The 72,089-nt window shown below is 39.3% G+C and overlaps 1 pseudogene; it reads left to right on the top strand.

Annotated features, from left to right (window-relative positions):
• Positions 1 to 30,944: 30,944 nt before the first annotated feature.
• LOC122747795 lies at positions 30,945 to 46,462 on the top strand (annotated as a pseudogene).
• The last annotated feature ends 25,627 nt before the right edge of the window (positions 46,463 to 72,089 follow it).

The following is a 72,089-nucleotide window of genomic DNA, read 5'->3' as shown; positions in this document are numbered from 1 at the left end:
GCAATGTTTTAATGATTATCAACTATGAAAGATTTGGCTACTCTGATCAATATAGTGATCCAAGACAATTTAAGAGACTCATGACAAAAAAAAAAAAAGTTATCCACCTCCAGAGAGAAAACTGATAAGCTCTGAGGGCAAATTGAAATATAATCTTCTCAACTGATGCTGAGTGAAGTGAGCAGAACCAGGAGAACATTGTACACAGTAATAGCAACATTGCATGATGATCAGCTGTGATAGAATTAGCTCTTCTCAGTAATACAATGATCCAAGACAATGCCAAAAGAGTCAGGATGGAAAACGCCCTCCACATTCAGAAAAAGAACTGTGGAGTCTGAATGTGGCATACTATTTTCACTTTTGTTGGGTTTTTTTGTTTTTTATTATTGTTTTTCCTTTTTGTTCTGATTCTTCTTTTATAACATGACTACTATGGAAATATGTTTAACATGACTGTACATATATAACCTATATTAGATTGCTTGCTGTCTTGGGGAGGGGTGAGGAAAGGGAGAAAAGGAGAAAACATTGGAACTCAAAACCTTACAAAATTGGATGTTGAAAACTATCTTAACTTATAATTGGAAAATAAAATAGTATTTAAAATTTCTTAAAACAAAAAAAGAAGCAATCTCACTTTATTGTTTTTTGCTCTTTTGTGCAATATGGCTAATATGGAAATATGTTTTCTACGATTTCACATATAATTAATATCATAGTGTTTGATTTCTCAGTAAGTACAGCAAGGTTAAAGGGAGGGAGAGTATCTGGGACTCAAATTTTTTAAAAGGATGTTTAAAAAAAAGTAAATAATAAATATTTTTAAAAGAAAAAAAAACAAGTAGGGCAGCTAGGTGATGCAGTGGATAAAGCACCAGTCCTGGATTCAGGAGGACCTAAGTTCAAATGTGGCTTCAAGCACTTGATATTTACTAGCTGTGTGACCCTGGGCACATCACTTAACCCTCATTTCCCTACACAAGGAAGGAAGGAAAAAAAAACAAGTGGAAGTGGGGGTGGGGGAAAAGGAGAATGCTAACAGGGAGAATGAGGAAAGGTCTCATAGAATTACACACTTTAATTGAGCCTTAAAAAAACTAAGGGATTCCAAATGGTAGAGAAAGGAAGGAGTGCATTCCAGACACAGAAGATAGCCAGTATAAAAGCACCAAGTCAGTAGATGCAATATAGTATTTGGGGAAGAACAGACTACCAGTTTAGTTAGAACATAAAGATGATAAGATGTCTGAAAAGATAAAATGGATCCAGATTGAAAGGGTTTTTCATGAAAAAATATGAATTTGTATTTAATCCGAGACACATTAATAATTCTTTATTAGGAAAATGACATGATCGGACCTGTGTTTTAAGGATATATATTTGGCAGTTGTATAAAAAGCGAGTTGTAGAGGTGAAAGGTCAGAAGCATAAAGACCATTTAGGAGGCTTTTCAATATTCTAGGTGAAAAGGGCCAAAGTTTTCATGTTGCCTATGCTAGAGGATTAAGGGGAAAGATAATAAACTCAGCTCTATACATTTTAAGTTTGTTATGCCCGTGAGACATTCAAGTAGTGATATCCAGCAGGAAGTTTGCTATTCCTAAGTAAAGTTCAGGAGATAGATGAGTCTTCTATATATTTGAACATCATCTTCACTGAGGTAAATTAATAAAATCCAGGAGAGCTAATTAAATCACCAATCAAGAAAATTTAGAAGAAAAAAAGGAAAGAACTCAACAGAGCCTTGGCATATACTTACATGAAGAAGACAGTACAAGGTTCATGATCTTCCTGAGAAGCTATGGTCAGGCAGGTAGGAAGAAAACCAGAATGAGTAATGTTGCCAAAAGACATAAAGACAAGAACAACCAGTAGGAGGGGGTAATCAACAGTGTTGAATGCTATAAAGACAGCTGAGATAGAGACAAAAAGATTGAAACAAAGTTCAGGGGAAGACAGGGTGAAAGAGGAGGAGGAGGAAGTGGAGAAGGAGATGGAGGAGGAGGAAGAGGAAGAGGAAAAAGAAGAAAGGAAGAAGAAGAAGAACTGAAGTTGGAGTTGTACTGGAGTCTTTCTGATTCCAACTCTAGTGCTCTAGCCACTCTACCATGTAGCTATCTAACTGATAACTTTAGAGGGAATAGTGGTGAAGTGGTGATCTTAGAAACAGGAAGAAACTTCAGACATTTAATAGATTTGTAACTTTGGGTAAATCACCTAATTTCTCTCAGTCTGTTTCCCCATATGCATGAAATTCAGGTGCCTCAAAGGGTATGGCTTGGTGGTGAGTGTAAAATGAGTATTTATTATATTCTAACTGGTCCTTGTAGATAAAAACCTTTTACTTCTTTAAGGTCAATAAAGTGTCAATAACTTTACTCTGTAGAAGCTAGAGTTGGATTTGAACTTGGTCTATGGCTGGAATAAAATGCTATGATGCATTACTAAATCTAGCGAGTACTATTATTTGTGTCTCCCCTTTAAGAAATAAACATGCTTTGTTGACCTTTTAACAAACCCTCTGAAAATAAATACACAAGCATTAAGAAAACATGGAACAAATTCTTATAAAATTAAAGAAATCACTAGTCACTTTCCTTTGATATTTGAAAAGAAGGAAATTGACTATTTCTCAAAGTGCCTTTTCTGAAAAGGTAGTGATAAGATAGAGCAAATTCTACTGGTATTTAAAGTGACATGTGTTTCTAAAGACTCTGAAAGCAATTTTGTCTGTAAGAAGAGCAGTGGTGTGATAAATATGGTACCATTTACATATATAACATAAAGTATTGGAACAGCTTTTGCAGTCATTCAGAGCAGTAAATAATTTATAAGCATGCTACAAGAAACTTGACAAGCCAAGTAAGTAATCCTCTGTTATCGATGCTACTCTGAAGGCAGTGGAATTGCATTGCCCATCAATAAAAGACAAAACTGGGAAACTATCTTGTGTAAGGTTTCCTGCTGATCCCCTCCCCCCACCTCAAAAAACAATGTTTGTTGGACACTTCTGTCTTAAGGGAGAAAAATCAAAAGGAACAAAAAAGAATAAGGGAAGAATTTAATAGAACAACTCATGGGAGGATAAATATGCACAGAACATAACTTATAGAAATATATGTAGTCAGTTAGAATAGTCCTTCTTTAAGCTGCATCAGTAAGGTCGTCAAGACTATGAGCCTTGTATTAGCATCTTAAACCAAACCATTGATCATAAACATTTCCAGGATATTTAATATCACCCTACCCTTATCTGATCTGCATGTGCCATTGGTAAACCACTGAACCAGGAAAAAAAGTAGCTCAGATCAATTCAACAAATATTGATTAGACACTGACAAATGTGTGAGGTACAACGAGATATTAGGTATAAGGAGATAGATACAGAAATAAGACATGGTTCCTATGCTTAAGTCTATATCTACATTTAACTATACATGTACATGTAACCATATACATATATGTGTGTTTTTATGGGTGTGTGTGTGTCCTTGAGGAGCCTTTGGAACATGTTCAAATTGCCTAACATAGAGGCCTCTGGAACCCCTACCCCTTGGGCCAGGGTGGCCTTCTTTTATTGGCTGCCTATGTCTTTAAAAATGGCAAGACTGAGCCAGTCACTTCTCTTTTCCACCACTTTCTGCTGCTCTTTTTGGTAATTCTTACTCTGCTACACCCAGAGGGTAAAGGTCACACAATTCACCCACAGCATGGGCACCATGAACTGAACCAGTGAGAGTAGAAGGACTTCCTTCCCCTCATCCCTCTTTTACTCTATCTCTGAGAAATGGACCTGAGAATGTTTGTTTCTACTTTGCATCATTTTTCCTCATTTTCAGGTGCCACAGGTGACCTTCACAGAATATGGGAGGGAGTCCAAGACATGAGGACCTTGGAGCCAGTATTGAAGGCAAGCGACTGACTGACTGGTATGGAAGCAATGAGAGGTCAGGGTACCTGGGACTTGTGCCTGAGAGGGATAAATTGTGGAGGAATAGGGAGGAAACACACACATATATATGTATATATTTTTTATATATGGATAGTATAAATATATTAATAGTATAATAATAATAGTAAAATTATCATAAATACAATAGCAAAACTAATAATATATAATATTGTATATAATTGTATATTTAAATATATTAAATGAATGCAAGATAATTTTTGAAAGGAGAGTATAACAGCTAGAAGATCAGGAAAGGCATTATATAGAAAGTGGTACTTGAAGGGAGATGTTTAACTATAAATATTGTACAATTTACATATATTACATAAAGTAGTATAACAGCTAATGAATCTGGGGCCCATTTTACTTGCCTAAATTATTTTTTAATTTCTATTGATTACCATGACACATTCTCCTAGAATTTTTTTTCTCCAGTGACCCTGGGCAGCAGCAAATTCTATGGGGGGGGGGGAGAAATCAGTGTCCTATATTCAAGGGGCTTCAAGGATTGGCAATCAGACTCTCTTGTCCAACCCTCAACATTTAGCAGCAAATATCCTCTAGATTTAGAGTTATGTACTAAGTATTACCTATGAACAAAATATAATATACAACTCAGTTATATCTCTGCAGGATTTATTGAAGAATTCTTTCATTCATTCAAAAAACATTTATTAAGCACCTTTTCTGTGCCAGTCACTGTGCCAAGTACTGGGGATATAAAAAAAAAACAAAAGACAATCCATGACTTCAAGGAGCTTTCAATCTAGTAGGGCAGATAGAATGCAAACAAATATATACAAAGCAAGATGTATGTACGATAAATAAGAAATAATTAACCTAGTGAAGGCACTGGAATTAACAGAAGGTAAGAATGGCTTCCTGTAGGAGGTAGAATTATAATTGGGACTAAAAAGAAACCAAAGGAGCAGCTAGGTGGCACAGTGGATAGAGCACTGGCCCTGGATTCAGGAGGACCTAAGTTCAAATTCAGACTCAGACACTTGACACTTACTAGCTGTGTGACCCTGGGCAAGTCACTTAACCCCAATTGCCCTAGCAAAAAAAAAAAAGAAGAAGAAGAAAGAAAAGAAAAGAAACCAAAGAGGAAAAAGAATGGGGGACTCCCAGAAAAAAAGATTAGAGCAAAGACATGGAATGTCTTGTCTGTGGAACAACCAGAAGGCCAGTCTAACTGGATCAAAAAGTTCGTGTTGGGAAGTAATGTATAAAAAGACTGGAAAGGTAGGAGCGGACCAGGTGATGAAGGTCTTTGAATACTCAAAAGAGCATTTTGTATTTGCACCTAGAAGAAATATGAAACCACTGGAGTTTATTGAGTAAGAGGATGACATGATCTGTCCTGCATTTTAGGAAAATCACTTTAGTGACTGAATGGAGGGTGAAGTGGAATGGGGAGAGATTTAGGGCAGACCACTGACCATTAAAATAGTCCAGGTGTGAGGTGATAAAGACCTGCACTAGGTAACTGGTAACAGTTTCAGAGGAGAAAAGAGGGCATATTTGAGAGATGCTGCAAAATTGAAATTGATATTTCCTAGAAAGAAAAGGTTCCATTTCTCATGACACTCCTTATAATGTGGCAGCTCCTTCCTTAAAGTGTTCTTGAATATCCAAGTGCACTAGTAGACCAGGGTGCATATTCCTAAATTAAGGGCAGTCTTTTAAGTGCTAATTGGCCAGAGCACAATCCTGAAAAATCTTTTCCACACTTATGATTGGTCTTTGAGGCAACTCAGCATTGGCACTCACTTCAGACTCTCCTGTGTCTGATGTAGGTTCCTAGTACTTAAGGGGAAACTTATGAGGGATGCCTTCCCACAATTAACCTAAAGATGATACACTCTGTGACTGAGAGGTAGGAGTTATCTCGGGATGACAGCCTGCACAGATTGGGTACTAATAAATATCCTGAGAAATACCTTAACAAAAATATTGTTCTCATAGAGCCAGGGTGCATGTGGAATAAACAAAGGCTTGTGCTGAAATTACAAGAAAAGAAAAATCCATGAAACTTTTAGCATGCAGATTTATAAGGCTACCAACCGCTATCTATCCTTGAAAGAAAACTATTCTCTCTTACAAGCAAGACAGATTACCTTAAAGCATACTAAAAATAAATATTATTCCTACCTAAGAAATATCTGAAAATGAGGGTTACAGTTGCAATTTCAGTAGAGAATAAGCAATAAAAATAATAATTAAAAAACTGGCCTGATCCATCACTTAATGTCATTGCTATAGTAAATGTCAGGAAACATTAATTAAGCACTGACTATGTGCAAGGCACTGTGCTAAGCACTGGAGATGCAAAGAAAGGCAAAAACAATCTCTGCCTTCAAGGAGACTTCAAGGACTTTAAACACCAAATAGATGATCTTACATCTAATTATAGAGACAATAGGAAGCCACTGGAGTTTACTGAGTAGGGGAGTAACATGATCAGACCTGTGCTTTACAAAGGTCATTTTGGAAGCTGAATGGAAGATGGACTAGAATGGAGAGAGCCTTGAAGATGGAAGACCAACCAGTAGATTAATGCCATAGTCCAAGCATGAGGTAATGAAAGCCTTCACCAGAGTGGTGGTTGCATCAGGAAAGATAAGGGAACAAATGTGAGAGATGTTGCAGAGATAAAAATAACAAAACTTGGCAACAGATCGGGTATGGGGTGGGGTAAGAAAGAATATTGAGAAGTCAATTTATAAGCCTAGGTAAATCAGAGGATGGTGATGCCCTTCACAACAATAGACTAGTTCAGAATAGGGGAGGGATTGTAGGGCAAGATAATGAGTTTCATTCAGGTCATGTTGAGTTGAAGAGATCTTTAGAACATCCAGTTTGACATTCATTCATCAGTAGTAACTGACCCATGAAGGGGTTTGTTGGAGAGAAAGAGTAGAGGCTGGAGATGCATGGTGTAGGTATCTATGTCAGTTTTATGTCTTTTCTTCCCTTGCAGTGTGTCTGGGGGCATTCACTGGTATCTGTGAAGTCACAAAGTCAAAATGTTTTGAATAATGAAAAAAAGACTATTCAGAATACCTGGTAATCAGTCTTCTGGTGACAAATCTCTCCAAATTTAGCCATGTACCTAATCCCAGTCTACATGTAGTATACTCCCTGGCTTACACCAACAGCTTTTCTCACTGAGTGACCCCTAAATTACTGTGGCATATCCTTTGAGAAGCTAGATTTATGTCCCTGGCATGTAAAAACAATGGAGTAAAAAACTTAACATTGATAGAATATATGCTCCTTGAGAGTAGGAACTATTTCATTTTGCCTTTATATTACCATGCTTAGCATGGTACCTGACACATAGCAGGTGCTAAATAAATGTGATGATTGTTCAATTAATTGATTAATGAATTGATTTGCTTCAGTAGAGGAAAGTACATAGGATAACAAAATAATTCCTTAGATCTCCAGCATTTTTGTTTCCTATATTATCCAGTTACCAAGCCATGTCTATATGTATTTCACTGAATAAAGACTATAAAAGTTTCAGTAGACAAACTACTTGAGTTACTTTTCATGAAAGAAATAAACAACAAAACAGAAAAAGAGATGTAGATTAGAGGATGGTGAAAAGGCCCCCACTACCAAGTAGCAGCTTCCTCTAGGCTATTGTAAAAGGAGAAAAGGTTCATGTTCATACTTTCATGTGTTCAACTGAGTACAGAGTTTCCTTCAGACGACTTGATGAGCAGCTTTCTGTGGGAAGCATAACTACCAGAGCTAAGCCATGATGACTCCTATTATCCCAGGTCCAAGCCATTCTCTGTGTTTCTCTATTTTTCTATGTTATGCAATGAAACTATTCTGAAAACCACATTCTAATGTTGCTCAAACCCTGGGCAGTGAAAAGATGTTACTCCCTGCAAGAGTAAGAGCACGTAGGGACACAGTGAGCTTTTACAACAGCATGCTTCTCCAGCAGAAAGGGGAAGAATGGGCCTGATTAGAGCTTTTCCTTCAGCTATAGAACCCTGAGGCTCCCTTCCTCTTGACTCATCTCCTCAAAAATACATCCATGGCATTTTAGGTGTAAAATTTCAATCTTCATCTACAGAAATAGCTTTAATTCCTTACAGATCATGATGGAATGTTGTGCAATAAAATGGTTGAGCATGCTAAATGAGTCAAAAAACAAATCAAAGGCAATGCAGGATTTCTAATGGATCCCTTTTTAGATACCTAACATCTTTCAGATCCAAAAAAAAAAAAGGTGCCTAAGAAATGGTTGCATCAGAACTTTTGTTTGCATCCATTGATAATGATGGTGATTCCATTTGATTGATTTATTCATTCATTTAATTAATTGTTCCAAAGGTGTGTTATGTTGCCTGAGTGACGAGTGTCTGGTGCCAATATCACCAACAATAACTTTTTCTAAGGATGGAGACTAGAAACAAGCTTCCCAAGTACAAAGATCATAGATTTAGAGCTGGAAGAGACTTTAGAGTCCATAAAGTCTAAGCTCCTCATTTTACAGGTGAGGAACTAGAGCCAAAAGAGTGACACAGTCAGGGAGTATCTGAAACTGAATTTGGACCCAGGTATTCCTGAACTCAAGTCTTGCATTATCCACTGCACTATTCTGACTCTTGATTATTTAAGGAATTTGTATATATACATCTGATATAATAGTTTTTCATCATTTGTTCCTCACATTACTACAGGCTACTTAATATGCAATGTAAGATATGACCTAGGTCAACCTAGATACCTGTGAATACCCCACCCCCAACACATTGCAATGGCAACATTAGGAGAAAACATAAGATCAACATCAGAGATACCTACACCATGGGCTTCCTAGCCTCTACAGATCCTCCCCAACAAATGTTATTCCAACTCTGTCCAAATGCTGCCCACTTACAGAAGGAATTTTATACTCATCTATTTGTTTTTTGTTTGTTTGTTTTTTGTAATACTCATGTATTTGTAACCCATGCCTTCTATCACTAAAGAAAAGCAATTTGGGACTCATTTGGGACTCATACTTGACCCCACAGACAGTCCTAAAAAAAGTGCTCATCTGGTGGACCCACCTTTTCCAGAGATTCCAACTTAAGGCAGAATTCAAGTTCTCGTGTGGGATTAGAACTTGGAGTTGTTCAAGCATTAAGTTATCTGTCCCCATACTACTCAGTTACCTATATAGCTATATAGCTGCTCCAGACATACAGCACCTTGCAGGTGGTGTCCTAAGTGGGGAAAGAACTTGAAGTCACCAAAGGGTCTATACCTCTCTCACACTCTCCAGTGACTGACTCATAGTACCAGTGAAAGATAGAGTCCAGGTTTGTTTCTCTACACCAGGGTCTGCACCTTGTTGCTCCTTGATGATTGTTCCTATGGCTCCCAGATTAGAACAGGAACTTCTCACCACTCTGTCAGCCATTCACTGCCTCTGTTACTTCCATTTCTCAGGAAACTGTTATGGTTCTTAAAGTAAGACAGCCCCAGGAAGTGATTGGTCCATAGTATTCTGCCCTAGTCAAATCATATCTGAAGTATTATATTAAACTAATAGTAGTAATAGTGGTAGTGATGGGGGGAAGGGGATGGGAGTGGTAGTGGTGGTGATCATCTTTGTGTTCATCATCATAATAGTGGTAGTATGCTATGCCTCTATTTTTTATAAAGGACATTGATATCTTAACAAGTAGCCAAACCTTTTCACCCCTCCTCAAGTCTCCCATGGCTTTTTTTACCAGCCCCCACCTCAGATGAGTGTCTTACGTACTATTTTATTTAAAAAATGAAGTTATTTGCTGAGCACTCCTTCTCCCATGCTCCTTAATCACATCACTCAGATGCTTTCTGCCACGATCTCTGCCTTCACTTTTGTCTCACATGAAGAGGTGGCTCTCCTTCTTGTCAACGCTAACCTACATGCACAAGTGATCCCATTCCATCTGATCTTCTCCATCAGATTGTTCCCTCTATAATCCCCATTTTCACATCTTAAATCTCTCCCTATCTATTAGTGCTTCCCTTTTACTTACAAAAATGTCCATGTCTTCACCCATCCTCAAAAAAACTCCTTTTATTCATCCATCCCCATAAGCTATCATCACAATTCTCCTCTCACTTTTATGGCTAAACTATTTGAGGAGGTTGTCCATAATCCATGCCTAGACTTCCTTTCCTCTCACTCTCTTCTTAACTGTTTATAATCTGGCTTTTGACTCATTATTCAACTGGAATCATTCTCTCCAAATTTATCAATGATTTCTTATTTGCCAATCCAAATAGACTTTTCTCAATCTTTATCCTTCTTGGCCTCTCTCTGGCCTTTTTATATTTCAATCTTTCTCTTAACCTTGATATTCTCTTTTCTCAACAGAGGATTTTATATTTGATCCTGGAAGCTATTGGGAACCACTGGAGTTTACTGAATAGGGGAGTAACATGGTCAGACCTATACTTTAGGAAAATCAATTTGCCATCTGAGTGGAAGATGTACTGGAGTGGAAGAGTAGAGAATTCATCCAGAAGGCTGTTGCAATAGTCAAAGTGGGAGGTGACAAGGCAGGGTGGTAGCGGTATCAAAGGAAATAAGGGAGCATATATGATAGTTATTTTTATGGTAAAATTGATAAGACTTGGCTACAGATTCAATATGGGGGAGGGGTTTTCAAGAAAACATGAGGAGTAGACAATGAAACCTAATGAGCCTAGATGACTGGGAGGATGATCAGACCCTCCATGGTAATAGGAAAGATAGGAAGAGGGTAATCCTTGGGGAAAAGATAGGGAGTTAAGTTTTGGACATGTTGAATTTAAAGACATCTATGGAATATCCGATTCAAGGTGTCAAATAAGCAATTAGACATGTGAATCTGAAAGGTAAGAGAGGTGTTAGAATGGGATAAGTAGATCTGAGAATACTCAGCATAGAGAGGTAACTGAATCCATGAGAGCTGATGAGATCACCAAGTGAAAAAGTATAAAAGGGAGAAGGGAAGAGGGCCCAATACAAAATCATAGGGGACACCCACCACTGAAGACATAACATGGATAAAGATCCAGCAAAGGAGGCTGGTCTGGCAGGTAGGCTAGAGTACTATCACAAAAGGCTAAAGGTACCAACAGGTTAAATAGCTTGCCCACATACACCTCTTCCATGACAGAGGGAAGATTGAACCATCTCCCTGACATTATACCACATTGCCTTTTAGTTTAATCTTTGTATCTGTTTAAATTAATCATTTTTCAGGGGCAGTTAGGTGGCGCAGTGGATAGAGCACTGGCCCTGGAATCAGGAGGACCTGAGTTCAAATCTGGATTCAGACACTTAACACTTACTAGCTGTGTGACCCTGGGCAAGTCACTTAACCCCAATTGCCTCACTAAAAAAAAAATTAATTAATTAATTATTTTCTTCAATGATAACCTGCATGGTCTTTTCATATGGTATTATTTGAAAGACACTACTTAAGCTGAAGGTTGCATAATTGATGACTGTTGAGAAAGCAATGGTTTTAGCTGCATCAGTCATCCTACCAAAGAACTTTGTTGTAAATAATTTTTTTTAAATGTCAGTCAAGTAAAAGGACTTTTTGTCAGGCAGAACTAAACATTTTCCCCTCTTATTTGCCATAACCTTGTAAAATTCTTGTCAGCATAAGGCATGGGGAAAAATTGTTTCAAGGGTTTGCCATGACTCAACTGAAAACAAAACAGCATAGATGCAGACAGCTGAAGAGTGACCACACAGCAAGCTGAGCCTGGTGATGTGGGCCTTCAAGAGATATAGTAGCTTGGTTTGGCTGTGTCTGTGACCAAATAAAAAGGCAAGATCAAAAATAAATCAATCCAAAATTTTCAAATTGTCTCCACAGCTGATTCTAATAGCAGCAATTGAAACAACTGTGCCATTAAAAGGAGAAATGAACTGATTGAAAAATGATTGCTTTGGTAGCCATATATAACCATAGCCCATGTATTCCAATACATCAGCCAAACAAAAGGACAAGTCTTGAGCAGCAACAGATGGGCATTTCAGAGAAATATCAGACACCTCTTTGGGACAGGATTATGGGGTCAGGCTATTCACGTGAGCCATATGTTACATCTACCAAAAACCAGGCTGTCTATCCCTGAATATTAGAGCTAGAAAGGACCTGGGCTGTCACATACTCCATCCTCTTTGTTTTATGCAGGAGGTAACAGAGGCTCAGAAACTGAGGCCTTTGATATCCACAATCTTCCAGTGATATATTAGTGGAAGCGGGACTGCAAACTACATCTCCTAGTAAATAAGCCAATGCTCTTTCCACACTGCCTCTCTGTGCAAAATCCATGGGCCAAGTACTGATTTGGTGAGCAATGCCCACAGAAGTCAGTCATATCATGGGGAATGTCTGTTTTCATGTAGGTTTGATCAGAGTTTGATTGGGGAGTTCACAAGTGACAAAGATTTATGAGCCAACTTCACATTCCTTTGTCTACCTTTCATTTCCATTTTTGAGTACAAGTCAGAGGTTAGAGTTCCTGAGAATGGATCTTTCATATGTTGGAACTACTTTATGGTTGGTACTAAATTCAACAATCTCTAATGTCATTTTAAAAATAATATTTTATTTTCCCCAATTACATGTTAAAATAATCTTTAACATTTTTGTTGTTAGGGTTTTTTTTTAAAGTTTTGAGTTCTAAATTCTGTCCTTCCCTACCTCCCTCCCCTTGCCCCTCCCTGAGATGGTAAGCAAAGATATAGGTTATACATGTGCAATCATGTAAACATTTCCATATTAGTCATTTTGTAAAAGAAGACTCAAAAGAAACAAGGAAGGAGGAAGGAAGGAAGGAAGGAAGGAAGGAAGGAAGGAAGGAAGGAAGGAAGGAAGGAAGGAAGGAAGGAAGGAAGGAAGGAAGGAAGGAAGGAAGGAAGGAAGGAAGGAAGGAAGGAAGGATGGATATCATTTTAAAAAAACACAGTTCAGGTGGTGCAGTGGATAGAGCACCGACCCTGGATTCAGGAGTACCTGAGTTCAAATCTGGCCTCAGACACTTGACACTTACTAGCTGTGTGACCCTGGGCAAGTCACTTAACCCCAATTGCCTCACCAAAAAAAAAAAAAAAAAAAAAAAACACAGTTCATAATTTTAGGGCATAAGTTAATTGTTAAAACTTCCTTGATGTTTCAAGTAGGAAGAAGTCAAATGACATAAAGAAAAATCTGTCAGTTAAGTAAGCTATACTTTCAAGCAATTTCCAACTATTATTTATAGGAAAGAACAAAAAAGCAAAAAGCAAAGACAGTTATGCTGCTAGGCAAACTTAACTAAGAATGAAATAGCAGTGTTTCATACAAGGAGAGGTGAGAATAGATTATTCAGTTCTCTGGTATGGGTTTACAACGTCTTATAACCTTGTTTGTCACCATGAGAATGTTGGTGATAATAAGAACATATTATGAGGCAAATATAAAGTCTAAATTCAGGGTTAAGTGGGCATGACTTCCCGTGTTACACTGAAATGGAGACTAATGTAAGGATAGTCGCTCCTGTCAAGAGACAGGATATATAGGGCCCTTCTCTCTTTGCCTCCCCACAATATTGAAAGGTTTTCAAAAGTTTCTTAGCATGATCACTCAGGCAATAGCCCCCCAGAGGGAGAAAATTTCCTCGATGGCATATTTCTTCAAGGAGGAAGAAGATTAGCCTCCATTTCAGTGCAGCCATGTCCACTTCCCTGCATTTGGATTTGATCTACCTCATTCCCTTGCTAAACTTTTCATCATATGTTCTTATTGTCACCAACATTCTCATGGTGACAAACAAGGTTATAAGATGTTGTAAAGGAAAGATATGAACTCAATTCTTCTTCTTCTTTTTTTTCCCTTAGGCAATGGGGGTTAAGTGACTTACTCAGGGTCACACAGCTAATAAGTGTCAAATGTCCGAGGCCAGATTTGAACTCAGGTACTCCCGAATCCAGGGCCGGTGCTTTAACCACTGCGCCATCTAGCCACCCCCGAACTCAATTCTTCTTGACCCCATGTCCATCCCTCTATTCACTATGCCACCTAACAGTCATAAAAGAAAAATAAGATAAATTACTTCCCTCAAAGATTTTATATTCGGGGTGCGGGGGGGAGGGTATAAGACATAGGATCATAGAGAAGAAAGGGACAATAAAGGTCCACTAGTCCAACCTTACCATTTTAAGGATGTGGAACAAATTACTTGCCCAGAGTCACACAAGTAATATCTGAGGCAAGGATAAACCCAAATCTTCCTGACTCCAAGTCCATTAGTATATACTATTTACTATATACACCATGCTGTTTCTATATATAAACACGAAAAGAAAAAAAACAGAAAGCAGTTATATTTATTAGAGACAATAAGTAGTAGCAGAGTTTAAGAGAGAGAACAAATAAAGTCAATCAGCCAACAAGCATTTGTTATATGTCCCTGATGAGTCAGGCAAGGCAGTCTTTCACTGGCAACTTTAAGACTCTAACACATCAATGTCATAATAATGTACAAATTTGAAAATACAAGTCATGCATTTTAATAAGCAGGGCTATTTTCTAGTACCAATAATATAGAGTTATATGCTGGAATCAATTTTCAGTCATCTCCCTTAGTGGTTAGGACAGTGGTGATATGGATAATACAAAAGTTAAGGCTCAAGAAAAAAGTAAAGTTCCAGCTCAATTCATTCATTCATTCTCATTCTCTCTCTCTCTCTCCCCCTCCCTCCCTTCTCCCCCCTCCCCCATCACGAATGCATGCATGCATGCACACATACACACACACACACACACACACACACACACACACACACACACGCTTCTATCCCTCTCCCTCTCCCATTTCCCCTTCATTGACTAGCTCTAATGCTTTATTAAATTGGGCCCCTTTCAATAGCTCAGCACTCAGTTGGAAGGGGTGGACATAGGAGAATAATCTTTCATTAGTATTCTAGAGTTGACCATAACACTTAACACTGTCTGAGTTTCTCATTCCCACCCTAAATGGAATGCTTGTTATTGGGGGTGGGGGGGATTGAGGGGTTTTTGTTTTTAAATTTTCACGTGTAGATTTTTCAAGCATAAATGAGATCAACATACAAACTGCATATATTAACAACAAAGAACAAATGAATTATTTTCTATTTTTCCACCCAAAAAGGGGGTATGAAAACTCAAAAACACTTTTGAATAAGAAACCTAGTGAACAGCTTGAATTAACAACACAGAGTCACAAAACATGGATTTTCCAGGGATTTTACTCAGGTCTCCTAAGCCTGAAAAAAAAATCTATAAGTGTGACTTTCTTCCAGGCTTTCATTTATTGTATTCCTTGCAACAGTAAATACTCTGCACATATCTGAGTGCTGGTCGGCTAGTTCTTGGCTGACTTATATATCTAGTCAATTTGGGATCAAGATAGCCTAGAACTGGGATGCCCTCAACCTTTGTTTATGATGAACTATTATCCAGCAAAGTCAATGCACTAAAGATAGAATTTCACAATCAGGATTTTCTGCATTGATGTTTGGGAAGAAAATGTTAGTGTCAAAGTGGATTTGTTGCTAGATAAACTGAGTCAACACTTTGTAGTGTCACTGCTTAATCCCTGCTGCCACTGAAGTTTTATGTTTAGGATTGTACTAAGAATCAGTTCAGTGACTTGGAAGTTATTCAGCCCATCAGAGTGGAACAAAAAGGCTTATGGAATTCCTCAACTTTTCCACAACAAGGCCTGAGGTCTTCAGCTGAGGCTCTTCATCCAGAATGTGATTAAATTGATTGGTTGACAACAATGTTATTAATTTCACAGCTTTCATGCCCTAGCTATTGAGCATGAAAAAAGGGCCTCTTGAATGGGATGAGTAAATTTATGGAAGAGAAAAAAGACACACATATACATCAGCACTGTAAATAGACTCCCAGAAGATAGGGTCTGGCTTTGATTTTTTTTAAATAGAGCTACAATATTACCTCTATCTTTTTCCAATCTGCTATGATTATCATGATATCTTCTTCGAGCCAGTAATTGATCTTTGGGGTTATAGGTGACTGGTGAGGCCAATCTAAGATTAACATAGTGTGTTGTATGTTGGATACAGAGATTCCATAAGCCTGGATTTTACTCTTTAGTGCTTCATATCTTTTTAATCCATGTCACCGTCTTTGTTACAATCAAAATCTTTGAAAATGCTCATTTCTTGCACCAGATTTCTCCCACCTGGGATATGCAAATACCAAAGGATGTATGATTTTGCCAGCTTGAAGAACTCATACTATAAGAATTCCCACTACCAACACAAATCACAATCCAACTATTATTTCCAATCCATTTATTAAACACCTATTGTGTATAAAGAAGCAATGGGTCGGGGGCAGCTAGGTGGCGCAGTAGATAAAGCACTGGCCCTGGATTCAGGAGGACCTGAGTTCAAATATGGCCTCAGACACTTAATACTCACTAGCTGTGTGACCTTGGTCAAGTCACTTAACCCCCATTGCCCTGCCCCCCCCCAAAAAAAAAGAAAAAAAAAGAAAGAAGCAATGGGTAGGCACTAAGATACAAAAGCAAAATCAACAAAAGAAAAAAATGGTCCTTTTGAGAAACAAAACAAAGACACAAAATTATAGACTAATGTCCCTAATGAACAGATTTATTTATTAAATAAAATATTAGCAAAGAGGCTGCAATATCTTACTTTAAAAATTATACACTATGGTGAATAGAGCACCAGCCCTAGATTCAGGAGGACCTGAGTTCAAATCCAACTTCAGACACTTACTAGCTGTGTGATCTTGGGCAAGTCACTTAATCCTCATTGCCCCACTGAAAAAAAATTTTAATTCAATAACTATTCCTATTTTTAAAACATTAAGAAGCATAGGAATTAAGGGACCATTCCTTATTGACCTAAAGCCAAAAGCAAAGATTATATGTAGTAGAGGAAGGCAAAGGGTCTTTCTAATATTAGGAGCAAAACAAGAATGTCTATTATTACCCATATTATGCTCGAAAAAATAGCTAGAGAAATAGGAAACCAAAATAAAATTGAGGGAAGAAGCATAGGTAAAGAAGAAAAACATAAAGGTTCAGTGACTTGCCCATTGTCTTACAATTAATAAGTGTCAGAGCAGGAATTTAAATCCAATTCTTTCTGACTCCAAACTCAGCATCATAATCATTATACCACACTGCCTCCTTCAGTCACAATAATTTTGTCTTCAGAATCAATGACTCACAAAATCTGAATTGAAATTCCATACCTGAACCAATATCCCCTCTAACACATCACCCCAAACAAATGGTCACCTAGTCCCTACTTGAAGAATTCCAATGACATTATTCATGTATCTCTCCATTAACAATCAGAGCTCATCCCTGACATCCTTTCTCTTTTGAAAATACATCATCATTGAACTGAGATATTAGAACTTGCCTTCGGAGTCCAGTTTCATACTTTAGGGAAGGATGAGGAAATATTCTACCCACTTGACTATTGCAAACCAGCCTTTGATCCCACTGGAAAAGTAATTGTTTCATGGTCATGATATGAAGTTTAAAACCAAATAAATGATCCAGCAAAAAATTGTGAACTCAACTCTGAGACCAGTAGACATAAATAGATAACATGTTACACAAAGATGATTCGGATATATCAAGCAAATCCTGAGGATGGATAAGATGCTCACCTGACAACTGAATTGTGAAACACTGGCTGGGACTGACTCCCCTTCTGAATTTTACTATTTCTTACATCCTCAAGATCACCACTATCCTCCTACATCCAGGCTCTCAACCTTGGTGTCATCTTTGACCCATCACTCAGCCCACGTATCCAATCAATTGCCAAATATTGCCATTTCTGCCTTCACAACAGTTCTCATGTACATAGCTTTCTCTCCACTCATACAGCCATCACCCTAGCTCAGGCCCTCAATGCCTCTCACCTGGACTTTAATAACAGCCTTCTAAACTGACTTCTCTACTCTAATCCATCCTTCACTCAACTGAAAATGTGATTTTCCTAATGTGTCAATCTACCCATCTCACACCCATAGAACCCTTCCCCTCCCACCCTGTTTGATGCACTCCAGTGGTTCTCTATTAGCTCCAGAAGCAAAAATCTTCTGTTAGGCATTCAAAACTCATCATACATAACCTGGCCCATTCCTACCTTTCCAAATCTTCTTACATCTCATTCTATGATCTAACTACAGTGACCTGCTTACAGTTCCTAAAACATATCACTATCTCCTATCTTTGTGCCTTTGCAGCAGTGGTACCCTAAATGCCAAGACATCACCAATGATGTCACTAATCCTTTTTAAAAAGGAAGGATAAACAATAACACCTGTGTAATTTAAAATTCTAAATGTGGGTTCTAATCTGTACCCCCAGTTTTGGGGGGAAACGGGCTAAAATCACTGATAAATGAGTTTAGGTTTTTAAGAGTTTATTAAAAGATATAAGATAGTAAAGAGAGAGAAAGATTGAGAATAGATTTCTTATAGCATGGAAATCCTAGCCTTCCTAATCCTCCCACCAAGCAGCTGTCTCCAACCAAAAGAGAACCTCAACCCTCAGCCGGAGTCTGCTTCCTACTTCGTGTTCTCCTCCCAGAAATGGGAGGTACTTCAAACTGATTAGCTAGTGTCATTCAAATTCATTAGTTCACTGGACCTAAAGGTGGTCTCGATATAAAGTTCAAAGTTTTTAGCTTCTGAGAACAATACCCTCTTAAGGGCCAGCCAGATGTGCTTACAATCTGGTTAACTGGAAGTAGGCTAATCAGCAGTCAATCCCTCTCACTTAATTCAGTCAGTTTAGATTAATCTCCAGGTGGGCCTTTGAGTATCTGCCAAATCCCCTTATCTACCACATTCCATTATCTTGACACACAACCTAAATATGGATGGTCTCTCCCATCACCTTTGTCTCTTAGTTTACACAGCTTCTTTCAAGACTCATGGTTTTTTTTGTTTTGTTTTGTTTTGGTTTTTTAGTGAGGCAATTGGGGTTAAGTGACTTGCCCAGGGTCACACAGCTAGTAAGTGTTAAGTGTCTGAGGTCAGATTTGAACTCAGGTACTCCTGACTCCTGGGCCAGTGCTCTATCCACTTCACCACCTAGCTACCCCAAGACTCATCTTAAACTCTCATCTTTGTGCAAAATACCCTTCTCAGTCACTCCAGCTGCTAATGCCTTCCTCTTTCAGATTACCTCCATCTACTCTATATGTATCTTGAATGTATCTAGTGAATTACATATTGTCTCCTCTAATAGATGGTATACTCCTTGAGGAAAGGGACTGGATTGGGGGGGGGTCTTCTTTTGTATCCCCACACCTAACAGTGCTTAATTTATAGTAAATGCTTGTTGATTGACCTACTATTGTATTCTCATGCAATTTAATTCAACTAATACCTTTAATAAGCACTTACTCTATAGAGAGCACTATTTAAGGCACTGGAGAAATTGCAAACATAAATAAGGTATGCTCCCCCTCCTCAAGAAGCTATATAAAATGAAAAGACTGGACTGAATAACCTCTGAAGTCCCTTCCATCTCTGATATTTTATGGTTCTGTAATTCTACCTAAGATACATACTTTTTTTCATGTTAAGTACTGTTTTCATGTGCCCTAGATTTTCCCATTTTCAATAAAATAAAAATTGTACTTTCAACCATAATCTGATAAAGGAATACAGTCAGACCTAATTTGGGGGCTTTGAAAATATGGTCAAACTTACAATAATCATAGTATATGGGTACAGTTAATGCCATTTACACTTCTCCTAGGCCAGACCCCAAGTCCACTAACTTTTGCTGGTCTCCTTACGTCTGGGATTTATTTATTATTCTCATGAGTGAAGTATGGCAGGTTGAAAGATGTATGCTAGGATTACATGGGCAATTAACTCGTCTTGTCATTTGAAGTAATGACAGCTGGTAATCAAATCTTTTAAGTCTTCCCTGTTTTTTTAAGTTCTTTCTTATTTTTACTTATAGTCATCTCCCGATCTCTTTTTTTTTCCCCCTTTATCCCAACTTTTTCCCCCACTTCAGAAAACCCTGACTGAACTCTTTCTGACCTTTCTTTAGGCCTGGTTCTTTCCTGAAATCTCTTGATCCATTTCTATTTGTATTCCCAGATTTCCAGATTACTGCTTCTAGCTCCCTCTGCTGACGGTCATCTCTTTGAATGCAAGGAAAACACTCCTATTATGGCTATGGAAAATGTCCAATCAAATCACCAGATCACAGCACTCCTTACACCTTGCAGGAATACCAATGTCACGCACCTTTGGTGAATTTCTGAGCTACCCAGCTCCCAGGTAAGCTACATGAGGTTGGTGAAGCATATGGGCACAGTATATTTGGATATTAAGTAAAACCCCACAGCATCTAATAGCAAAGCACAGGGAAACGTGGTGCTTTCCCATTGACTTTGTGGTTTCTTTGGTGGTGGTTGCCTAGCAAATGAAACTGCCTCATCTATAAAATGAGGGTAAACTGGATTTAATCACAGAATGACAGTATCTTAGAGATAGGAGAGACCTCAGAGGTCATCCAGTCCAACCCCTTAATTTTACAAATGAGGAAATGGAAGCTCTCAAACGCTGGATGACTCATCCATGGGAACAAAGACAATAAGCAGCAGACCGGGAATCTGAATCTGGGTTTTCTGACCTCAGACCCATTACAGCCGGGCCTCTGGTCGCACAGTTGTGTTTTATGTGTGCAGTGCATTATTATTACCATCATCACAACAGACAGCAAGATGGCAGAAAGGTTAAAGCAAGAAACCACCAGGATTCAAAAGCAGTCTCTCCCCCATGCTTTAAATGCACTCTCGCCTCAGCCCTACCTACCTCTTAGAATCCCTAGCTTCTTTCAAGTCTTAGCTTGATCTACACTAACTGTGTGGATCTTTTCCTGATCCCCTCAATTGCTACTGCCCCCCACATACTCTTTGGAAACCACTTTGTATTGGCCCAGTATGTTTCATATTTATTCATTTATATATATGTTATTTCCTTCTGAAAAGGCAATAATAGTTTCATTTTTATTTAACTATCCTCAGCACCTAGCACAGTGTTTGGCGCACAGTAGGCACTTAATCAGCACTTGGCCAGGCAGGTGGCATTGGGCCTAAAGTCAGGAAGACAGAAGTCAAATCCAGCCTTGGACACATATTAGCTGTGTGACCCTAGGCAAGTTATTTAATCCTGTTTGCCTCAGTTCCTCATCTATAAAATGAGCTGGAGAAGGACATTGCAAACCTCTTTGCTGATAAAACCCTAAATGGTGTCAGGAAGAGTCAGACTCAACTGAAATGACTGAACAACAACAACAAATAAATGTTTATTGAATGAATGCATATAAAGGGGCTGAAAAGGTTTTTTGTTGTTTTTTTTTCTTAGCATGGTTGCTGAATTTTTTTTAATAGCCAAACAGTCACATCACTGGTCAGTAAACTATCAGAACTGCTCAATAGAGAAACAAACATACCCTCAAGCTAGGAGTGGAACCTAAACATTTAGACCAGGGGTTCCTAACTTTTGTGGGAATCATTGATTTTGGTGAGCAGTGTGATGAATTCCATGGACCTCTTTTCAGAGTAATATTTTCAAATGTAAAAATACTCAAAATTACAAAGGAAATCAATTATATTGAAATACAGTTATCAAAAAAAATTTTTTTTAAGGGTTTGCAGCCCATAGGTTAAGAACCTCTGAGTTAGACTAAAGAGGTTAATAGCTTCCTACACCTGTAAACCCAGCTATGGCTTAAACAGCAGAATCATCACTGCTCTTTTTTTTTTTAAATGTCACTCTCTCTTTTCCTTCCCCAATATGCCTCTTTCAATAAAGCCCAGTCTGGAGTTAGTCACAAATGTTTCCCAGCTGTGCAATCTAGCAGAGCTTAAGTGTTTGTTGATTAATTGATTGATTGATTGATTGATTGATTGGTTCTATTTCTGTATTCAATCCCTGTTACTAGCACAAAGACAGCTATTTCTTAGGCATTCAATGAATACTTGGTAAATAAATGAATTGCCATATTTCTTGGCTTTCCTCACTTGTACAGTTGGAATGACAAAGGAGAAGCCAACATCCACCAGCTGAAAGGTTTGAACGACCAATCATTATAGCCAGGCCTAACTTACCTTTGCCAAGACAGTGGTCGGAACAAGTTTTTCTTTTTTAAAATCCCAGAAATGATAAATAAATAAATAAATAAAACTCATTTCTATTCACTTCTCAGAGAAGACAGTTTTACCTTTGCTGAATTGCTCTCCCCTACAATTTTGGCTGCACACAGTATGATGCCAGCCTCTCCAGCTGATAGTGTTGATGCCTGAGGTGGCTTGGGCGGATACCTGAAATCACCTTTATCTGCCTCAAACTGAGTTTGTGGCACTCCAGACTCTTCAAACATAAAGTGTTGGGGGAAAAATATTCCATTGACACAGAGTTCAGAAAGCCTGTCACTTGAGGCATGTAAGGTTCAACCAACCTACTCTGGTGAAACCCTCTCAGACAGAAAGCAGCCCTCCCCCACTGTTTTCCATCCTCCCTCCTTCCCCCCCCCCACCACCACCAGAGGGGATCAGCTGGTTTATTTATTCGATTCTCCCATCCCTGATGTCTGTGATCCTGTGATATGACTCCAATTTACCTTTACATAGTGCTATCTGCTGAGCTAATTCCATTCGCTCCTTTGTGCTCGCCTCTTATGTTTATTTCATTAAAATATTTACAAAGGAGCTTGAGAAATAAGTCACTATGCAAATGGAAATATGAATACATGATTTAGAAGAATATTAAAATTCATTAACCCTATTTACATTTAAACTATTATCATGTATATTTCAGCACCCTGCACCTGCCAAAATGCATGTTAATCTACATCAGCAGTACATTTAAAAGTCTGTTCACTGTCTTTATTTTCTTGTCAAGTAAAGTAAAAACTTCCTCACATTGGACACATTCAAAATTGCTACTGAGCTGATTTATTCATTCACTGTGTTTATTTCTAAAGCAGCCTGATAGAAATTTCTAGTCATCCTTTGACATTAAGTATCTATTCCAAGGAAGAATTACTCTTCCTTTGTTAATTTTGAAACACTCTACTGCTCTGATCACCCACTCAGGAAGAGAAGAAAGCCAGACCCAGACAGGTAAAGATTATATCTACATAACATACAAATGGCCAGTGAGTTCTGGACAGCCAATATTTCCCAATGTCAACTAGAGACTGCTCTGGAAATTTTTGGACTAGAAGATTTTTACAAGTTCAAAAAATTGTTATACTACAGAAGAATCATCTTCAAATCTATAAATGTTCAAAACAACAACACTACCATCTCTTGTTTTTCCTATTCTTCCCACCCCAACTCCCTTTCTCCCTTAGTCTAGGTCCTGAGCCACTGAGAGTCAGCACACAATGGTTATAGAGGGAAGAGCAGAGTTAGAAAATCCAATATTTTATCTGCCTTAAGTGGTAGTATGGGTTGAGAAATATTGGTTGTTGTTGCATGTCCTTCCTTCTTGAAGAGGACCAATGATATCATCCACCATCATAAGGGCAGATTCTTGACTTGGAAGTGAACTGGATTTAAGTGAGGCAGGGCTGCCTCATGGCCCAAGATGCAGGGGGTGACCTTGGCCTTCTTAAAGTAAGGTCTTTCCCAGGTCTCAGTTTATCTGAGATAAGGACCATTCGATGACTATGGACAAGGTAAGAACTGAGACAAAAAATTGTGTAGTTTACCATCCTCAAGATAACAGTCTTGGAAGGGGAAGAGTTTCAGAGTTTCTGTCCAGAACAGAAAGCAATTGCTATTTGCACTTACTCTAAGCCCTGAAGACCCAAACAATGGGCAACAAAGGCTTGGGCTAGGAATTGTCATTGGTCATTCAATGAAAGTCAGAGTGATTTAGGTTTAAAGACATAGTCAAGTAGCTCCATTTGAATCACAAGGGGCTTTCTTTAAAGCCTGCTTTTTCAGAGCTACTTTTCAATAAATCATAAATGAAAATAGTGCTGGCCAGGGAGTAAATTGTCCCAGCTTTTTGAAAAGAAAAATACAAAACTAAAAAAACAAACCCTACACCAAAACCCCAAGATATCTTACAAAATATAAGTGACCAAAAGTCATATTCCTTTGGACAGAGCACCCACATGTAAGGGTATGACACCCTGAGTAGAAAGAGGGACCGCATGTGGCCAAGGAAGAAGAAGAAGAAAGGAATAGTAAGAGGAGAAGGGAAAGGGGAATGGGAAGAGGAACAGAGAAGGAGAAAAAGGAGGAGGAAGAGGAGGAGGAAAAAACAACAGTCTTCCCCAACTCCAAGTGGAAGGTTGGGTATCCAGAGAGCAGCTACTACTACTTACTCCTCAAAGAGGACCAATGACATCACTATCACAAGAGTGATGTCTTGACTTGCAAATTAATTGAATTCAAGTGAGGCAGAGCTTTGAAAAATCATCAGCATTACTCTCTCCTCCAGAGTCATTAGAGTCTGGTGGCAAGACAAGAGTCAAGAAATTTGGAGATGGCTCAGCATGCCCCCCCCCAAAAAATGTATATATGTGTGTATGCATGTGTGCATATATGTATGGATGGATGTATATATATTTGTGCATGTATGCACAAAAAAGCAGATTTTTTTTTCAATTTTCAGTAACTTGCTAAGACAACTAGATGGCATAGTAGGTAGAGCTATGGACTTAAAGACAGATCTGAGTTCAAATTCTGCCTCAACAATTACTGGCTATACAACCCTGTCAAGTCATTTGACCTCTCTAATCCGCAGTTCCCTTCCTCTGTAAAATGTGGATAATATTCACACCCACCTCACAGCTTAGTGGTGAAGATTAAACTAGGGATAATGTATGTTAAATGCTTTACAAACTTTAAAATGCTATATAAATGTGAGCTATTATTATAAAAAAAATACCTTAGCATTCTATATCTACTGGGCACTTATAATTACCTAAAGGTTGTACTTTGTAATAATCCTCTCAGATGCTGCCTCTTATTTGTACCCATCTGTCATCTCCACACTTACTTGCTTTTCACATTCTGAGATCTTGTTGTCCTTAGGTTTCTTCTCTTATCTCACTTCACTTTTCTCTTTTTCAGTCTTTTACTCTCATGGCTTCAGCTACAAAGTCTATGCACCTGACTCCCAAAGCTATATCTCTTTCCTTTTTTTATTTTTGGTGAGGCAACTGGGGTTAAGTGACTTGCCCAGGGTCACACAGCTAGTAAATGTTAAGTGTCTGAGGCTGGATTTGAACTCAGGTCCTCCTGACTCCAGGGCCGGTGCTCTATCCACTGTGCCACCTAGCTGCCCCTGCCACCTAGCTACCCCCCCAAAGCTATATTTCTATATCATATTTATATTGATTTCAGATGTAGATAATATTTAAATATAATGTATATATACACAAAGAAAATTATAAGGGGCAGCATGATGTAATTGATAGAGAGATGGCTTTAGAATCAGGAAGAGCTGGATTCAAGGATTCCCACCCCTAGGAAAGTCATTTAACCTCTCTATGCCCCCAAGCAACATGCTCAAAATATCAATTAAAAAGGAGGCTGCATTGGTAGAGAATACACCAAGCAAGAGTTCCCTATACCCATCAAGTTCAAATAAAAAATTTGATTTTTTAAAAATTATTATTATTGTTATTATTATTATTATTATTATTATAGTACTTCAAATATTCCTGATTTTCCTGAAGATTACCCCAAAACCAATAGAGAGGTCCACAGTAGGCAGAAGCAGCCAGCCCACATTTAAAATAAATAAATAAATAATTTAATAGAAGTAGTACATAGGATATCATCAAAGAAATGTTGGGCTGGACATGAAAGAGCAAGGCATAATCAGCTATAGTAAACTAGACCTGATTTAGTCAAGACTAGTGCTTTTGGAATTAGAATGAAATAAGATCATAAACAGTTAACAAAAGAACATTAAAATGCCAGACTGGGCAGCTAGGTGGCTCAGTGGATAGAATGGTGAAGCTGGAGTCAGGAAGATTCATCTCCCCAAGTTCAAATCTGGCCTCAGGCACTTACTAGCTGTGTGATCCTGGACAAGTCACAACCCTATTTGCCTCAGTTTCTTCATCTGTAAAATTAGATGGGAAGGAAATGGCAAACCACTCCTATACCTTCGCCAAGAAAACCCCAAATGAGGTCACGAAGAGTCAGACATGACTGAAAAGACTGAACAACAAAAAAAGTGGCAGTCTAGACATTTTCTCCAATCCCCATGACCTCTCAAACTTCTCCAAAACAGAAGTTATACACCAAAGATAAAGAAACTTCATCTGGCTCCTTGATCCAAGACACCCAGAATCCAAAAGAAGATTTTAAAAAACAAAAAAAAAATTGTAATTTATGTTCACTGATCCTGAACTCACTCAGTACCCTCCCCCACCTCCCAAGGCTGCACCAGCAGACTCACAGACAGAATACAAACTTAAAAATAAAGCTCACAGTTAAACTCGGTCCCCCCTTCCTCTTTCCAGTGCCATGGAGATCCTGGATCCAGGTTGTGTAAGTTTGTTCAGACCTTGACAACCAACATGGCCACAGCCCTTCAGGAGTAAAAGCCTGCCAGGGGTGGCAATCTAGAAGCACTAGTGCGGAAAAGCTGTGAACTGCCGAGTGCCAGGCCAGAGAACCAAGGAACAGAAGGATCACAAGGGAAGGACACAGTGTGTGAGAAGGAGACGGGGCTGTGAAACACTCCACCAAGCCTGAGATTAAGAGCACAACAACCAGCTGTGGCCAATTCCAACAATTCAGAAGTCACTCGAGGAACAGACTTAGGCTGGTGAACCATGAATTGTGCAATTTGGGAGGAGGCTAAGATGCTTTGAGATCCAGCCCTAAAGGAAACTACAATCAGAAGGAAGGGAATCAGGAAGAAAGTGATAAAGAAAAATAAGTGGGGGGGGGGGGGGGAATGGAAACTGAAAAAAGCAAAGATTTTAGAAAAAAGAAAACAAAGACCTTGAACATAAATAAATCACCGAGAAAAACAGTAATAATAGAAGGAGATGTGACCTCCAGAACTAGAAAATTAATTTAGGTATCTATAAATATTGCAAAATAAACAGAAAATGATCCAACACTTGATGAGATAGAGGACTCTGTGGAATCTGTGAAGATGAAACCATAACATGCTATTCCTGAACAGTTTAAAAGAGAAATGAGAATATTAGAGCAGAATTTATGTCCTGCACATCAAAAATAATGAACCGAACAGAAAAATTTGAATCTTTAATGGCAACTGTCACCAAAGAAACAAAAGAGAGAATAATAGATTGGGGATGTAAATACACAGAAGTGCAGGACAACGTAGAAGAAGAGAAGCAAAAAGGTATAACATAAAAAATATATATACTCACTATGCAAGCAAAACATATTGAACTCTAAGATAGGCTGCACAAGGACAACGTAAGGATCATTTAGGTCTCCCAGAAGAACATGACAAAAGGACAAAACCTTAGCAACCATAATGAAGGAAATAATAAAAGAGAACTTCCCAGAGTTTCTAAACATATAAAATGAAATTTCAATTGAAAGAGTTCACATGGGGCAGCTAAGTGGGCAGTGGATAGAGCACTGGCCCTGGATTCAGGAGGACCTGAGTTCAAATCTGGCCTTGGACACTTGACACTTACTAGCTGTGTGACCCTGGGCAAGTCACTTAACCCCAATTGCCTTTGGCAATTGTGTGTGTGTGTATGTGTGTATATATATATATATATATATATATATATATATATATATATATATATATATATATAAAAGAAAGAGTTCACAGATTGCCTCCAGAAAAAAAACCTAAGGTCATAAACTCCAAGACACATAGTGGTCATATTCAATTCAGAAACAACATTTTGAAAGTCTTTAGGAGAAAAATCTTCAAATACAAAGGAAAGGGCATTCAAATGATGCAGAATTATTCCACACCCAATAGGAAAAAGGCAAAGAATGGAATAATGTGTTCTGAAGAACAACAAAGCTCAGGATGCAGCACAGAGTGACCTAGTCTACAAATCTGAGCCTAACTGAAAAGACAGCAGATGCACGTCTAATAATAAAGAGGAATTTGAAACATTTTTTAAATGAAAACCAAAACCAAAAGATTTGTCTCTCAAACACCCAAACAACATAATAAGTACAGGAATAAATGCAACAGGCAAGGACAGTAACAACAACAACAAAGTGAAAGCAAAGAGACCAGTAAATCGTCTTTCTAAATGTACACAAGGAGACAGAAGTGAAGGTAGAAATCTGGTAGAGGTAACAGTGAAAAGATGGGCAGACAACATTATAGACCAAAGTTGGCGACACCCTGCCTACAGATTAATGCTCCTTTTGTGGTAATACATTACAACATGGGAGGCTACCTATAGGGTGGGGAAAGGGAAACAGAGAGATAGAAAGAAGTGAGTGATGCTCCATGGCCAAATCAAGGACTAACAATAGAGGGGAAGTGACCTTTGTGATCTCAGAAAGAGAAGAGCTACAGGAATGAGGATGAGTAGGAGAGAGGAAAGATTGAAAAGGGGAGAACAGGAAATGGGCCTTACTTTGGGGGTGAATTATTTTTCTCCATACATGTGCTTTTCCTGCTTTTGTTCCCCTCTCTCTCTCTGTGCTTGTGTTCCTACCCCTCTATCTCTGTTCTCTATGTGTGTCCACTATGGTCACTGATGGTTTACATAGTGATACAGGTTATATCTCTGGTTTTATGAAGGAGATGATGTTCTATTCCTACTTTCCTAATTACTAGGTGCTTGATAAATACTTGTTGATTTGATTTGACTTGACTCTGACTAATACAAGTAAACACTTTAATGGAAGCTCATAAACTAAGGTTTGTGCGTAGATATGGACGCACAGAGTAACCTTGAACCTGGGGTAGCATTTGGGGGACTGTTCAAGTATAAGGAGGAGGCATAGGTGCTGTAGAAATAGCACTTATAATACAGCTCTTATAATATTCACAAAGTCATTTGTACACATTTCCTTTGAAAATCACAACAACCCTGTAATCCATCAGGTTAGCTCCCCTTCCCAGTTTTATGTAATCTGTAAATCTCAGAAGCATACCATCTATGTTTTCATTCAGTCCATTGATTGAGATGTTAACCAGCACAGGGCCAAGTGTATATCATGAAAAACTCTACTAGAAGTCTCCCTCTAAATTGACATTGAGCTAATCTTTGGGTGTCATCATTTAATCAATTCTAAATCAAACTAATTCTAGAGGGAGGCAGAAAAAAAAAGATATAAAAGAGAGGAGTGAAATGGATACTGGACCTACATAAAGATAGAACATAGACAAAGGGAAGGATAAAGCCTAGGGGCATTAAGGATTATCAGCATCTGCTTCCTTACATTAGATTCAATGGGGCAGCTAGGTGGCACAGTGGAGAGAGTGCTGGAGCTGGAGTCAGAAAGACATCTTCCTGAGTTCAAATCTGACTTCAGACACTTATTAGCTGTGTGAGCCTGAAAAAGTTACTTAGCCCTATTTACCTCAGCTTCCTCATCTATAAAATGAGCTAGAGAAGGAAATGGAAAACGACTCCAGTATCTTTGTGTAGAAAACGCCAGATGGGGTCGTGAAAAGTTGAACATGACTAAAAGATGATTGAACAATAACAAGAATTAGATCCAATCAGCCAACTCATTACCCATCATTTGTACATTTGTGTATAGAAGTGTGAGGCTATGTGTTTTATTGTTGACTCCTTTTTTGGATTTTGTTTCCTGTGAATTACTGGACCTCTCTCCTCATATTCTTATTCTGTGTCCTATTTACTAATTAGTGTGTTATCTGGCTTGAAAGATATAGATATATGTATATAGAAGCAGTTTTCTCCCTCAATACAGTATAAAACCCTCTTGATCAGATTTGCAGAAATAGAGTCAAATATATATTTTACCAGCACTCATTAAGTGTCCTCCATTTCTGGCCTAGAGCACATAATTCTTATCATTTAAGTCATGGTCCAAGAATTCCCACTTCTTTTCTCGGACAAGATCCTCTTAACAAGTTCTTCACTTCCCAAATCTGTCTCTCTCTCTTCTGAACTCCTACCTTTAGATGAAAACAGCAACAAAAACATCACCTATGACCCAACTGTACTCAGTTTCCTGCCCAGGACATAATCCCTAGGGATGCTTAGGCTTTTTCTCAAGGTATCCTCTGTCCCCTTGCAAATCACCAGAAATGAGTAATGGTCATCGAATTTGAAAATTTTCAAGAGGTTTACTTTGGATACATATATCCATATTTATGCATATATGTCTTCACATAAAGGCTTATATATGTGTGTGTAGTTATATATATTAACTGCCTTCAGGCCTAAAGAAAGATGGATTGTGAATCTAAATTATTTTAATGCATGGTCTTCATGGCCAAAGCAATTGTAGCTAGGTCCATTGTCCTGGATGTCTTTCTAGCACAGCACTTTTAGACAGACAGACAGACAACAAGCATTTAAGAACTTACTATGTACCAGGCACTGTGCTAAATGCTAGAGATACAAATATAAGCCAAAAGAAAGGCTATAAGCTTTCTTCAAGGAACTTACATTCTAATGAGGAAAGATAGCACATAAAAGGGATCTGAAAACGGGAAGTGAGGGGCAGCTAGGTGGCAGAGTGGATAGAGCACTGGCCCTAGAGTCAGGAAGACCTGAGTTCAAACGTGGCCTCAGACACTTGACACTTACTTGCTGTGTAACCCTGGGCAAGTCACTTAACCCCAACTGCCTTACCAAAAAAGAGAGAGAGAGAGAGAGAGAGAGAGAGAGAGAGAGAGAGAGAGAGAGAGAGAGAGAGAGAGAGAGAGTGAGTATAAAGAAAAAGCTTAGTCTGAAAAGGGGAAGTGAGAGGAGCATGTATCCCTAAGAGGGCATGGTAGAAAAGTCTACAGTCAGAAAAACAGCTGGGAGGAGAAGGAAGCATGACAGTCATGGGCCCATCCCCAAAATGGAGGCCGATGGAAGGAACTCACTAATGGAAAAAGTGGACCAGCCGGGTGGAGGAATGTTCCAGTATAAAAAGGCTCCAGACCCTAAGGGAAGTTCCAATGTGAGAAGGCAACTGAGTCATGGTGGTGAAGTTTGGAGAGACAGAAACATTTCCAGGAGAAAAATGAATCTTTAGAATACTATTTTAAGTAACATCAATGAAATCACAGAACTGGTTTAAAAATATTATCTTCAGATAGAGACAACATAGTATAATCGAGAGCGTATTGGGCTTGGAGTCAGGAATACCAGGGTTTATAATCATTTTACTAGTAGTGTACATCTGGACAAGGAATTTAACTTCCATGTGCCTCTGGGGAAAAAAATCCTTAGGCTTTATCAACTAGTTCTTACATGGCTACTGATCTGAATTAGAGAAATGAGTTTCCATAACAGAAACTCTCCATGTTAGCCAAAATTTTATATCCTTCTATTATTAGAATACTTTCTATCTTAGGACTGAAAACGAAGACTGCAATGATTAGAGGTAGAAATCTGATTGAACAAGCGCATTGCCTATAAACTGAAGTCACATTAATTGAAACAATCCTCAATGTCCCTAACCTTCTTCTATGCTTGTGCTCCAGATTTATTCAAATTCAATCTCTTTTTCAACCAATTCCACTGTCTTCTCTCCTTTCTTCCTCATTCCCTCTCTTTTCCCACTGAAACTAGAAGTCAGACCAGGGAAAGTCAACAATTAAATAAAGTATAGTTTCAAGGAACAGTTAATGTGATTAACCCTTCCTTATCTGCAAAAAAAAAAATCTTTTTTTGCAAATAAACATCCATTCTCATAATACACTTTACTGAGATGTCTTTCTAAACTAGACCGATTTCACTTTTTTGAAATCCCCATTAAACCTACACAGCCTCATGTAGGCTCATCTCATATAGGCATGGTAAAAACTTAAAATAGAAGAGACTATTTTATGCCGTAGCTTATCAAAACTACTGAATAAAAAGCAAAAAAAAAAATCAGTCTGTCATAAAAATGTTTTGTCAGTGCTACCTTAGGCTTAATTCTTCTATAGAGTAAATCAAAGTATATATTTTAAAATCTGGAAATCAATGTTATATTCATGTCTTCTCATTGTATCTAAATGCTTTGAGGCCAATCTCATCCCAGAGGCCAAGTTAATGAAACTGAATTCAATAATTTTTCCCCCTTCCCCTTAAAAATGGGATTCAACCATGGAGCAGCAGAAGAACCACTAGAGCTGAACTTGAGGGGCCTAGGTTTAAGACCTGGCCCTGCCATTTACTACCTGTGAGACCCTGGGAATATTATAAAATCATAGAGATAGAAGGGACCTCAGAGGTCATCTAATCCAACTCCCTCATTTTTCAAATGAGGAAGAGTCCCAGGGAAGTTAAGTAACTTGTCCAAGGTCATCCAGGTAGTAAATATCAGAGATGGTATATCTGACTCCAAAGCCAAGGCTCTTTCTACTCTCAATCTTGGCTTTCTCTGTAAAACAAGAGGGATGGAGTAGATCAAAGGTGTCAACTACATAGCCCATAGGCCACAAGCAGCCCACAGTGTGGCTTGAACCAGATTAAAATATAGCCCTAACTGATTTGAATAGTGTAGTTAGGTAGCACAGTAGATAAGAGCACTGGGCCTAGAGTCAGGAAGACCTGAGTTCAAATTCCACCTTAGACACTAGGAAAATCACTTAGCCCTACTTGCCTCAGTTTCCCCATCTGTAAAATGAGCTGGAGAAGGAAATGGCAATCTCCTCCAGTGTTTTTGCCAAGAAGATCCCAAATGGGGTCACAAAGAGTCAGACATGACTGAAGTGACTGAACAATAACAACTAATTTGGATGTTTTGACATATTAATAAAAAAGAGGGGCAGCTAGATGGCGCAGTGGATAGAGCACCGGCCCTGGAGTCAGGAGTACCTGAGTTCAAATCTGGCCTCAGACACTTAACACTTACTAGCTGTGTGACCCTAGGCAAGTCACTTAACCCCAATTGCCTCACTAAAAAAAAAAAGAAAGAAAAAAGAAAAGAAATATATAAACTATATATACAAAATATACAAAATCACATACAATATATGTGGTTTTCTAAGTCAGTATGTAGCCTATTATGATCCTTACGTATGGTTTTTAGTGGTCTCCATTTCCATTTGAATTTGACATCACTGGAGTAAATGACCACTAAGGTCAATTCAAGTTCTAAATCTGTGTATGGTCTTATTAACTAATCCACATAGATGGGAATCACATTGAGCCCGAGCACCATTAAATTTGGCAGATTGTGTCATAGAAGCATTCCAATGTACTCATTCTATTATACTCTTTGATTTGAACCAAATTAGTTTATTACAAAAATGCTTATCATGGAATCAATGCTTAATTTTATTCCTGAAGGTTCAAAATGTTGGCCAAATTCTTGAGTGAATACATCGCTCAGTTGGGTAGTTGTAATTCTTTTCTAATGGTAGCTACAAACGTGCCAGATTCTCTTTTTACATGTTCACCTGCTCCCTCCTGCTGGGACAGAAGAATTATAATACAGCCATGGAACAGCAGCAGATTTAAACCAATCCTTTCTAGAATGAAGCAGGCCAGACTTAATTTAAAAGTGGTCACATTTCATTTTAAGGACTTTTTATGAGGTAAGAAATAGGTCATTAATTTTGATGGCTTTGAGTTAAAAAAAAGAAAAGAAAAGAAAAAAGAAAAAACTCTCTGCCTATATATTATTTCCTTTATTTGTGTGTTCAATTTAGTTTTAGACACCGTCTCTTGCAAAATGCTTAAACCAGCAAGTTATTGTCTCTGATCTGGCCAGGAAACTATCGACTGTAACAGGAGTCTCTGCATTATGAAGTTTCAACTATTCCCACCCCTCTTATCTTAATGTAATAAATAACTACATAGTATTGACCCCCAATTTTCTTTAAGTTCATTATTTAGATTCTGGACATCTGTGGGGCATCTTACTTTTCAAATCTTGGAAGGGATTTTTTAAACCAAAACACTTTCTAGCTACTCCTACTTCTATTTAGATTAAAATGGATAAAGAAAAGCCCATGTTTTAGACTGGGTCTGAAGGGGTAGCTGCCTTTTGATGGGATCACCAGAGTTCTAGAATTTGGTCCTCAGCTTTACAGATTCAGAAATTCAGTTGATCTATTCATGCCAGAATGATCGGGTTCCAAGAGGTCAGATCACACTAACCAAAATCATAGGAGACTAATTTATGAGCAAAAATGCTAGTGCATGAATTTATCATGGGAAATGATACCCAGCAGCATAATTGGTACTGGACATTTGTACAAGGCACTGCCTCTTGGTGGGCAGGTCCCTTGAACAAATTACAGATCACAAGGTTGATTGGTGAGTACAGAATTAGAGCAAATAGAGTTGGATATTCTTCATAAGTGATATTTCCATCAAGGTATGATGCCTTAATCAAATGCTTATCTCCATATTCAGATTCAGAATAACCTCTTCCCTGGATATTGCAGGAAACAAGAGGAAAATTCTTTGGACTCCATTAAAACATTAACTCAAGTTATAATGGCCAAATATATGCTTTATTTTACATTTCTTTTTTTTAATAAAGTAGACTTTTGTATTTTTTTACATTTCTTACATTTTAGATTGCTATCTAGTGCTCAGCACAGTGCCTATCATATTGTGAGTACTTAATTGATGCTTGATGACTTATTCTATTGCTGATATAGAAAGAGAATGATTGGGTATCAAAAAACCCAGGTTCATGCCTTGGCTCAACCCCAACTTAATTAGCTGGATGCATTCATGGGGCAAACTAACCAAATTAACAGGAGTGTGATTTTAGTGTCAATTTCCCCATCTCTAAAATTAGTGATTTAGACTGACTGGTATCTGAAATTTTATATAGATCTAAAATCTAAAACTAATGTCATAAGTAACAGGAACCACCTCTTAGAATACATTACTTTCATAATTAATCTGAAGATACAGAGATAAAAATGAAAAATTCCCTTCCCTCTAGGTGCTTACATTCTACTGGAAACAGCATGCATGTGTGTGTATGTGTGTATGTGTGTGTGTGTGTGTGTGTGTGTGTGTGTGTGTGTGTGTATAAAATATTTAAGTTCATAGAAAGGGCACTGGAAACTGGGGTGGGGAGGGGAGGATCAGGATAAGTTTCCTATAGGAAATGGCACTTGAGCCAACACTTGGGAGGTGCCAGGCACAGTTGCTGAGGAAATGTATTTCTAGAGATGGGGTATAGTTTGTTCAAAGTCACAGAGATTGTAGATGTAACGTTTTATATGTAGAACAGAAAACGGGACATTTTGACCAGACCATGGAGTGTGTGAGTTAATGTATAATAAACTTGGGGGGGCAACTAGGTGGTGTAGTGGTTAAAGCACCGGCCCTGGATTCAGTTGTGACCTCAGACACTTGACACTTACTAGCTATGTGACCCTGGGCAAGTCACTTAACCCCCATTGCCCCCCAAAAAAGGGGAAAAAAATAAACTTGGAAAGGTAGGTTGGAGATAGACTACAAATGACTTTAAATATTCTTGAGATTTTATTCTTGAGATTAAAAAAGGAGCTATTGTGGTTTATTGAATTGAGGAGACCTGTGATTTAGTAACATCAATTTGGCAACTGTGTGAAAAATGGAATGGACTGGGAAGAGAATAGAAGCAAGGAGACAAATTAAGAAACTAATGTACTCAGCCAAGAGAGAGAGGAGACTGAATTTAAGGTGGAGACCATGTCAGCAGAGCAAAAGTGACAAAGGGGAATATATTATAGAGGTAGAAATGACAAGACTTGCCAAATGATTGTGATGTGGGAGGTGGGTTTAATTGATCAGATTGATCATGAGTCGTCCCAAAGAATTACAAGACTCAGTGACTCAGTTTCCCAAGTTTTATTGCAATACTTTGAGTGGCCACAGGGAGAGCACCATGGAGGTCTCTCAAATAGGGAAAGAGAAGACAGTTATATTTATAGTATGGATAAATTGATATCAGTCTCATTATAATAATCTCCACTTTAGGGAGGTATATGAGGGGTTCATATCCTAATTTGGAATTCCTGGGGCCCTAAGCCAATTCCCGAGGTGGGTACCTTTTGCCTGGAGGTGTGTTTTGGAGGTTTACATGTCATAAGGTGAAACTAAGGACAAATTTGGCCTTTTCTGCACATGTTCATAAAAACATACCTCGATTTGCCAAGGTCAGAGTGTCTTTGTGTTTTTTATCTTTCTTTTTTAGGCCTGATTTCTGGATATTAACATTTATCAGTTAGGGTCTCTGTGACCTGTCTCTTTATGGTTTTTTTGTGGGTAGTGATTAATGGAGACCAAACCTCCAGGTAACAATTAATAAGAACCTAGGATTGATGAGGGTCCAAGTCTTAAATTATCCATTAATCCCTTTCAGAACTGGGGTCTACAAGTTATCTATTAGCCCCTCTTGAAGCTCAGATCTAAATTAGAGCTCGGGTCTTAGGTTTGTCTGTTAACCCCTTCTTTACCTCCTCCATCAATTGGACATATGGAAAGAAAAAGGAAGAATCAAGAATTACTCCTCAGTTGCAAATCTAGAAGACCAGAAGAATGATGTTGCTTCCTACAGAAAGCAAGACTAAAGGCAGACAGGTAGTATGTATGAGTGGGGGGAATTAGGGAAATGGATATGCTGAGTTTGAGTTGTCTGGGGATAAATGATTGGATGTGGATTTGTGGGAGAGTAGAAGATTGCCCAAGACACTGAGTTTGCAAATTTGGGTGACTAGAAGAATGAGGGTATGCTTGACTGAAATAGAAGTTCTGAGGGCTTGGGGAGAACATCATGGGTTTTCCTTTAGATATATTAAGTTTAGGGGGCAGCTGGCTGGCTCAGTGGATAAAGCACCGGCCCTGGATTCAAGAGGACCTGAGTTCAAATCCAGCCTCAGACACTTGACAGTTACTAGTTGTGTGACCCTGGGCAAGTCACTTAACCCTCATTGCCCCACCAAAAAAAAAAAAAAAAAGATATGTTAAGTTTAAAGTCTGCCAATGGGAATACCAGTTGGAAATAGTCTGGTGATGATTGGAGGACTAGCCAGAGAGAGAGAGAGAGAGAGAGAGAGAGAGAGAGAGAGAGAGAAGGATTTGGTATGTAGATCTGGGAGAGGTAATAGCAGAGGGGAAAGATTCCCAAGAAATAACACAAAGGCAAGGTTGGGTCAAACACACAATATTTATCCCTGAACAGGTTTCTGTCTTGATTTCCTGTCTCCTGCTCTGCACTCATGAACAATCTATAAGACAACCTGAAGATCCCCATTACCTCTCTCCTTTGATCCTAGAGCTTAGAATGCCCTTAAAGCTGAAAATTTATCTGCTTCCTCTTACTTGGAGCTTCCTCTTTCCTCAACCATCTAGCTTTCCAGTGCCAAAGATACCTCCCAAATGAAAGTTGTCCCCAGCCCCCCACACCCCCCAAAAGAGCCAGAGCTCATTTGCAGTCTATCTCCAACCAATAAACCATGTTTATTATACATTAACTCACATACTCCATGGTATGGTCAAACTGTCCTGTTTGCTGTTTCTACATATAAGACATCTAATTTTATGATCTCTTCACTTCTACTTAAAGTCCCACTCTGGCTTCCCCTCCCCCAGATGTATAATATCTGCATGTAATGGAGGAAAGAGGTAAGGTAATAGAATATCTGCCCCAGGAGAAAAGGGTGTTTAATCTCCTCTTAGACTTTTCTGAATCTAATGGTTTTACCTTTAAAAAAAAAAACTAAAAAAACCCCCAGTATTCAGAGTAATTGCATTTCTGAGTTGATGCCTTACCTCCTTCTATTATGCATCCTTAATTCACTATCCCCACCCCCACCCCCAGGCAGTAGAGATGAGAAGGGAAGGATATGGGTTTCATATATGTATTTATGCATAAGGAATACTCTATCATCAAATGAGTCTGATTCTTCTCTCCACCTTCAGACAGAGCAACTGAAATTGCTTAAAGTGGATGGGGAAGGAATCACTGAGATGATTCCTTGCTTGTCCCTCCATCCCACCACCTCTATCATCCACAAGGCATTAATTAAGCCAACAAACATAGCAGCCCCATAAATTAAGGATTCAGAGACACATACTCAGACTTTCTAGCTCATGAAGTTGCCATATAATAGGTCAGCTAAATTGTATTTAGTATTAAAAAAAAAAAGCCCTGTTAGAAGAGAATTATATGTTAGAGAACCTGAAATCAAATTCAGGCTTAATTATGTGATTAAATCTCTCTACTTTTCTGAGCCTTGGCTTCTTCATTTTAAATGGAGATAACAGTACTTAATTCTATTGATAGGGTTGTTGTGAGGTAAGATTTTATATACCTTAAAGTGCTACATAATGTGAGTTTATAACTAACTATCATAGTGGTTAGGGCACTGGACGTGAAATCAAGAAGACTGGGTTCAAATACCACCTTGTACACTTACTAGCTGATGTTAGGCAAGTCACTGAACCTCTCTGGGCCTCAGTTTCCTCTTCTGTAAAAATCATTAAATTGGACTCAATGGCCTCTAAGTTCCATTTTAGTTCAAAGTCTATTATCCTAACCATCCATCTTGCCTTGTCTATCACCTTTGCTCACACCAGTATGGTCTATTATCCTAAAATCTCATCATAAAAGAGGCAGTGTGGTATAGTTGATAGCGTGCGGGCCTGAAGTAAGGAAAATCTGGGCTTGATTCTTGCCTCTGACACACAGTAGATGTGAAACTGAGACAAAATTACTTAACTTCTCAGTATCCCCCCCATGCAACTCTCTAAGCATGTAAGTTGAAAAATAGTTGACAATGTGCATCACTAGATAGAATTTTCTCACAGAGAGTTCCTAAACTAAAGGTTCCCAAAGTGTGGTTCAAGGACCCTGGGGGGCAGGGGTGGGGGATAACAGGAGGAGGGGTCCCCAAGTCCTGTCCCTTTCAGGGGTCCAAAGGTCACCACTATTTTCATAAGATTAAGAAGTTTTTATTTCTAATATAGTAAATTTCAATAAATTTAACCCACATAGGATCTTTAGGATCCACAATAATTTTGAAGAATGTAAAGGAGTATGTACTGACACCAAAAAGCTTAAGAACTGCTTCCCTAAACAAATGAAATCACAAGTACAGACACCCCCCCCCAAAGAAAATATTCAATACAAAATAAATATATGGAAATATATGAACCACATTATGAAATTGTTATCCTTTAAATATACACAAATATTATATATTTCTGTATTCTACATATATCACATCATACAATCATATGCATATATGTGTGTATACATATATGGAGAGAACGATTAGATAGACACAGGTAGACAAACAGTATGCTATAGAGGACTGGTGTTGGAGTCAGGAGACTCAGGAAGTTCAGGTGCTGCACCTGACACATACTAGCTATATATACAACCATGAGCAAAATATTTAACCGTTTTGTGTCCTCAAGCAACTCTCTATTTGCTCATCTGTACTGGCGGAGTGAGTTTCTACAATGGAAATTCCCTTTACAGGTGGATTCATAAGTCTAGACTAAAAAGTTGTTATGGTTGTTAGATACAGAGTGAAAAGTCTAAAGCCTGTAGCTACCTCACGTCAATCCCTGTCAGTACCAAGACTAGCTTTCTAAGAATGCAAAGGTAAGGGATAGGGTTTACAATGAAACACAGTCAGCAGATCACAGAAAAACAACTCCCCTCTTCAGCGGGGAATCTCTAGAAAAGAAACAATTTAAGTGGCCCATTGACTTCATTAGTTTTCTACTGGCCACCTGAGCCCAGCTCTCCATGTGATTAAATGAAACTCACAAAGGAGTGAGTCTGGCAGAATGGGAGGCAAGTAGGGTGTTTCTTTTTTAACCTCAACCTGGCAGCTGAAGCAACCAATTCTCCCACCCCCAACCCGTATCCAAATGGCCTGGTCTAATGTTTGTCTGGCTGTCTCAACCCAGGGATTTGGAATTGACCTTAGAGTTTGGTAGGACTATCATCAGGTCCAGAAAACTTCTGCTCTGTTGGGGAGATTCTCAACCTTCCACAGAGGAAAGCATACCTCAAGCCCAAGTTAAAAACAGAAGCATTTTCCTCCCCTTGAACAACTTAAGAGAAATAGTACCTACCAATTTGCCATTAAATATTATGCTCTCTTGGCTCCCTTTTGGGGGATTTCTATTCTAAGTGCAACAGTGCACAGTCACCAGAGCTGGGGGTGAGTTGCCTGGGAAGGAGACCTTTTCTGTTTCATTCTGATCCAAAATGGGATTAAAAACTGCCTGGGTTGGTACTCCACAGGAGCAGGGCCAAGACAATGTTGGCTCTGAATGCAGCATTAAGCATCTCAGGAACCGAGCAAAGGAGGCCCTACAGAGACTCTCGAAGCAAAGGAGCCAGCCAAACCATTGTCTGTAAAGGCCCTTAAGGATGTGGGATGATGGTCTGCCAACTGGCTCAGCTGTTTGGATCCCTTTAAACAGTAGCCTTCTTGATTTGCCAGGTTAATCACAGCTGCCTGAATTCTGGTAAAATTAAAACATTGTATCACTGCTCTATTATCCCATTAGGGAAACAACATATTTGTATTTTTTTTTCCAGCCGGCATATAAAGTGCTAATTTATCACCCTTGCAAAGTGTTAATTAAGAGCTGGCCACAACGCTCATTCTGCTTTATACTTAAAGATCAGGTTTTAGTTTGGGTTTTTTGTTTTCTAAAGCAGGACTTTCCAGCACTCTCAAAGATGAAAATACCCCCTAAATGTCTTGTCCAGCTTGGGAAGAGACAACACTCCTACTTTCCTTGAAGACAGAAAATCTACCCTCCATGCTCTTTTCTATCTCCACTGAGGCAGCAAGGCTTAACGGCAAGGGTCTGGATTTGGAGTTAGAAGGCGTAACGGTCCCAAATTGTCAAAGTTACAGGCTTTGGAGAAGTTATTTAAACTTTGTGAGCTTCAGTTTCCTCGTTGATAAAAGTAGAAATATTCATTTCTGACACTTACTACCTGTGTGACCTTGGAAAAGGTCTGACAATCACCCTCAGAGGTCTTTTCTTATCTGCACAATGAGGCAGTTTCCTGACTAAAAGGTGAGAGGTAACATTTTTTTTTAATCAATGAGGGATTTTTTTGTTTGTTTGTTTATGCACATTTGTTACAAAGGTTTCACTTTTCTCCTGGGGAGGGGAGGATGAGAGGTAGAAGGGAAAGGGGAGTGATATAGGGTTTAAAAAAATAAATAAGAGAACAAAAGAAAGGCCAGAATGAATCACCGAAATTCAGGTCAGCTTTGAAAGTTACCTGTTGAATGATTCAAGAAAATGTCAAAGGACTCATGATGAAAAATGCTATCTGCCTCCAGGGAAATAACAGGTACTGTCTGAATACAGACTGAAGCATAATATTTTTCTTCTCTTTCTTTCTTCCTTTCTTTCTCCTTTTTTCTTTTTCTCTTTCTTTCTTTCCTTCCGTTTTCTTGTTTCTTCCTTGTTTGAGGTTTGTTGTTGTTGTTGTTGTTGTTGTTGTTTTCACAAAACGGCTAATTGAAAATGTTTTGCATGATTGCACATATATTACCTAAATCAGATTGCTTACTATCTCAAGGAGGGAAGAGAGAAGGAGGCAGGGATAGAATTTGTAACTGAAAGCTTTAAAAAAAAAAAAAGGATGTTAAAAATTGTTTTTACATGTAATTGGGGGATAATAAAATGTGATTTTTAAAAAAGAAACTTGCCTGTTGAATTTATGATATACTTAGAAAAGCAAGCTATATATAATAAACCTTCCTTCTATACATGGAAGCACTCATTTTATTTGTTATAGTTTAAGTTCAGAATAAAAAATATATTTTTTAAATTACAGAAGTTGGACTAGACGGCCTCTGAGATTCCTTGCAGCTCTAGATTCACGATCCTTTGATGTCAAGACTTACACTATCTGCCTTACATGAGTAGTCATAAAGCTTAAAAACATGGCAAAGCCCTTTGTATTTATAAAGCTCTTCATAAATGCAAACTCCATGCTCAGGCAAATGTATGGTTCAGCAATTCTAAAATTCAAACTAGTCTGCATCTCCCCCTTTCTATTTCAGTAGTTTTCTTCTCAAAACAATGGTCCTTTCCAAAAGTTTTATCTTCTAAAAACTCTGGATTTGAACACTCAATGGTATATTTAAATCTCGATTCAAACCTAGCTTTGCACACTTCAATTTATTAATCGCTAGGTCTCAGAAGATCAAAAGGTGCAATAAGAGATGGCATTTCAACTCATTCTAATGGGAAAGAGTTCTTTTGTCCCTGGAGAGAGCCAGAGTATTACCATAAGAAACTATGAATATGATGACTATAGAAAAGCTTGGGAAAAGTTTTATGAACTGATACAAAATGTAGTAATCAGAACCAAGGAAATAAACACAGTATTGACAACAACGGTAATGGAGAGAACAAAGAAAGAAAGAAGCCTGAATACCATGTAATTATAATGATCAGTCCTGGCCCCAAAGAAAAGATGAGAACCCACTTCCCACCCCTCTTTGCAAAGGTGCGACTATAGGGATGAAACATTGCATACACTGTTAGATTTTCTTACTGTGTTAGTATTGCTGAACTGCTTTTTTTCCCTCTTTATTTGTTTTTAACAAGGGATGGCTCTCCAGGAAAGAGAGGGGAAAAATATATTTAGTAGTGCAGTTGATTTAAAGCAAAATATATAAACACTTAAAAAACAAAAATAACAATTTATTCTTCAGCTCTCTTTTCTCCCAATTCTTATAATATTGATTTCCCTAGTGGGGGGCCCAATTTTTAAAAATATACCATATGAAAAAACAAGAAGCAGCATGGCATAGTAAATTGAGGGTCATACTTGAAGTCAAGAAGATCTGGGTTCAAATGCTACCCCTGACAATTTAGAGCTGTGTGACCATGTATAACTCACAACTTTTCTAGGCCTCAAGCAACTCTAAGAATATGTGTTATCAAGAAGTTGTGGAATTATTGTCTTATTCATGTAAAAGTACAATATACAAGTACTTTGTAATATACCAAATGCAAGTAGCAATGTAAGGAAGGGTTTATAGGACTGCATTTAGAAAATGCCTCCAGAATGAAGGTTCATGCCAAGTCTTGTTGAGTCGGTGTTGAAATTCATCAAATTGATCAGTTACTTCTTTATCATCCACCACTAACCCTTCTCCACCAAGTACAAAGGTCACCAAAATATATTAAGTCTTAAATTTGATGGTCTTTTAATAGTTGTCGTCCTCCATGACCTTTCTGCAATGTTTGACCACCCCTTCCTCCTACCTACTCTATCTTTCCTTAGCTTCCAGAACATTGTTCTCTCCAGGTTGTCCTCTTCTCTCCTGATTGACCTCCCATCTAAATGCTCTATTACAATCTCTTTTTTGGATTATCATCCCTCTCCTACCAACCAGGGATAGATGTATCCATGGTCCTACCTTGCTTTTTCTCTTCTTTGCACTCTTTTCCTTAGTAAGTTCATCTGCTTCCATGAATTCAGTTATCATCTCTATGCAAATGACATATATACATGTATATATATATATGTATGTATATGTATGTATGTATATATATATGTGTGTGTGTGCATGCTGAATTCCAGTCCACTTCGCCAACTGCCTGCTGTACATCTCTTCTCTGTAATACCATCACCATGTCAAGTAACATGTCCAAAATGGAATTAGTCTCCCCTCTAAATCTACCCTAACATATTTCTCTTTTGAGCAGCTCAGTCTTCTTGGTCATCAAGGTTAACATCCTCAGATTCATCCTTGACTCTTTTTTCTCCCTTACCCACTCTCATCCCTAATCAATAGCCAATACCTGTCCAAAAATATCAAGAGATATTTCTCTAGTGTAGAGAATAGTCAAGACCTATCAGTTTTCCCTCCACAACCTTTCCCTTAAGTCAATAGTATGTGATATAAAGATGTAGTCTGTAGGAAAATATCATCTGGAAAGCCTGCCTGTTCCTTTTCCAAATTTGCAAGATTATCATTGAAATATATGTAGATGGTTCTCATAAAGACTGTATAGAGATGAAGAAATCATGAAATAGAGTTCAGTGATCACTGGTATCCTAGGAATCACCTTTTTTGCATGTGATAAACCTTCCCAACTTCCCAGTTACTGTCAAGGGCATCACTATCCTCCTAGGCACCCAGGATGTTGCCATCATCCCTAGCTTTTCATTCACACTATCACCACCCTGGCACAGGCCTTTATCACTTCATGCCTTCTGGTTTGCCTCACAGCCTCAAGTTTTTCTCCACTCCAACCCATCCTATTCTCAGTGTGAGATTTGCCAATGCCCAAAGGCCCCAACCAGAGGAGATTAATCTAGATTGATTGAATTAAGTGAACTGCCTAAGAGTGATTGACTAACCCACTTAAAGTTAATTAAATTGAAACCACACCTGGTCAGCCCTTAAGAGGGTATTGTTCTCAGAAGCTGAGGACTTTGAACTCAACAATGAGACCACTCTCAAGTCCGGTGAACCAATGGATTTGAGTGATGCTGAAGGATGGCTTCTTCCAAGGGAGGGAGGCAGGAAATAGGAAGGGCTGCTGGCTCTCTGGTTCTTTCTCTTTCATGGCTGGAACCTCATGTTGGTGGCAGAAGGGAAGGAGAAGAAGGAGGGCAGACTGAACTCTTAGGGTGGATAGGTTTTGCTATCTTTCTGAATTCCATACGTTCTCTCTTTACTCTTTAATAAATGCTTAATGCCAAACTTGGTGCTAAGGCTTCTAATTTATAAGTAAACCCTAGCTAGTTTTCCCTAAACTAGGGAAAGGAAAAAGTTGACCAAACACATTAGATTTTAAACATCACATCAGCTACCGAAATGATTATCCTAAAGTATAGGTCTAAGCCTGTCTCACTCACACACACACACACACACACACACACACCTCCAGTGACTTTTATTTCCTACAGGACAAAATGCCAAATCTTCTGTAAAATCCTCCCTTTATTTTTCTTTTATACTTAATGTTCCTACATGTATTCTATCATCCAGCTATACTGAACTATTTTGCTGTTCCTCATATATAATAGTCCATCTTCTAATTTGGTGCTTTTTTTTTTACAGGGCAATGAGGGTTAAGTGACTTGCTCAGGGTCACACAGCTAGTAAGTGTCAAGTGTCTGAGGCTGGATTTGAACTCAGGTCCTCCTGAATCCAGGGCTGGTGCTTTATCCACTGCACCACCTAGCTGCCCTGATTTGGTGCTTTTTTACCTGCTCTTTCCTGTGCCTACAACGTTCCCTCCTTACCTCCATCTCCTAGTTTCCCTGTCTTCCTTCAAGACTTAGCTCCAATATCACCTTCTTCAGGTCTTTTCCTGTACTCCTTCCTCAGTGCTAATGCCTTTCAGTTACCTTCCCCCTCTGTCAAATATACCTTGTATGGACATAGTTATTTCCATGTTCTCTCACCCATTAGAATACAATCTCCTTGAGGCTAATGGCCATGATGTTTTGCCTTTCTTCGTATCATCACTCAGCATAGAATCTGACACAGTGCCTTATAAACACTGTTGATTAATAATAGTCTGATTTCTTCCCCCCATCATTTGGTAATTTCCAATCTTTCAAGTATCTCTAAGATAAGCTGCTCAGTCCTCTCAAAATTATGTCACATCCAGCAAGAGTGTGTTTCTGTGTATGCTTCATCATATTAAGTGCCTTTTCTACTTCCTCACAGCACACACTGGGTACCAAGGTCTTATTCCAAATGTGGTGGTTTCAGCTGTCATCGGTGACAATAATAATTCACCACAGAAATGCCAGCAAATCTGTTCCATTTTCATTTATTTGTTGTCCTCTTTGACTTCCATCTATAAACGTACATGAAAGGGAGCCATTACATACAGCAGAGAAGCGGCAGCAGCACTACAACCAAATTGTGTGGCCAAGTTGTATGACTTCACAGAGGATCAGACAGCAGAGTTCAAGGAGGCCTTCCAGCTGTTTGACTGAACAGGGGATGTAAAGATCCTACACAATCAGTGTGGGGACGTGATGAGGGCCCTGGGCCAGAACCCAACCAATGCTGAGGTGCTCAAGGTCTTAGGGAATCCCAAGAGTGATGAGATGAATGTGAAGGTGCTGGGCTTTGAACACTTTCTGCCAATGCTGCAGACCATAGCAAAGAATAAGAACCAGGACACATATGAAGACTACATAGAGGGACTTTGGGTGTTTGATAAAGAAGGGAATGGCCCAGTTATGGGGCCGTGAAATACGGCACATCCTCTTCTCTCTGGGTAAGAAGATGACAGGAAGAAGGGGAAGTGTTGGTGGTAGGACATGAGGACAGCAATGGTTGTATCAGCTATGAAGAGCTAGTCCAGATGGTGCTGAGTGGCTGAGAACAAAAGTCCCCTTTCCACAAAGAATCCCCTAACTTTGTCAGTGTGGAAATGATCCTCTCGACCCTGAAGCAACTTACTACATTGTCAGGGTTACCAACATCCTTTCTTCCAACCCCCATCACATGTCCTCTTTGGCCTACCTGCTCTCTGCTTTCACTAAATAAACTTGCTAACTGCTCAAAAAAAAATGTACATGAAAAATCTAGTTTAGCTGTATCCACTGCCAAGCCTTCTGCAGACATAGTTTCCCATATACTGCTTTTTGCTGCTTTGTGAGATCAGCCTCTTCCATGTGGTTTTGAAAATTACTACGCTCTAGTGTCACCACTGAATAACATGTCTTTCCACTTAGCAAAATCTGTTTCCTAGCTGAGGTGATGCCTGGGTTCTTTTGGCTTCTTTATTGTTACAACTACTCTACAGCACCAAGTTTGACATTAAGCATTTATTAAAGAGTAAAGAGAGAACACATGGACATCACATCCCTCTGGCAACTCCTGCGACGTCACTGGTGCCAAACTGTATTGGCTCTGCCTCTCCTTTGGATCCACCAATGTTGCAGAGAGGGAAAACCTGCTGCATGGGCAACAGCTTGTTTTCCATATTGATCCACCCAGGCCAGCACCCTGGAGAAGACACTCCAGCTACTTCTCATGGGGTAGATACAACATGGGATGCAGCAGTTACCAGTTATAAGTCACTCAGGAGCTGCGGCTCTTGTATTGGACTGCACAGCCACACTGTGGTCTGAGGCTCTTCAAGGTGCTGATCCATGGTTGTCCTCGACTGGTGGAGATCTACTACTACTCTACAACACTTAAATTTCAATAAGAAATGATGATAGGGGGGCAGCTAGGTGGCACAGTGACTAAAGCACTAGCCCTGTATTCAGGAGGACCTGAGTTCAAGTCCAGCCTCAGATAATTGACACTTACTAGCTGTGTGACCTTTGGCAAGTCACTTAACCCTCATTGCCCTAAAAAAAAAAAAATGATGATAGGGCCAAAGTAGTGCAGTGGATAGAGCACTGGCCCTGGAGTCAGGAGTACCTGAGTTCAAATCCGGCCTCAGACACTTGACTAGCTGTGTGACACTGGGCAAGTCACTTAATCTCAATTGCCTAACAAAAAAAAAAAAAAAAGAAATGATGATAATCAGAATCATGGTCTTTATCTATGGCTGTAGTGTCATCAGATAATTAACAGGAATGTGTTCAACCCCGTTCTCCCTCTGTGTACTGAGTGAAGTAAGCTAGGCCTAAAAGGCTATTTAGAGTCTAAGGGTAAATGAAACTTCCGCAGCAATGGTATTACTACTATTCTACCATTCTAAGGGTAGGCAGTATACTAGAAAGAGTTTTGTCTAGTTAGAGGACCTGGGTTCAAAACCCACCCCTCACACTTACTAAGTGTGTGATCTTGAACAAGTCACTTAATCCCCTTGGACCTCAGTTTCCTTATGTGCAAAATGAGGGGATTGGACTAGTTAGCTCCTGAGGCCTCTTCTAGCTCTAAGTCTATGCTCTTACAATCTAAAAGCTACATTCCTTTTGGCTCCACTGAGGAAAAAAAAAATGTTATCCTAAAGTACAATATCATAGGCTGATGGGGTTTTCTCCACTCTATTTGATGCTAGTAAAGTACAACCTTGTGTAGTAGACTTGACCTGACTTGTTAATAGGCTAATGCCTATTAGGGCTCTAGAGGCTACCTCTAGGAGACTCGGGTTCTCTCTTCTCTAATGCTATCTGCTCCAATCCTATCTAGTTATATTCTGCAGCCAAGGTGCCAGTGACTTTTCTACCTGGCTCAAATGCTATCAGAACATTAGCTACTGCATACTCTGGCTCCTCAATGTTCACATGCTCTTCATATTGCTGTAAATTAACAGGATAGGAACAATCAATTATCCAGTCACATCCACTGTCTACTGTCTAATTGTTCCTTCTCTCCCCATTTCTACAATGTCTCTCTGTCTTTTTACTTGTACCTCTCTCTTAAAGTGCAGGTACCAAGAATTGTGACATTTTCCAACACTTCCCTTCAGTCAAGCCAATCAATCTGGGCCATGCTGTCACTGGCACTGACTAGGAATGTCCCAGCATGGACATCCCTTGTGTAAGGTCCAACCCAAGACTATAGAACAGGATCACTTGGTTGAGGCAGCTATGTAACACCATGGAGAAAGTGCTGAACCTGGACTCAGGAAGTTCTGAGTTCAAATCTCACCTCAGACACTCAGACTTTGGGCAAGTCATTTAACCTCTGTCTGCTTCCCTTTCCTTGTGTAAAAATGGGGATGACAATAGTACCTATCTCACAGAGCTGTGAGGATCAAATAAGATGAACTCAAGCAAACTCTAGTTATTATTATTCTAATAGACATTCTTTAAAGAATATTTAGAATTAAAAGTTTATTGGAGGGGCAGTTAGGTGGCGCAGTGGATAAAGCACCAGCCCTGGAGTCAGGAGGACCTGAGTTCAAATCCAGCCTCAGACACTTGACACTTACTAGCAGTGTGACCTTAGGCAAGTCACTTAACCCCAACTGCCTCACCAAAAAAAAAAAAAAAAAAAGCTTATTGGAGAAGTCACAGTGTTGTATTAGTTCTTGTGCAGAGAACCAGCACTAAGCTTTCTCTGGGTAATCATGACTTACCTAAACATACATGATCATACAGCTGCTTAGAATAGTAGTAGACTTTATTTAAAAGTTGTCAAGGGATAGCAGAATATGATTATGCACATGTATAGAAAGCCTTAGTGATGTAGCTTCAGAGAAACCCCAAATCTTCCTTCATTGTTAGATCATAAACTCAGGAGATACTTCTCTCCCAGGAGTTAGCTCTGCTTCCTGTTTCTCCAAGCACAATCTATATGATTTGCTATTTTCCCATGAGCTGTACCTCAAGCACACACCCACCACATCTATTTCCTGAAGAAGGCTTTTGCCAAGTGAATGTTACGAAATGCCAGGAACAGCCTTCAAAAGACTGGTTCCAATAGATCACATCAAGGCTTCCAAACCAATTTTAAAATATGGCATGTTTGCACACAGGAAACTTGGCTACAAGAAGACTGTTCCAAAGCAAGCAACGGAAACAATCTTGCAAGATCAAGACATTTGACAAGAGAATTTCCTCCAGTCACAGCAGCAAAGAAATAAATCTTACATCCACTGCAATGACTTTGAACCAATTTGAGTACATGGGTGCGTCTGAGATAATACCCATTCTGCCTTGAGTCTACGACAACCTCTATTGTGGTTTACAATCTAAATTGCTAGATGGGGGTATGCTTTATCTTATAGAAGTTAAACCTTATGGCGTAATACAGAATTATAATCATGTTTTCAATGTGTACCTTTCCCTTTGTTGTACAGATAGGTTTAGAGTCTAATAAATTATCTGCTCCCTTCTCTGATTTTGCTCTTGGAGAAGCAAAACATTCCCCTTTAAATATGCTTTTACAATGTGGGTCTTTTAGAGTCCTTTGGAGGAAAGATGTCATATCATTTTCAGGACTCTTTTCTCCCCTTTCATATCCACAGTTAAATCATTTGTCTCTTAGCCCTGACCCCTAACTCCTTTCCTCTTCCTTTCACTCATCCGCCATAGGAGTAGGTAGTCTCTAGAGGCTAATGGAAATGAAGCTTTTCTATGGAAACAAGCACTGACCACTGCCACCCACTGAACTACCAGCAGAAACTCAGATCTTGCAGCTATCAATAGTACTCCACCCTGATCCCTCTTTCCATTTCTGAGGGCTTACACATATTAGGGCAAGGACAAAACCTATGCGTATATTAAGTAATCCTTTACCACACTCTCTTCTCTATCATCCTATCTATTATCCCCAAAAAATCAGGTAACCCTACTGTAACAATAATTAAAAAAAAAAAAGTAACACATGTATGTAGGCTTTTTTCTTTTGGGGGGCAGGGCAATGAGGGTTAAGTGACTTGCCCAGGATCACACAGCTAGTAAGTGTCAAGTGTCTGAGGCCAGATTTGAACTCAGGTCCTCCTAAATCCAGGGCCAGTGTTTTATCCACTGCGCCACCTAGCTGCCCCCTATGTAGGCTTTTAAAATTTACAAAACACTCTCCTCACAGCTATCTAAGGATAATTCCCATTTCACAGATGAGGAAACTAAAATGAGAGGTTAAGTAATTTGTCTAAGGTCCCATGGTTAGTAAGAGTTAGAGCTAGCAGGATGTTACTGAAGCATTAAGTTAGATATACCTTCTCCCATGAAACAAAGGGAAAGAACCAATTCACTCATATAATCCAAGTCTTCTAAGTGGTGGTGAAAACTATAAGAGAGGCAGCCTGCTATAGAAGAAGGGCCACTGGACTTCCCTCTAGCTCTTAGTTTTCTAATCTGTAGAGAAACAATGTGATATAATAGATAGAGAGCTAGCCTTGAAGCCAGGAAAAACTGGATTTAAATCGCACCTCCAACACATACTATCTGGGTGACCAACTCACTTAAACTCTCAGTGTTTCAGGGGTGGCTAGGTGGCACAGTGGATAAAGCACTGGCTCTGGATTCAGAAGTTCCTGAGTTCAAATCCTGCCTGAGACACTTGACACTTATTAGTTGTGTGACCTTGGGCAAGTCACTTAACCCCCATTGCCCCACCAAAAAAACCCAAACAAGCAAACAAACTCTCAGTGCTTCAAACACAAGTGTCTAAGCCTCTAAGATGCAGAAACGATATCAACTTACACGGGTAGGGGGAGTTGTCATCTGGGAGTTTTCTGTAGCAATGAAATCACAGATCTAGTCCCAATCCTTAATCCTATACTATGAGGTGGTGATGGGGATCTAGTAAAGTAGAACTGTCCAGTCATCCCCTGAGCCAGAGGACCTATCAGAACATGTCCAGGAAACTCCTCCTTCACATGGATGGAGCTTCCCTAGCAACTCATTCCCCCTTGCTTCCTGGAAGTTTAGCTTTGCTTTCAAACCCAATGAGGCTGTACTGTCACATTCATTCATTCATGTGACTTTTATTTGCAAATTTTACTTGGAATACTTTAATGTCAAATTCTTTGCCAGGCATGCAAAGTTTAATATCACAATTCCCACTTTGCCCCAACCAATCTAAATTAGTCTCAAACCTAAATCTAGCCCAGCCAAGCAAGATGTCTCTCTCTAGGAAAAAAAAAAAAAATCCATTACCTCTTCTCTTATCCCTATATTTTAAAATATTAAATAAAATATGACTCACAGCTCAAGTTTATGTTGGCCAACATTTTTTAATCATAAGTTAAAAACTAAAAAACAAAAATGCCCATTTAGAACAAAAGCTATTTTTTTTTTTGTCTCAAGGGTAGTAGAGACACTCAGCCCAAAAAGACATTGGCTTTCTCCCTAGAAAAAGAACAGGGAGAGAAAAGTGTATCATCTTTTCCTGCTCAATCAGCAGTGTAGATTTTTCCCAGGATTCTCCCATGTCTGGATGGTCTTCACTGCTCTATATGAAGACTAATCATAGTTACATACACTGACAGACCTCTGCCATCTGCTCTCCCTGGTTTTATATTCACATCTCTTGCTTGTGATGGCCTCTGGATTATCTCACTTGTTTTCCTTCCTGGTTCTTCTATCCCTAAACCCCCTTAAGCCACGAAAGTCATGATTGGTAGAGAACTAGAAGTCTCTCAGTCATCACCCAGCTATTGAAAAGCTATATAGAACAACCTTAACTCTGGTCTATAGATTGTTGTGGCTGGCTACATGCCTACAACACAACTAATCTGTAGCACTATTGCAATTTGAGGGAGTCAGGAGAAGCACTGAGAAAGAGTTAAAGAGAACTTTACAGTATAATCCCTGGAGCATAATTATGAATCTTGAGCTCACACTTTTTGCAATAGCCTGGAGATCATTTTACAAGAAGATTCCTGAAGCCGAGGCAGCAGAGAATACCTCTTCAGACAGTTGACACTGGCGGAGCAAGAGGAAGACACTTCCTGACTCTATGGCCCAAAGGGGCACTTTGTCGTATGCTTTTAAGAATTATTAGTGATATTCTTTTAAGTATTATGACTCATTTCAGAAACCCTGAATCCCTGAAAGGCCAGTACCATGGAATTTGGTGCCTGTTTTTACATCATACCAGATGTTAAATGAAAACTGACAGTTGTCATCAATCATCATCATGAAGCAACATGCAGAGAATGTGAACATCTAGGTGATTTTTTTTTATTTTAAAAAACATACTTTCTTTTAATTAGGCAGTCCCTGAGTCTTATGTTCAAGATAAAATTTAATCTTTAATTTCTTCTTTAAAATCTTTACATCATAAAATCTCAGAATAGGAAGGAATGTCAGAGGTCATTAATCTAATCCATACCTCAACAAATTCTCTCTATAACATGCTGACCAATATTCAGCCAGTCTTTTCTTGAAGATCTCTAGGAAGGAGGAACTACCCCCTTATCTCCTACCCGCCCCCATCCCACCCCCACTCACTTCCCAAGGATTCAGATCCATATTGGGATGGCTCTAATTGTCAGGAAGCTTTTCCTTTTATAAAGCCTAAGTCTCACTCTCTGTGACAACCCACTGCTCCTACTTCTGCCCTCTAGAACAGGGCTTCTTAAATTTTTCCACTCACAACCCCTCTTTGCCCAAGGAATTTTTACACAACCTGGAGTATATAAGTATATAAAATAGGTATCCATAACCTTTTACTGTTGCCAACATTTTCATGATACCCTCATTCAGTTACATGACCGCATGTGGGGTCGCAACCCACAATTTAAGAAGCTAGGCTCTAGAACATAAGGAAACAAGTGTAATCCCTCTTCCAAAGTATAAAGAATTAATTGTTATTTGAGGTTTTTATGACCCCATCTTTTGGCTAGAATTTTTAAAACCCCAGCACACACAGTGGCCTGGGGTTCAGGCGCAGCACCTCCACAAACGGCATGGGGCTCCACCCACTGGTTGTAGCAGTAGCTGTGGCTCTGGCTCCTCGCAGATGACTGCATGGGCCTGGCAAAATTATAATGACTGGAAGCCCAGTGAGGGCAGTCATGTGACTGTCAGTCAAGGCTGCCAGTCAATTGGCTTGGGGCTAGGTGTGGTCAGCCTGGGGTCTGCTGGGAAGAAGAAGGAAGGAGATTCACCATTCTAGCTTGAAGCTGGAAGGTGACAAGACGCAGCAGTGTGTTCTCAGCTGATTCCTGGGCAGTGGTATTATTCAGGTTGTATCATATCCCTTTCCCCATTTTATTTCCTTTCCCTTAATTATATTGATCTTGCTTGTGTTTTTAAGTTCGTTCTTCTTAATAAATCCTATTCTGTTTTTGAGGAAGGCTATCGGTCATCTTCCTTACCCCAATATTGCGGTGAGCCACATAGCTAACACTCCCCAATTAAAAATTAGTCCCTACAAAAGGAAAGCCCTTCAGACACTTGAAGACAATGATCATATTCCTAGCTCCTTCTCATATGGCAAGATTTCTAGATCTTTCATTCACTGATCTGTTAGTTGTCCTCTGAACAGAGTCCAGCTTATATCAATGTTCTTCTTAAAATGTGACACCCAGCCTCAAAGAAGAGATATGACATGACATTTCCATCCTTTCTTTGGAGGAGTGGGGGACTATGGATGTATAATATTTCAATTAAAGTCAAACCATGCTGAATGTTTTGAATGTTTTAAATGTTTAAATTTTTAATGTTTCATCTTGAATGTTTTAAAATTTTGCTCCTTTTTTTCTTTTTTCTTTATTCTTTGTTATAAGAGATAACTCTCTGGGAAAGAATAGATCTCATCGGGAAATCTAAGTAATGTATCAACAAAAGAAATCAGCTAAAAAATTTTAAGGTGTTTTCTAGATTTGAATGCACTGCATAAAAATGAGGCTTGTCTAGGGCTGAGTACAGTGTAATTATCACCTCCCAAGTCTAGGGCACTATGCCTATCTTACTTCATTCTAAGAATGCTGTGATTCTGTCATCACTCATCCAGTGTTCCTTTTTGAAAATAAATAATGAAAGTAAAAAGATTAAGTGGGTATAACACTGACACTGGAATTAAAGAACATGAGTTCAAATTCTGCCAGTGGCCTTGCTTCCTGTATGACCTTGAGTTAATCACTTAACCTACTTGGATCTCAGTTTCCTCAACTATAAAATAAGGAAGTGGGACCAGGTGGCCTCATTGGTACCTTCCACCTACAGATCTATAATCTCTCCAGCTGAAAGGCAGATGTATGTAATCCCTCTGAAAGAAATATGAAATCTAAAGGAAATGTACAAACATAAATAAATAGAATCAAAAAGATGTTTTGTCAAATGTTTCAAAAGATTTTTTCTAGTTTGCTAGTTCAGGGCTCATTCTAGGTGAAAAAGACAACAATTTGCTGTTCCCAATGAGATCTTTGGATACTAAGAAAACACATTAAGAAAGGGAAGTATCTGGTTCCCCTAGGTATGATGTTCATGGCAGAGAAATCATAACAGATAGCTTTCACAGACACCAAATGTTTTAGCTTCAGTTCACTATTTTATCACCCACAATGGGAATTTACTAGGGGGACTGGTGAGGTCATCTTAACCTGACATATTCTATAACTCTTCCACCAGGACTAGAATGATGGGCTCTTTATATAACTGTAAAAAGAAAAGGAGAAGAAGGGACATTGTTTGCTGTTCACATTGGTAGAGAAAAAAGGATAAGAAACTGGCATGGATATTTTGAAAGCCTCTTCTCAAAAGTCTTAGGAAAGGTAGAAAGAAATTTATGGTAAAGATTATTTGAGTAGATACTTTTTGTTTGTTTGTTTTGGTTTGGTTTGGTTTGGTTTTTGCGGGGCAATTGGGGTTAAATGACTTGCCCAGGGTCACACAGCTAGTAATTGTCAAGTGTCTGAGGCCGGATTTGAACTCAAGTACTCCTGAATCCAGGGCTGGTGCTTTTATCCACTGCGCCACCTAGCTGCCCCCTAAAGATTATTTGAAAAAAATAAAATGAAAAAAGATTATTTGAAGAAATAAAGCCACTGGTAGAGTAGTAAGCTGTGCCTTTTGTTTAATTGAAAATATACATTGGTACATGAAAAGAAAACCAAAATCTCTCACTTCAGGTCCTGTTAGATTTAATATTTGTTTATCCTGTCTCTGAGGAATTGAGTTGAGAATTCAAGTCGTCTGAAAATTACCATGCACTAAAAGTGAAATAGTAAGGTTTGAAGTGTGGAACCAATAAGCAATCTTTTTTTTTTCTACAAATTAACAAATACTAGGGACTGCATTTTATGTATTTCTACTATATGTGCATATGTATTCATTTATGCATATTTGGTAACAGAATTTTGCTTTATTTAAAAAGAGACAAACAACCATAGAAAGCAGAGAATGTGTGGGGCAAAGAAAAGATTGTCTAATAGCAGATCTATAATCAGGTGTTTCTCTCCAATAATGATAGTATTGATTAGAACTTCTCAGCAAAAAAAATAAATAAATTATTTGATTAGATTCTGATTTGGAGAGGGTCAAACTGCCCCAGAGAGACAGAGAGCATCTATATTTTTGGCACTTCCTAATAGCAAGGTAGCTATCCCTGAAAATTCAGTATCATCCTCATACCTTAGTGTGAGGAAAATGATTCCTACTCAATAATTTTCTGGAACTCAGTGGCAGTGATGTGTCAAAGGAGTAGGTATTGTCATTCTGAAGAGAATGGACCACCCAGTGTGCAGCTGGTGAGTGACCAAAAATGGAGACTCCAAGGCCCCTTTTATCCCCTAATCCCTAATGTGAAATGGCCCCTCCCCTTTTTCAAGGGTTACAATCTACAAGCAAGAACTAGCTAATCAGATCAAGTATCCCCACCCCTCTGCTTCCACTTTTCCCATGGGAAAAATTTCTCTATCTTGATTTAGCCCTCATCTGTGAATACACTCTCCTAGACTTAGCCTTTGAATTAATTCTTATTGAGAGGAAACAACCCCATTCCCCAATTCCTCACACTCAGTATTATAGATATTTTGTTGTATCTACAAAATAGACATAGCTCTTCTTTTGTTTTGTTGTTTAATATAAAATGATATAGGACTCCTGCCTCATGGTGTTTAGTGAGACACTATCTTGTTGGGGGGGGAGGTCTTAAGGTTTTCTCCTTTCATACTCCATGTGGCCCTAAGAAATGGCCCTTAGTTCTTGGTCTCTGCATTTGTTTGTTGTTTTTTGTTGTTGGGTTTTTTCCCATCTAGATAAAGGACATAGAGTCTCTGCAACGTCATGAATTTTGAAAGGTATAGAGGTAGCCTTGTCATTCTATATACAGAGTCTAATAGGCATTTAAGCATGCCAATGTTCCAGGCTGGGTTTTACAGCCAGCCCAGCATCAGTGCCCCTAGGAGTAAGGAATGACCTTCTGGACCCAAACCAGAAGAAGGTAAGGTAAGACATCCAGCAGTCAAGATGGAACTAGACATTACCTTGAAGAGACCAATGCTATGCAGAGCTAAGTTTTGGACCCACTCAAAGACTAATGTATACTATATCAAAGAAGGAATGTGACCCCTGAGGTGTGGTTGGAGAGTGGGGGGGGGGGAAATGCTTGTTCTTTATTCTTATTGTATCTTTGAAAGAAATATCTCTTTGTAAAAGAAAAATAAATCTTATGAATAATTTTCTTTAGAAATATTTAACTTTTTTCTTGTAAGATAGATTTCCAAGCACTCAGACTTTAATTAAGCTTATACTTCCAATTAGAGGAATGATTTTATGTATACAGTATATAGAACTTCAAAAACACCAACCTAGAACTAAAGGCGTGGGAGAAGTTGAGGCTACAGTCTATTTTAGCAGTAACCCAATTCCAGCCTATTTTTTTTTAGGTCAGATTCTTTTGATACATTCTAAATCAGAAATGTCTTTAGTTGTCTCTTACAGTAACACTTCTTCATAATGGGAAGATTTAACTGCCATTTTCATCAACGGCATTGCAGAATGCAAACAAAATCAGACTGATTATATGGTGATTGACTGAGATACTAAAGACATCAAAATTCCTTAACTGAGCTGTCTGAACAGTTTTAAGCTTTGACAGGAAATTGAATAGACTATTTTTCCCCTCTTTTTATATGTCTTTTCTTGTGAGAGAGGGAGAAAAAAACCCCACCAAATATCTCCTGACTGTGGGCATGATCAGACTGTCTTGCCCTCTTGCCTTTCACTATCCTTACGTCTTATAGTACACCGGTATGCTGGCTCAGAGTGCTTACTCATTCAGCCTATTTCCTATTAGTAGAATCCCTTGATCAAATAACTCACTGTCATTTTGAAAAATTAGATCTGACACTGTCTTGATGTACCATATTCTATCCAAACCACTACCTCCTCAGAGTCTGCTCACCAAATGTTTTATTTGTTTATTAAATGAGGCTGACTGATCACCACCACTCTAGATGGCTTTTCTGACTCTGGGTCATTCTAGTGGGTCTTTTTGCAGCTGCAGGCTATAATTCATGCCTCTTGCTAAAACCACAAGGAAATAAGGTCCTCCTGAAGCCAGTGGCAACATCCCAACCCGAAGGGAGTCACTATAAACTGCTGCCACCAGAACAACCCTCCTCCCTATACTGACCACTATTTTTCTTGGAGCTGCCACTCAATCTTTAGTGCCTACATGTTTCTACTTATGATGAAGTAATTACAGTGACTATTGCTATTGTTAAAGGAAAACCCATCTTAGTGACAGAGTTCCAACTGGGTTTGGAAGATATGTTTTCTTTAGGAAATGACAACCTCAGAAAAGTATTCTTCTCTGTCCATCATAGCTGCTCTTAACATGGCAATAACACAATTGGAATTTATCTGCAGTTGTTTTTAAATGCAAAATGACATTTTCCCAGAACTCTGTTATCCTCTGTCACACTTCCCCAAAAGGCCACCTCTGCTCTTCACCATTTATATGTCTCTTATTAATGGATAGATATCTACTAGATATGCACATCACTGAATTAGAGTAATGAATACAGCTGTTGTTATTTATATCCATGTTAACAAATGTACTAAATATTATGAGGAATAGGAATTAGTTCTATGATTTAATTAGTAGAGGGATCTCCCAAAGATGGATTTCCTCAACCCACACTGGCCAGCATCATCTCTGAAACCTATGGTCTTAGAGGGTTGCCTTAAGCCCTAAGAAATCCCTTACTCAGGATGATATAGCAATATGGCTAAGAGTTGGGACTTGAAATCAGGTCTTCCTGGCTAAAAGGCCAGCTCACTATCTACTGTGCTATACTGCCTCTCATTAAATACTATGCTAAATATATTTATGATAACAAATCAGAATGATGAGAAATAATATTAACATTAATAATAATTGCTGAAAGGGGCAGCTAGGTGGTACAGTGGATAGAGCAGCAGTCCTGGAGTCAGGAGTACCTGAGTTCAAATCCGGCCTCAGACACTTAACACTTACTAGCTGTGCGACCCTGAGCAAGTCACTTAACCCTAATTGCCTCACTAAAAAAAAAAAGCAAAACAAAATAATAATTGCTGAGATTAGCAAAGTACTTTCCAAACATCTCACTTGATCTTCCAAACAAACTTGTGAAGCTGGGACTGTGGGTATTATTATTCCAATTTTAAAATGAGGGAACTGAGGCTTAGAGACATTTAGTGACTTTCCTATGGTCACATAGCTAGTAAGAGTCAGAGGCAGGATCTGAACCCAAGCCTGACTGACATTATAGTTAATAGCAAAAGGTTTATAACCTAAGAAGGAAGATAAGACACAAGCACATAAAAAGATAACAAATGCTATAGGGCAATGGAGAGTAGAAATGTGTGGCAAATAAGGTATATAAAGCAGCATAAGGGGCCTTTGGAGCATGCCCATGTTGTCTAACATGGAGGTACCTCAAAGTAGGAGAAGAGACTTGCCTGGACATGCCCAGATCTACTAAAATGGAAGAATTCTACCTCCTGTTCCATGTAGTCAGGGGTAACCTTCCTTCATTGGCTGCATAGTCTGAAAGACTGAGTCTTTAAAACTGTCAAGAATGAGACAGTTTCCTTCTTTATAGAGTATATATTTTGCTGTATTCTCTGTCCTGCTGGGCACACATGGTAAAGATCACTAGTCACTCAAAGCAAGGGCACTAAACCTATGAGAGGGAAGGACTTCCTTTCTCTGTCCCTTCTTTTACATCAGCTCTGAGAAATTAGCCTGGGGTGTTTGTATCTGTTCTATGATCTTTGCTGGTCAGCTAGATGCTACAGTGGATAGAATACTGGCCCTGGAGTCAGGAGGACCTGAGATCAAATATGGCCTCAGACACTTGACACTTACTAGTTGTGTGACCCTGAGCAAGTCACTTAACCCTGATTGCCTCAAACATTCAGAGCCATCTCCAGTCATCCTGATGTGAACCGAGATGGCTCTGGAGGAGAAAATGAGGCTGGTGGCTTTGCACAGCCCTGCCTCACTTAAATCCAATTCACTACAAGCCATGACATCACCTCCCAATGTCATAGTCCTTTTCAAGAATGAAGGACAAAAAACAACAATGATCTTCATTGAACCCAAGTTATAACAACCTTAGAGTCAAGATTGCAGATTGGATGTTGTACCCAGCTAGACCTGCATGAAAGCCCAGAAAAGCTAGGGTGCCAGCACTTGAGCCCAGGGGGAGTTTTGTACTTGGGCCTGTAATTGTAGTATGTAGGAATTGAGCTAAGCTTTGACCTTCATCTCCTTCCCCCTCAACAAAGACTGAAATGATACAAGGAGGCAAAGGTATTCTTCCTCCCACATGTTGAGGGAATACGTTTTTATGTTGTTATTATGCCTTTGTAAAAGCTAAATTAGTGGTTAAGTGAAACTGAGCTTCAGGAGACCACCTTCTACACTTGAAGAACACCATCACTGTGGAATGGAGCCATTTGAAGAGAGTATAGGCACTCCCAAATCATCTTAAGGGCACCAGATAACTCTAGGGCAAAATCTAACCTATCTGGACTTCTGGGCAGTTAGGTGGCATAGTGCCCAGAGCACCAGGTCTGGAGTAAGGCAGGCTCCTCTTCCTGAGTTCTAATCTGGCCTCAGGCATTTATTAGCTGTGTGACCCTGGGCAAGCCACTTAACCCTGTCTGTCTCTGTTTCTCTTTTGTAAAATGAGCTGGAGAAGCAAAAGGCAAACCATTCTACTATCTCTGCCAAAAAAACCACCCAAATGAGGTCATGAAGAGTCAGACACAGATGAATAACACAACTGATGAACTAAACAATATCTGGACTTCTAGGCAGTAGGAGCCACATTAGTCAGTGTTACCCAAGTAATCTAGATGTAACTGTCATGGGGCGCAGAGCACCCCAGAATTTCTCTGGGGCACACCGAGGAATCTTCTCCTTGAGAAACTAAACCAGAGAACAGATAACGCCTAGAGAGATAAGCTGAACCAAACCGGACTGAGCTAGCTTCGGATTCCTACCCTTCATTCTGGTCTCCCTTACCCTGGGGAGATAAGTTTGGGTGTGGCTTCGGCCTTTGTGTTCTGAAGAGGGATCCGTAGCCACCCCTCACCCAATTCCTTTAGTCACTACCAGTGGGGGATGGTCCTCCACTGCTCACCCAATTCCCCCAGCTACCACCAGTGGGGGATGGTCCTCTCTCACTAAAGGAACTTTTCACGGGCAGATGGTCCACCCCCATCAGTCCTCTATAAAAGTACCTTCCGGTCTCCTGTTCGAGGAGATTTGGTACCTCTGAGCCATGTGCTTTGTGCCAAATCTCCCCATGAAAAGTCTAAGGATTTCTTTCATGGTTTCCCTCCCCCCACCCTTCCCTTCCCTTGCTCCTAAATAAACTATCACCTTGTTCTAACTAAGTTTTGTGTGCAAGAGGGTGTAATTCTTTAAAGAGGAATTCCCAAGAACCCCAACCCCAACCCGTACCCATTTTCCCACTATATCATAACCAAGAAATCTTTGGAAAGTAGATGTGACTTAGCAGTAGCCCAGCTTATCAATGACAAAGCCTATAAAATGAGGAAAGACCCAAAGGTCACAAATACAAGAGTCTGGCATTGAGATTGTAACAATTGGAATGATGCCACGTGCTGGAGACTTACTGTAGAAGAGTTCCACCCATGAAGTGAAGGTCTTTGAGGGCAAGACCAGGAGTCTTTTCTTTGGCGTCAGGAAGTGACGTTGGCTAGTGGGAGGAAGAAGGAAGAGACTGGCGCTCTGTCTCGCTCTCTTTCCTTTGGACTCTGGTAGAGAACGGAGCTAGAAATGTGCTCTCCCTTTAATAGATAGGAATCTAGGCCTTTCTCTCTCTCTTTGCCAAATTCTTATTCTCCTTAATAAATGCTAAAAAGCCTAACTCTTGCTAAAGCTTATAATTTATTGGTGACCACTCACTAGATATTTTAGATAGTTTAGCCAGAATTTTAGCCCTTAACAAGATATAGTGGGAACATAGAGACCAAGTTTGTGGAGAACCTGGAACTGTAGAGTAAAGAATTTAGATTTTTAAACTCTATGAAACAGCTATCACAAAGATTTTGAGAAAAAGTAGTGACAGGATGAAAATAAAGTTTGAAAGAAATCAATCTGCTAGCAGTGTGCAAGACGGATTATGGGGGGAAAGATTGGATTAGGTGATGAGGGCATAGACTGGGTTGTTGACAATAGGAATGGAAAGCACAAGTCAGATAAATTAATGAATAAAAACACCCAGTCTTTGAGGACTTACTCTGTGCCAAGCAATATGCTAAGCACTGGGGATAGAAATACAAAAGAAAAATGTCCCTGCCCTCAAGGTCAAATAGGGAGAGGTAATACAGATAGGGGACTAGTAGCCAGGGAAGGATGTTTTAGGTTGAGAAGTCACAAAGATGTTAATTAAAGCCATTGGAGAGTTGAATGACTTACTCTTTTGATTTGCAATGGTAATATTGATTTGATTACTGTTCCCAAAGAAAGAGTTGGAAAAGGAAAGGGGACACACATGCTGACAAAGCAGATGACAAGAAGATGGTTGTGGGAGACCACGAAGCATGACTAGAGCCAGCTAATTTTAATGGGTCGTGTGAGTTTGCACTCTCCAATCAGAATATGGAAGGCTCTAGGATAATGGGTCCAAAGCTGAGTGGGTTAAATCGATAGGAGAATTGGAAGTATGGTGGTTCAGAGGATTTAGCAATAGGGCAGATAGAAAGAAGATAGCCCTGGTAGATGATGAACCGTGGCTAGAGCCAGCTAGATATAGTGAATGACATGGTTTTGCACTCATTCATTCACCAATCAGGACAGATGTAGGTGACATTACCAAAACAAAACAAAACAAAATAAACAAACAACAAAAAAAAAAAACTTGATGATTGATAATAGTAGGGGAAAGAGAAAAGAAAATCATGGTAGGGAAGGTAATAGTTATACCTACCATTTAAATAACATTTTAAAGTTTGCAAAAGGTTTTGCAAATATTATCTCATCTTATCTTTACAATAACCCTGAGAGGTAGAATCTATTATTTTCTCCATTTTAATGATGAGGAAACTCAGGCAGACAGAGGTTAAATGTCTTTCCTATAACTAATAAGTGTCCAGGGCTGGATTTAAATTCGGTCACAAAATTCAAAGCCAACTACAGGTTTCCCAGCCTGAATAACTAGATAACTGAACAATTATAAGATGGTAATATTGATGAAAACTATAATCTACTAATTTTCTCCAATTTAAACATGAGTTTAGATAATATTTCAAGTGCAGGGAGTAATTATGGGGAAAATAATTTGCTTGGGGGTCATAGTATTTTTTCTTCACCTCACTTCAACCTGTGCATATTGAAAGAGGACCAAACAGAGTAGCCCCTATAGATTCTTCAAGTGGTAAAGTACGAAGGAGTTGTAAGTACTAACTTGTCCAACTGACAAACCTTCTCTAAGGTTCTAATGTACATGATGCACATTGAATTTCTTGGCCATTGCGTGATTCTGAATCCTTCAGAAATTGCTAATCTTTAGTTCCACTAGCTTGCTATATGATCCACCTAGAGCCCAGACATGTGTTTAATCAGAAAGCAAGAATGACTATCTGGACGCAATGATAGGAAAAGAAGGTAGCCTGAATTTTTATGTGCACACACTACCTGAGGCAAGAAATTGTTTCTACTTTGACACTCTCCATCAACATCCCTCCTTTTCTGCTTGTTTTGAGGTGGTTTGACAAAGGTCCCATATCCAGGGTTGGGAAAAAGCCTAAGGCTAGGAAGATGAAAATTTTAAAGCCAAACAGAAACAAGTTAACGAATATCATTTTTCATCCAATAAAACATTTATTTTCTTCATTGTGCTAGGATATTTTGAAGGTGAGAGCCAAGTTCAATTGCTACTTGTAAATCAAAATAGCCCTTGCAGTTTTATATATCATAGGAAGAGAAATACTATCACTTTATACCTAGTCAGGGAGAAAAGGCTAGAATGTCACTATGGTGCTGTTTTATTTTTCTTTTGAAATCAGGGAGATAAGTGGGTACCAAAATATACAAAGAAAACCATGTCTGACTAGTAATGAAATTAAAGATAATATCAGGCAAGCTTTAGTTAGACATCCAGGAATAGCTACCATCTATATAGCACTTTAAAGTTTGCAACACACTTTTTTATTTTATTTTATTTTTAGGTGAGGCAACTGGGGTTAAGTGACTTGCCCAGGGTCACACAGCTAGTAAGTGTTAAGTGTCTGAGGTGGGATTTGAACTCAGATCTTCCTGAATACAAGGCCAATGCTCTATCCACTGCACCACCTAGCTGCCCCTTGCAACACACTTTCTAAATATTATCTCATCTTGTTTTCACAACAATCCTGGGAGATAGGAGACAGGAACAGAGAGGTAAAGAGACTTACCCAAATTAATGCAGCTAACAGGTATCTGAGGAGGTATTTACTTGAATCTTCAAAACTCCAGGTCCCACATTCTTATCCATTGCACTACCCTACTGCCTGGGGTCTTAGGAGATTAAATGGTCAGATGTAGCTCTTGGGGAGACCTTATGTAAAAACAATAGGGATGAAATATAAATTCTGAATGTCAGGTGTTAACAGAATAAATAAAAAACCAATCACCTACTTCAAAAGTACTGTGAACAATAACATTTATGATGATCTACATTTAGGGTGGGTGGTAGGTGTGGAGGGCACAGATAATCTGGAGGAATAGATTGTCAAAATGACATTTCTATTTTAATTTAGAAGACAGAAATGTACAACATTCATGCCCACTCATACACAGTCACGTAGTCATTCCTTTTGTGCCTGACCTTAGCATCGTCAAAGTTCCACCCCATCCCCATGGGATCCAGCGGGCCATTGAAGCAAAGGGTATCCATCTGGTTTCCCTAAAAGTCAATGCTTTGTATTTCCATCAATGACTTCAGAGTTGTTTGAGCAGACATCATCTGTGGCTGACATGCCTTTGCTCTTGTAACCTAACACTTCAAGAGAACATTGATTTAACACGCTAGGTTTGGGTTGTTGTTTTTTGTTTGGTTGGTTTTTGGTTGGTGGGTGTTTTTTTGAGAAAATCCTTAATCAGTTATACACTGAGTGCATATCCAGGAAGAAAGAAACAGCAACCTGAAAAGCAAGGGTGAAACTCACTTAATAGATCAGATGCTTTTTACTGAGGAATTCTAGGTTAACCATTCACGTAGTATCTGCCTCATTAAGATTTCATTTAATTAAATTATTGTCCTGTCTTGAAAATACCTTGTACATTCAGTCAACAGACATTAAGCATCCCCTACCTGAGAGCCTCTGTGCTTAGAACAGTGTAGGTAGAAAGCCCTGACAGACCTTACAATCTAATTAGAAAGAAAAGGCCCTATTCGCCTCTATTCAATTCTACGATACCATGTCATGCTATAAAGTATAATACTCCTACATTTTTAGCTTCCTATTAAATATCTCTCCCTGACCAGAACTTCACACTTAACATGTTCAAATTGAACTCATTATCTTCTCCAGTGAAACTGCCCCTCCTCCCAATTTCCCTGTCTAGTAAGCATCTTCACAGTCATCCCAGCTTAAAATTCAAGTCAGCTCTGTTGCCTCCCTCTCCCACATTGCTCAAAGACAATCAATTGTTAACTGTTGTCAGTTCTATTTGCATAAGTATCTCTTGCATTGGCAACTAGACTTAAGAGTCTGATGGTCTTGATTTTGAATCCTGCTTCTAATACTTAGCAGATGTATGCCCCTGGTCAAGTCACTGAACTTTCTCAGACTCAGTTTCATGATCTAGAAAATAGACATGATAATAGTAACTACCCCACAGGTTTGTTGTGACCAAATAAGATAACATATGTATAACATATTACAAATCTTAAAGTGCTATATAAATGCTAGTTATTATTATGGTTATTATCATTATTATTATCCATTCCCTTCTCTCCACTCATTGCCACCAACATGTCTCAAGACTATTACAATAAATATGTGAGTGGATAGAGCACCGGCGCTGGAGTCAGGAGGACCTGAGTTCAAATCTGGCCTCAGACACTTAACACTTACTAGCTGTGTGACCCTGGGCAAGTCACTTAACCCCAACTGCCTCACTAAAAAAACAAAAACAAACAAACAAAAAACCAATAAATATCTGTCTGCTCTCCCTGGCTCCAGTGTCTATGTTATCTAATATATCCCTCAAACAGATGCAAAAATAATCTTCCTCATGGGTAGAGCTGACCCCTGTCACCCCTTTAGTTTAAGACTTTTTGCTTATAGGCTGAAACAAATTTATTCACCTGATATTTAAGGCCTTTCACAATTTGGCCAACACCCACCAGCTCTCTAGACTCCTTCACACTATTTCCCTTTATATACATGTTCCAGCCAAGCTGTACTAATAAACTCTTCCTCAGTTCTACCCTGTATTCTACTATCTCCCTGAATATGCACAGGATAACCCCTGGGCTGAGACATGCTCCCACTTCACCTTCACCCACTGAAATCTCATTTTTACTTTCAGGCACAGTCAGGTGTTACTTCATGAAATTTACCCAAATCTTCTCAACTAAAAGTAATCTCTGGCAAATTCTCTCACATCACTTTGTCTGTCCTCTGCCTTTGCAGAAGGTCTGCTGTCATCTTGACCCTTAACAAATCCCGTGCCCTTATAAGACTGTGTAAATAAGCCTGAAGGGTGTAAACTTTAGCTTAACCTGAGCAAATAAGCTTATGTGCTTGACCTAGCAAATAGGCTTGTGTGTATAAACTTTGTATTGACCCAGCATATATAGGCTTTCTGAACCCTGTTTTAAACTTTAACTTAGGCTAAGCCACTAGGCAAACCATACCTTGATCTAGTGTATATATTACTTACACCCTCTTGACACCTATTCCTTGAGGAAAACTTCCAATACATGCCATAGGAGCTCAAGAGATTGGATTTGGCTTTTCACTGGCTGATAAATGAAAGGTCCTTCAAGACCCCTGTGAGAAATATCACTCCAATAACTTCTGGAACTCAGTGTTAGTGATGTGTCAAAGGCTCATTTATTGTCATTCTTGCGAGAATGAGCCACCCCTTGTCCACCTGGTGGGTGACAAAAAATGGAGGCTTGTAGGCCAGTTTTATCTCCTCTCATCCCTAACATGAAATGGCCCCTCCCCTTTTTCACCATTGCTTCAATTACTCAAGGGTTACAATCTATGGGCCAAAAACTAGCTAATCAGAATGCAGTATTTCTTAACCAATGGGGGAGGTGATACAGGGACAATTTTTCCATTCCTCCCTTATATGGACACAGCTCAGGAGCAGATCTAATTGTGACCAGCCCAGTGTTTCCCTGAATCATGTGATTTTGTTGGGGGGAGGGGTGGGAGGAGCAGACCTTTTTCCTCAAACAGGTCCGGATTGAGAGGAGACCAATCCCCATTTAAGGTTCTGTTTCTCATGGTGAATTTATGGGAGGTGCTTCCTCCAGCAGCAGCAGCAACTAATCAACTAATTTCCACATTTCCTCACCAGGGCTGTCAGAAGACTTTGTAAAACCTATAGCATCCTGGATTCTGCTACAAATAATACCTCATGGGGAACTGTGAGACAATGGCTATTTCTCATCTCAAGATTTCCTGCAGTTCTGGAACTGATGGGGTCCAGCCCATGCACTCAACAAAATAGTTCTACATCAAGAGCTAGATTGTGGGCCAGGGACCAGAGCAAGGTATTAGGTGAGGCCCTGACTCTACATCCTTGATAAGGAGAATTTCTGGGCCTAACATAGATTATAGTACAAAAATAACAAAGGGATTTGGTTTCAAAGTAGCTTAAGTGTGATTTGTAACCACTAAAAAATTATATTCAAACTATTGGTTATTACTGGGGAGGTAATTTCAATTAAGGATTTAAAAGACTTCAGGAAGGCCAATCACACCAAATGACCTGCTCTAACCCTTTTGGGGCTTTATCTTATGTAATATTTGTGTACGTGATATATTCTCTCCCCAAAGAAATGCCAGTCCCTTGAGAATAGTAATATCCTCAGTTCCTAACACAATGCCTTATATACAGTAGTCACATAATAATTTGCATTTAGCTGAATTGCAGATATACAAAAAAGATGCTATGAGAATTTGTAGAAGGGAAACATCCCCAATGCCTTGGATGGATTAGAGCAGGCTTCGTGAGGGAAGTGGCAAATGAGTTGACTTTCAGAAGTTGAGTAGCAGCATTTCAGAAGGCAGAGATGATAAGAAAAGGCACTCCAAGCTTAGAGGATATCACTCAAAAAAAGGGTACTACATTCTTCAAAGAGTTATTTTTAAAAATATTATCCAGAGGCAGCTAGGTGGCACAGTGAATAAAGCACTGGCCCTGGATTCAGGAGGACCTGAGTTCAAATCCAGCCTCGGACACTTTACACACTAGCTGTGTGACCCTGGGCAAGTCACTTAACCCCAATTGCCTCACAAAAAAAAAAATATTATCCAGAGATTGGTGTGTGGGATAGGTGGACTTGAGTCAGTTCAGACTCTGAGGATGGGGTCTGGAAAGTACCCAGCCCCCAGTTCCTGTTACTGTCAGATCATTCTGTTTATGTTTTATCCCATAGATTATAACAAAAATCATGTATCTTGCTTTACTGAATTTGATGTACCCTGGTACCACCACCACCCCCACCTACATTCCAAACCCACAGTCCTTGTTATGGGTTAGTTATGCCATTGCTACAACACATCTCATACTCCCCCCTGGTTCTATGGCCAGACAAGAAAAGCTTTCTCCTGCTAGTACGGACCCCACCCAGATACTTGCATTCCTAAGCCCCAGCTCCCGGTTCCAGCTTCTAGTACCATTGTTCCCCTCTTCCCCCTTGCCCCTCCTTACACGGGTGGAGTGGTTTCACCTTTTCCCACTCCCTTTCCCCCTCACTTTTGGAACATGTATCCATACCATGATCATGAGCTGAACACGCATCTTGGGTGAGGCAAAACTGAATGTTAGATTGTGAGCTCACCCTGTGCACAAGGGGACCTCCCCCAAACTTCCATAAAAACCCAACTCATGATCTCATTAGTGTGCTCCTCATCCCTTGCATGGGGTCGCCCATTCTCATGAGAATGGAATAAATCTGTCTCTGGTAGTCTCCTCGAATTATTTGGGTAAACTGAGTCAGTTTTGTCCCAAACAACTGGGAATAGTTGTTCTGAAGTGAAAATGCCTATAGCCACCACCATAGTAGAGAACACCATCACCTCTTACCAAATGACTATAATATCCTTCAGTGGGCTTTCCCCTCTCTCTCAATCCATCCTCCTTACAGCTGACAAAATAATCTTTCTAAGCCACAGGTCTGACCCTGCCATGACCTTTTTCAAAAACTTCCACTGGTTCCTCATTGGGAGTAAGATGAAATACACACTTTTAACTTGAGTGTAGCTCCCCTACACATGTGCTTGCCCAACTTGCACTCAGACCAGTAAATTGGGTCACTACCCTGCAGGTCTGAATTCTTAACACTACAGGTCATAATCCTCCACTGGTGCACTTCTCACTAACACTGTGAGAAAATAATTATTAATCATAGGGTTTGGGGGGGGACCTTTTTTCTCTTCACCCCAACTTCAGAAAGTTTAGTTCAGGAATTTTAGTTAATCTCTTTCAGAGCCAGCCCAAAGGCACAATAGAGATAAGACTCTTTGACCAGCTAGGTGAAGTAAAGAGGTTAAAACCACACCTATTTGAATTCACCTTTGCCCTCAGGGGGTCTGTCTCCTGCTAGATCTTGATGTCATCAGGGTAGAGCTCATTTTAATATGGACCACCTTCAGGTCAAGTCAACCAATGGAACTGAATGATGCTAGCCAATTAACTTTGATCAGTGTGTAAGATCCACCTCTATCAAAAGAGGAAAAAGACTCAGACCACAAGGTGAATGCCATTCTTGGCTCACACTCTAGGACAGGAAGACTGTTCAGTTGATGAGAGCTCTCTTCTTAGGACAGAATAAGTAATGTAGAGACAAAATGGTCCTTGGGGTTTTTTTTTCTTATGTTAAATGCCATGTGGTCAACTCTTTACTAATATTTAATATACTTTAATAATAAATACTTACTGCTTAAATGGGTGCAATAGCCATTAATTTATAAGTAGCAACATATTTTAGAAAACCCAGCCTAGTTCCCTAATAGTTTACATAAAACAACCTAGAAACAGCTAGCCCCCCAATAATTTAATAAACTCACATTTCTGCCATTAGACACAATGAGCTCAAAACGAAGGCATTTACTGAGATAATATAGTAAGAACAGTAGCTATAAAACATTCCCCCACAAACCAGAGATTTGCTCAGACACAAATACACACAGAATCATAGGAAGATTGGGTAAAAACTTAGGATATAGTGGAAGAGAAGACATGGTCAAGGTAACTCACAACTGCCATATTGCAGAGCCTTGAGTCTTCCCAGTTTTTGTGACATCTTCACATAACTCCCTGATGGGCATTGAGTCCAGTGATGAACCAGTTGTTCTGTTGGTAGACTGAGTTTATTCCTCAAAAGTCATTTTTTTCTGGGATGGTCACTCCCACAGGTTTATTGGCCTGCCACTCACATTGCCTCCAACTTCAAGTGCACCTCTAGTCTTCAACTCAGGTGTTGCTGTACTCCTGTAGAAAGAGCAGAGCGCCTTATTCTGAAACTGTCAGAAAACTCTTCAGACCTGCTGAGGCCCTGTGCAGGCACACAGCCTTGCATTTGAGTCCTGCCACATCCTTAGCCCTTCCTCTCAAACTGATTCTGTAGCTACTGAAGGGATGTCTCCTCCTGAACAAATAGCCCCCAGAAATGTCCTCTCTACCCCTTTCCCCAAGAGCAATTCTATCTCAATACCTGGGTTCTTCCTTTACAGCTTTTTTTTTTTTTTTTAGTGAGGCAATCGGGGTTAAGTGATTTGCCCAGGGTCACACAGCTAGTAAGTGTTAAGTGTCTGAGGTCGGATTTGAACTCAGGTACTCCTGACTCCAGGGCCAGTGCTTTATCCACTGTGCCACCTAGCTGCCCCTCCTATACAGCTTTTTAAAACTGTCTCTAGAGCTCAGCTATTTAGAGTTCTCTTCTCTCTCTGGGCTGTCTTGCAGGTACATGCTGGCAAATTGGGGAGGTTCCCAAAGCAGGTGACCACACCACTACAATTCATTCTCTCAGGGTTCTTTGGATAACCCTGGTGAGATGAATATATTCCCTCTCATGAGCCCCTATCGATATGCTTCCCATTTAATACATCAGTCAGATATACTCTATTAACTCGACTAGAAATATTTACTAATCAGAAAGCAAAGCAAAAATAATGATATCTTGGGGCAGCTAGGTGGCTCAGTGGATAAAGCACCATCCCTGGATTCAGGAGGACCTGAGTTCATGTCTGGCTTCAGACACTTGACACTTACTAGCTGTGTGACCCTGAGCAAGTCACTTAACCCTAATTGCCCCCCACAAAAAAAAATAATAATAATGATATCTTCACATTCTGTCCATAAACTGGCCACACACCAGTGCACCTAGAGTCCAGGGTGGGAGAGTAGGTACAGATTTACAGAACTGTAATAGAGAGATTCGTATGTAGTAATACATGTACCCAGGGCAACTCACAACTATGGACCCCAGGCCTTGATGTCCCATGTTTTCCTTAGGAACGGTCTGCACCAACCTGATGGGTAGGACAGCTCTTCCAATTAATGCTGCAGCCCAGCAATTTCTCTTGAGAGCCTCTCATCCCTCCAGCTGTAGGGAAGCACTTTTCTACTAGCTCCACTCAGGAAATGCTTCACTGTAATCAAAAGCAGAAACCCTAAACCCAGGCTCTTCAGAGCTTTTCCAGGTTGGCTGAGCTCTGAAGGGTTTCCATCTCATGTAGGTGGAAGAGGAGGGAAAAACAAAGGTAAAAGCTTGTCTTCTGCACAGCAGATCAATGGCCAAGGCCTCCTGCCTCCAGTTTGCACCTCCAGGTGCAGGTGGCAATTCCCACTGTTCCTAGACCCAATCAGTAATCTCTCCTGAAATCAGATCTGTTCTGAGTTCCTTTATGAGAGCTTAGCTGCGGAAGGCATCAGCTAGAAGACTCACCTCTTTAACC

Source organism: Dromiciops gliroides, chromosome 3 (genome assembly GCF_019393635.1).
Source record: "Dromiciops gliroides isolate mDroGli1 chromosome 3, mDroGli1.pri, whole genome shotgun sequence".
NCBI classification, from domain to species: domain Eukaryota; kingdom Metazoa; phylum Chordata; class Mammalia; order Microbiotheria; family Microbiotheriidae; genus Dromiciops; species Dromiciops gliroides.
Note: the sequence above shows the minus strand (reverse complement) of the source record. Positions and strands in the feature narration are given on the sequence as shown.